Here is a 72,089-nt window from a genome sequence, read left to right as displayed (position 1 = left end):
ATCTCCTCGGCTCCTGGCTTCAGAATTTCTTTCTGTGACACTTCAGCTACCCTGGCAATTCACTGACAGATTGGAGTTCAGGGATTTAAGACATCGGTAGGAGTCTGTCTGTTCGCTTTTTGTTGTGTCTCCAGTTAACAGAAATGCATGGTTTTCACATTTCATCGTCCTTTCTAAGTCATGGAAAGGACCCATCACCTACCCTCTGATCACCGCACTGCCCCTTCCACTTCGCGCTCCCCAGGCAAGCAAGACAGCTTAGTGTAAAATGAGTTGGGCTTTGAAAATAAGACCCATCCCAAGGAAGGTAAACCCTTGGTTAATAACCCTGCCAAGAGTCAGATTAACAGGAGACAGTCGAGCGGATAAACCCACATGAGACAACAATGTGAGACCACGCCTTCTTTTTCTTTTTCCTCTCCGTAAATTTGTGATGGCCGTATCCATTGTTAACCCTTCTATCAGTTTCTCGCATTCTCGTGATGGTTTCTCATTAAGGAGATTCATGGGGGAAGCTGTAATCGATCAGAGCTATTAGCCACCAGAGTGTAATCTGGTTCTAGCACAAACTGACCTGCATGCTTTTCTATCTTGAGGATTTAAGCCTATTAACTCAGAGGCTGGGAGGCAGAATCTAATGTCCTATAGCACTGCACCCCCTTCGCCCCTACAAATTGACACTATAATTACATCCGAACCCACAGTTAGTCCACCTTGAAAGGAATCACTGGTGCCCGGCTCACCTTGAATGTACACTTACAGCCACTGAGTTATGCTGTGTCACCAGTGGAATGATACTTTCGTTCCCTCTGCTGTCTCTGGCCTGGCGGTGCTGATTACTGTGGGAAGGCGGCAGGGACAGGCGGGGGGTGAGGAGGTCTGTTTTGTTTGGATGGTTGGTTGAGTGGTTGGTTTTTGTACCTATTTCCAAGAGCAGATCAATCTCAGGGGTTGGGAACGAGTTAGTGATGGGAATGAGATCGCCACAGAGAAACAGGCAGCTCACTGCCAGGGCTTTTAATGGTGCAGTCTCTCTGCTTTATGTTTCTGATGGAACGAGAGAACAGAAGGCAGGAAGGGTGCCCGAGTTGCTGGCAGATCCCCTGGCGGCCAAGTAGGTGAACCGGCCAGGTGAGGGATGCCAAACAAGTTAGGTATCCTCAAACACTGGCCTCAGCTTTCGAAGCACAGCTAACCCCCAAATGTAAGCAGAAGACTAATGTTAAACTAAAGCCTCATTCTTGAAGAGGAAGACATTCTTGAAGACAGAAGAGATTGTTTTGGAGCACAGTCTTTTGAGCTAGAGCACATGGATCAAAGCCAACACCAAACTTCTACAAGACTTCTCTGTGCCTCAGTTTCCCTGTCAATAAAACAGTGGTGATAATAGTGGCATTGCTTTCAGAGATTATCAAAGAGTAAATCCATTACTTCATGTGGCATATAAGATAGTACTCTGCATTTCATAAGGTGTGAGTGGACATCAGCTCCTGTGGTTGATGTAACATTGGAAATGCTGGATGTGTGAGATGCCAAGATTAGAAAGGGTCCACCTGAGCTCAGGCAAGACAGACACACAAACAAACCTGCCATTCTGCTGAAGCCTGCTCTTTTATGAGATGTGAGGGAAATGAAGATACTGCTACAGAATAGGTGTGTATATATATAGATTCTGCTATATAGAATATTCTATGTATAACTGATCAGAGAGGCAGAAGACATAGAAGAGCAAAAAATCAAATTGAACAATAATTGAGATCAACCTTTTGTCTGTTATGAATTACACCAAAATGAAGCTGAGATTCAGTGCCCACAGATTGGACCTCATTGTGATTTGGTAAGAGAATTAACATAGTATAGTCGCCTAAGAATATTTTATGAAGTTACCATGATACAATCCTGGCCAGCCAATCCTTCAGCTACCTGATGAAACAGTAAATCAGCGAGATTTACCATATCCCACCTCACTGAAAACTTACAAGAAAATCTAGTGACTGCGCATGCACACACACACACACACGCACACGCACATGCACCATTTGGTGCAGAAAGAAAATATAAATATGGAAATCAAGAAACAGCAAACTGAGGCTGGTTTGAATCCCACCTCTACCACCCAGTTGCTATCCATCCTTAGGTTATTTACTTTGTTCCCCAGTGCCTGCATCTGTAAAATGGGGATAATGTTAGCACGGGCTTCACAGAGTTATCGCAAGGACTCAATAAGACAGTGCATAACAAACTCAGGTTTCTAGCACTGAACTGGCTCCAGACATTTTTCAGTACTTTTTTTTTTTTTTTTTTTTTAATGCTACAGTTTGCTAAGCACTAGCTGGACAGCTCCCTCCCCCATCTCACTCAGGGTCCCTCTCTCTCTCACCCAATGGTTTATACACAACTATAGTTACATGGCTAATCCATGTTCATTTTAGAAAAGCAAGAAAATACACACAAAGTGAAAAAAAATCATGAATCCACGAGCAAGAATAGCCACTGTTTTGCTGGGTATCCTTGTGATCTTTGTCTGTGTAAATCCACTACGTCTTTGTAGGTGTAAATGTCCGTGTGTATGTAACTGTCTCATTATATATACAGGCTTTTACTGCGCATTCTGCCCAGTAGAACTCTTCCTGCTCAACAGTAGATCATGTCAGTAAATATAAAATGTGCATTATCATTTGAAATTACTCTATGGTATTCTGTTCTAAGTAAATTCCATAATTTATTTTTTTCCTAATTTATTTATTTTATTTCCTAAGTCCTCTCTTGCTGGAAATTTGAGGTGTAATCAAATTTTCTCTGTTACAGTCGGCTTGTATAAATACCTTGTTACCAACCTACTTGGATACTTTGACAGATGTCCTTACAATGGCAGAGGGTGGGGGTTTTTTCGCAGCAACAGATACTACCAGTGGTCTTATTCATGGAACTTGACATTTGTGTAAAAGATAAAGGGCACTTGGGATTCTGAAGAAGCCACCGATTTTAACATAATGCTACCTAGGGTTTAACTGCATACCTGGGCACCTGGCTGGCTCAGTTGGTACAGCATGCAACTCTTGATCTCAGGGTCATGAGTTCAAGCCTCAAGCTGGGCACAGGGCTCACTTTAAAAAAAAAGAAAAAAGAAAAACAACTTCATACTTAAATATGACCCAGCAGCAAACAACATAAAGAGTAAGCTGAGCAAATTTATATATCACTCAAAACCTGGATTCTGCCCATTATTAACTATAAATATATATTTATATATATATACATTTATAAATACACATATATGTATATATATTATCTGTATACGTACTATATATACAAAGATATATTTAATAATATATATTTATATATAGTTATAAATATACATACAGTTTATAAATATACATATAGTTAATAACATGCACAATCCAGGTTTTGGGTGATAATGTTCATGTAAAAAGGCCTGAAAATTTTTAAGAATATAGAAAATCACAGGCACCTGGGTAGTTTAGCCAGTTAAGTGGCCAACTCTTGATTTTGGCTCATCAGGTCATGATCTCACAGACCTGGGATCGAGCCCCGTGTCAAACTCCATGCTGAGCGTGGAGCCTTCTTGGGATTCTCTCTCCCTTTCCCTCTGCCCCTCCCCTACTAANNNNAATGCCCACCCCCCTCTCCAAAGAAATAAACATTTAAAAAAAATAATATAGAAAATCGAAGCACAACTAGAAACTGAAAAACCGGGAGCCAGCAATAGTAATAATAACCTTGCCTTTGTAATTTATCTTACACCAGACAGTGATTTGTAATTACCTCCTTCCACACCTGAGTCATTTCACTGGGTAATGTTAAGGGCCACGTAGGTAAGTAAAATACAAAACTAATTTTCGTAAAATGCATTCCGAAGTCCCAAGCAGCAGAAATTGAGGAAAGTCTTTGACAGTGAGGTCGGCTTGTCTGTGAACATCTATTGCATATTTATTGAGACTCTCCTATGTTCCAACAAGCGAGGCCAGGCTTCCAGATCTGCTATCAGGGAAAACCTGCAAGGGGACTCAGGTTGCTGCGATTCGAGCAACATTGTTTAAGGATCTGGATTTCTGCATGTCTTGCCATTTTAATATTTTTCGAGTATTTTACTGATAGGATCTCTGAGCGAGAGTGGAGAGATCGGAGTCCTCTCGCAGCTTGACCTCCCTATCACCTGGAGAAATCAGTTAACCTTGCTGAGCCTCCGTAAAATTAGGATAATCATACCGATTTCTACCCTCCGCCTCACAGCGATATTCCCAGTATTTAGGCAAGAAAATGTTACTTAATAAGCGCTCTTGGAATTTCTCTGAAGCTGCTGAGATGTGGCAGGGTCGGTATCATTTGTACTTGATCACTTAGGCATTTATGTGAAATTTTTTTTTATAACACTGTATTTATGTTCACAAACAAGTCACCTCCCCATTATTGAGCTGAGGTTGACTTCTTTCAGCATCTCGGCACAATGGTAACGTGGGTTGTCCCTGGAAAGTGGTATGTTGGGCACTGGAAGTCATTTAATAATGGCCCCAGGCAAACACTCAAGCAAGGAAGGGCACCTTTCAGAAAATCTGGTCCCTGCCTTTTACCACACCCATCATCTTCTCTGCTTACTCCCTGAGGCTTTTGCTGGCTCTTCCATTGCTCTGTCCTCACCTGGCTTCCTCTCTCTTGTCTCTTCCTCCTGCCCTTGACCATGGCCTTCCCTTTACTCCCCACTGTGCACCATCTACTCTCATGCCCTCTGTCATGCTGCATCCCTCCCACCACTGCTTCTGTGGGAATTGCAACCCTGGCCACTTGGAGGGTGTGCTCAGCAGCCCACAGTGCTCCCATTCGGGGGCCAGCCCATGGCACCGCTAAACCCCCATTTGCTTATGGAACAAGATGGAAGACAGACTCAGCCAGCGTCTGTTGCCACTCCCGTCGCGAAACTACGCTCAACCCTCCCTCCTCTGGACCCTTTGGGCACAGCCACCACTACATGGGGTACTGAGAGGGGAGTATTTGGAGACATGTTCCAATGCCCATCTGAAGAAAAGCCCCCTGGCCTCATTACTGTCATGCACGGACACCCATACATAAGCATGACTTTTTCCAGAATGGATTATGGAGAACATGTCAGCAGACATTCAGCAGTTCCCCAAGTGGGACAGCAACTCTGTTCCCCTCCTGTAGGAATTCTCCTCTCTGGTCTTTCAACACCACAGTTTCGCCCTCCCTTTTTGGGGTTGAGTCAGTCAAGAGCGCAACAGAATTAAGACATCAGGGACCACCCTAAGAAGGAGGTCCGGGGTCCTCACACAAGGAGGGGCATCACTGAGTTCATGAAATCACATGAATCTCAGTCTGTGGGGGATCCCCAAAACCACCATCAGGCTCACTGACTGACTGGGGACTCACAGGAATCAGAAAAGCTCTTTTACTCATAGTTACAACTTATTACAGCAAAAAGACACTATAAAATCAGTGGAGGGAAAAGGTGCACGGATGGGGTGAAGTCCAGAAGAAACCAGGTGCAAGCTCCCAGGTCTCCCCTCCCAGTAATGTCACACAAATCTGCTTAATTTTTCCAGCAGCAGTTTGTGACGACACGTACCACGCATTATCAACCCAAGCCTTGGTGTCCAGGGTATTTATTGGGGTCAGTCACATGGGCATTCAGCGCCTGCATGACCAACCTCAGCTACTCAGACTCCAGGCCCCCATGATGAACATAAGTGGTTAGCAGAAATCACACTGTTGGCATAAACTATTTCATTACACTCCTGCCATATGGCCCAAGGCCTCGGGCGTACAAAGATACTCGTAAAAGGCAAAATATTGCCAGGACTCAGAGCTCATCTCTGAAGAGCCAGTCTTGAAAACAGGTCTTTCAGGGAAACATGCATATGAGCAAGCCAGGCCTGCTGAGTTAACACTTTTCTGCAGACATCTCCCAGGGCCAAGATCCTAGAAGGTTTTGGCCACATGATGCTACTTCTTGTATCTCAACTATTATTTTCCCGAAATAATATCCTCTCTACCTTCCCACAGGGTCACTATTTAAAACACTAACCACTGTTTCAACAACAGCAGGCCATCTACAGCAAGGACACTTCTCAAATCATTGTTTTTATCATCATCACTCTAGTCATGTTAAATTATCACCATCGTCCCTGTAATCCGCGGAGGCGGGGCTTGGGGATGAGCCCTTAATGCTTTCCTTGTGATCTCAGCACGGGTCAGCAGTGCCTGTTCCCAGTTTCTGGAAGACAGCCTGAGGGTAGTGTGTCTCCACTCTGCCCTGGCATTTAACCCTGACCTTGCGTTTCTCTCTGTCTCTCTCCCCCTTTCCCCATCCCCGCAGTGGCTCAGAAACCCAGGCCCCCAGCATGAGAAGCGGACTCTGTTTGGAGACATGGTGTGCTTCTTGTTCATAACTCCGCTGGCCACCATCTCGGGCTGGCTGTGTCTGCGGGGCGCCGTGGACCACCTGCACTTTAGCAGTCGGCTGGAGGCCGTCGGACTGATTGCACTCACTGTCGCACTCTTCACTATTTACCTCTTTTGGACACTAGTAAGTATGGCCGACTGCCCCGGGGGGCTCAGGGCAGCTGGAGCTGGCCGCCCTGAGGTTGACACAGACTTCCCTCTTGTCTGTCTCATGTCCTGTTTGCTCCGCGGAAGACAGACCTGCAGGTGCTGGCGAGAGAGTCTGACGCGGTTTATTACCGTGTGTGTGTGTGTGTGTGTGTGTGCATACACATAGGTGTGCTGCTGGGAAGAGCAGATCAAGGAAAGAAAAAGCCGCAGCTTCTAAGAGCCCATCAGTCAAACACACACATCCTAGACATTTGTCCCCTCCAGCGTTCTAGGACTCCATCCGTTATGAGGCATGGCGTTTTCTTTCTGTGGTTTATGTTCTTCACTTTTGCTGGGATTGTAGTGTATTATGAATGATGCACTTGGCCACCGTTGCTGTCACTGCCTGCGCACATCGTGAATCCTCCTGCTGGTTATTTTCTTCTTACTTCCTGATGCAGCCTAAAGTCTTGGTCGGACGTGGGGCTGCGCTTTGCCTGATGATTATTCTCTGTGTTGGGATATTGACTTGGCTGCCCATAAAAATACTAATTTATCTCGCTGAGACGCCGCCACCAACGAAAACCATTTCCCAGTAAGCATGCCTGCTTGGGCACCAGTTGGCATGGCATTGGTCTCACGCTTTACGTTTCCCTCTGGGACCCGCAGGGAAGAGTGTCACCAGCCTCTAAAACAGTTTCAGAAACCGGGCCCCCTGCTTCCTGGCATTGCTCTCCTGTGCTTGCTCATTTCTAATCTGAACACGTTCTTGTTATTTAATATGTATTTCCTGTCCGGAGTGTACCATTCCCATATCCCGTAGCACAGTGTCAGCACATGGAAGCTTCTAGCACTCACTCACGCTTGCTCCTTTGCTCTGTCTTCCAAACCCTATCCCACCAGCTCCCACTCCCAATATGAAAGATGAAAAGAAGGGTGGAGGAGGAAAAAAGGAAAAGTTTTCCTAGAGGAAAGTGGATGTGACCCATCTTGTATGAAAGGGGGGATTGGGTGGGAAGGGTGCCTGGCATGGGCTCTTTGAGGAGAGTGAGAACATATTCTATTCCAGAAATGTTTTCCAAGAGGCAGTGCTACATAGTGAAGAGCACATGCTCTTAGAATCCACAGGCCCTGTGGTTGGACCCAAGATTTAGCACCCTAATAGCTGTATAACTCTAAACAGGGAACTTAACCTCTCTGATCAGCCTTCCCTTTATGTAAAAAAGTGGAGGGGCAGGCGAAAGCCCCTGGGTCACTGGGCTGCTGTGAGGATTAGGCACGGTAACTTCGGGAACATTTATCAGAGCACCCAGAACAGGCACGGAGCTTTCTTCCCCTGGATGCTCAGCCGTGCACAAGGTGCAAAGCAGTTGGAGGGAAGGAAAGGAGTTCTCCCCTTCGACTGGTGTAGAAACCGCGCTGCGTCGCCCCGCAGCAATAGTTACTGAGTCTAGACGAACCCCATCCCTGACAAATGCGTACCCAGCAGCCCTGGCAGGAGCCGTAAGTCAGGAGCTGACAGCACGTGGAAAGTGCCCTCCGGCAGAAACCCACTGTAAACAAGCTGTCAGGCTTCAGGAGAGTGTGCTGTGAAAATGTCTTAGATAAACAAACACGGTGTCAGTCGCAGCCCGGCTGCTCAGAGGAGCCTTCCTGAAAGGGCCTTACGGGCGTAGTGAGGGGGGACACACAGCATCCCCACCATCTCGGACTCGGCCGGCCTGCTTTTGCAGTCCGTGTGGGGACCTGGTGCAAGTCAGGGGAGCTGGGCCTTCTGGAAGCTGCGGTGCGGGAACCTGTATCTGGGACTCCGGAGACCAGGGTGCCAGCTTATCTCCACCGAGAGCCCAGGGAGAGGTGCCAAGGAAACGTCACTGTCAACATCACAAACCACTTGAACTCCACGCAGAGACAGTCAAAAGAGACTGGGTCCATGCTCAGCATTAGGAAGTCATCCAGGGTGGGGCACCTGGGTGGCTCAGTTAAGGAAGTCATCCAAGGTGGCACTTACAATTAGCCCCAGTTGAGAAGCGGGAGAGCAGAGGTCCCGGGGTGCAGTGACCCGGGAAGCCCCTCAGTTCACCGCATCACTGATGGAACCAACATCCAGCACAGAAACTGGTTAAGGCAAAAAAATGGAATGAATGAGCGATCTGTCTCCTCTGGCTGGCTTCCAGCCCCGTGGGGCAGTCATTTGAATTCTCCTTATAACGTGGGGAAACCTTCCATAGGACACTGTCCGACAAAGGTCACCACGGGCTGGCTGAGCCGCAGCCCAGATAGCCTGAGGCAGCCCGAGGGGGCTGAGTGTGACCTGGTGCCCAGTCCTGCACCGCGCCCCACTTGCTCACACACAGCCCCCCTCCACGGTACAGCTGGAGATCAGGGAGCCACAGCCCATTTCTGGGAAGGTGACTTACAAGGCTCTGACCCCATCAGCATGCCTCAATCACACTATAACCTCTGGAGGGAAAGGGCAGAATAAAAAATACGTAATGAGATTTCCCAAACCCTGCTGTGACTTTACAGCAGACCTGAGACCACAGCCTGTCCCCTCCCTGACAGGGAGCGGTGGGTGCTGATGTATTCTAGCCCTCCTTGCCCGATCCGTGCGACCACAGCTCTTGGTAGGATCTCACCCACAACAGGTTAATAAATATCAAATGTATACACCTTAAGAAACCCATCCCAAAAGGAATAGTATTTTTAGAATAGTGGCCCTGTGCTCATTCTTCCTCCTCTGTCCTTAAAACCTCAGACATTTGGGCTGCCTGGGTGGCTCAGTAGGTTAAGCACCAGACTCATGATTTGGGCTCAGGTCATTTTCTCACAGTTCACGGGATCGAGCCTCCAATCAGGCTCCGTGCTGACAGTGCAGACCCTGCTTGGGATTCTCTATCTCTCTCTGCCTCTGCTCCTCTCTCTCTCAAAATAAATAATTAAAAAAAAAAACCTCAGACATTTAAGAAATATCTATAGGCAGTTCCTAACGTGACAATTGCCACAGCCTCTTTTTGGTTTGTGTTGTTTATTTTTCCGTCACTGCCTCATTTTTTCCCCTAAACCAAACCTCTCTTTGTCCTATTCTGTGGCACTGCAGGAAAGGAGGGTCTCGGAGCTCTCGGCCCAGGCTCAGCATGAACCCAGGGCAACCGCGAACCCAAGGCCCCGTCTGCATTACGCCCACTTTATTTTATTGTCCCCGGATAAGAAACCATCTTTATATGATGCTTTCTTCTTACTGATTGAATTTGCCTGCAGACTGTGATGGTTGACGGCAATGAAGATAGATTAATGCATAATAAGATCCCATTTGTTTGTCTCCACAAGCAGCTGATTTTTGCACCTCCTGGCCAAGGCACCAGGAGACCTGCTAAGTTGCTGACTCCTGGGCAGCCTGAAGCAGAATGCTGCTCAGGCTGGAATGCGTCTGCGAGTCGCCTGGGGATGTTGTTAAAATGCACGCTCTGATTCCTTGAGTCTGGGTGGAACCCCAGATTCTGATGTTCTAAGAAGCTCCCAGGTGCTGCAGCCGGCCGCTGACCCCCAGCCACACTGTTTTTCTCCTTTTCCCCCAGTTCCCTTGTGTCTCGGGAGCATCACAAAACTGTCTTCCTTTCCACATTTAACACATCAAAAATCACAGGCTGAGAACAGGAGCGCGTGTGAGGCACTGGGCTAAGGGCTTTCTGTGTGCTCGGAGATACCACCATGCACATTTTGCAGATGAGGAAACTGAAGCTTGGGGGTGGTAAGCAACCCCCCCAACCCTGGTGCTGCTAGGCAGAGGACGGGATTCAAGCCGGGGGTGCCTGTCCCGAGAGCCCAGGGCCTGCTCCCTGCACCCAAGGAAGTGCTGTCCGCATACACCCACAGCGACTTCTCTGCTTACAGGGGTCCGGCAGGCACGGCTCTTTAACGTACAGAAGGGTGTCTTTTGTTTTTTAAGTTTATATATTTATTTTTGAGAGAGACAGGGACAGCATAAGCAGGGGAGGAGCAGAGAGAGAGAGAATCCCAGGCAGGCTTCCTGCCGTCAGCACAGAGCCTGACACGGAGCTTGAACTCATGAATCTGTGAGATCACGACCTGAGGTGAAACCAAGAGTCGGACACTTAACTGACTGAGCCATCCAGGTGCCCCAGGTCTCTTTTTTGTTTGTTTGTTTATTTTGAGAGAGACAGACAGACAGACAGACAGACAGTGTGGGCATGTGAGAATGAATGGGGGAGGGGCAGAGCAGGAGAGAGATTCCTGCTTCCTTTCCCCTACCCCCCAATGTCAGCCTTGATCCCACGAACCCTGACATCATGACCCGAGCCAAAATTATGAGTAGGACACACAACAGACTGAGCCACCCAGGCATGCCCAAAAGGGTCTCTCGATTCGAAACTGAGCTTTCCTATCGTATTCCCAGGTTCCCGACTTCCTGGACTGCCAAAGCTCTTCATTAAGTACTTGTCTGCATTCTACTCCTTCCCTGCTCTTGGCCCTGAGCGGCCGGCTTTCCAACCTGCCTCTCTCACATTCATGAGTGGCACCAAGCAGCAGCAGGACAGAATAGATGCATGAGAATCAAGCTTAAAAAAAAAAAAAAAAAAAAAATCTGATCCCCTTTGGCATGTTCAGGGCCTTTTGGAGAAAAGCACATCTGTGTGAGTTGAGAAGCTTATATTTTCATATCCAAATCTCTCTGGCACTCGGCCTGTAGCATCTGCTTTCTAGCCTTAGAAATTTGAGCTAGTGGCCTTGAATTTCATGATCCTGCCAGAAGACCAATAAGGCCTTTCTGATCAAGGGCCTGTGCTCTCCTCTGCTTCTTGAAACACCCGAGCACCAACCGTGGGTCAGCCCTCTCTCTGACCACCGTGAACCCTGTGTTGGGATCATCCTAACCCACCCACTCCAGATTATAAACAGCCCACACCGGGTAATGTGTCAGCCTAAGCTCACAGGCACCTTCCTTCCCACCTTCCCAGCACCTACCTGGTCATCTGGATGGTCTCCAACTGGAACCTACCCCCATTGTTAAAGACAGTTTACTCATCTTCAAAAGCTCAGATTCTGAATTGCCTGGGCAGTCCATCAATGCTATAAGCCCACCTTCTCCTAAGCAGATGTGTCTCATTCCAGTGTATTTACATGGGAAGCAAGTACTTTTCGTCACAGCTATGCCACAATAGGCCATCAGTTTACTGCTCGTAACGTTGTGTATTCTATAAGGGAGGCTTGAATCTGAAGCAGTGTTGCAATCAGAAAGCATAGGATATTTATTCACTCAGCAGACTCTACTGAGCAACTTCCTAAGTGCCAGGCACGTGCTCGGTCCTGGGCATGCACAGGCGAATACAGCTCTGACCCTGCTCTCAAGTTACTTCTGGAGCAGGGAGAGAGAGAAACAAATACCCTCATGGACAGAGCACTTGATGCTCTGCTGAGGTAGGCACAAGGCACTACAGGTGCCCATGGAAGCTGAACCTATCCCAGGCTGGGGCTCAAGAAGAATTTGTCAGGGGACCTGGTGCCCAGGCCAAAGCGTCCCCACTGGAAGCCATAGAACACCATAGCTACAGGCAGTTGGAGATCACCCATCAGAGCCAGCTAGTACGGTTGTACAGGCTGTGCATGGCACAATTCGAAGTGTACACTTCCTATCATAGTCTGAATGTTGAATTGTGCAGAGTCCAACCTGCAGGAGGATACATGATGCCCAAGCATCCCTCTCATTTAACCTGAAGACCAGAAAGACACATTGCCCCGTCTCACATCTGGGCGAAGGCTCGCGCTGTGCCCACCCTGCCCAACTGCTTGTGGCCAACCTCCTTCACAACTGATGCTTTGCGGCCCAAACACTACTATCCTAAAACTAAATCCAGACTCCAAAGGAACCTCATTTCCTATTCATATCCTAATTTCATCCAATATGAGAGGGAATAGAGGAAGCCACCCCAGGAACCCTGCCTGTGTGCACTCATGAGGTTTCTCTGGCTGGTCCCAACCTCCCAACCCTCAGCCACTTGCTAGAGCCGTTTTGCCCATGCGGCTCACCCCGCTGCACCACTGCCAGCTCTTCAGAGCTGTTGTAAATGACGTTCTCCGTGCCCGGGTTTGATTCTCAGCTTCTGCTTACCTGAAACCTTCCCTTATTTTTCCTCTCCTGACCCCAGGTGTCATTTCGATACCACTGTCGACTGTACAATGAATGGCGTCGGACCAATCAGAGAGTGATTCTCCTCATTCCAAAGTCTGTCAGCGTACCTTCTAACCAGCAGTCCCTGCTGGGCCCCCATTCTGTCAAGAGGAACTCAAAGGAGACCATTGTTTGATGCTTGTGTGGTTGGCCGGTGGGCTCGTTGCTTGGGGTTTTGGAAGTGTCTTGCACTGGCACCATGCACTGAGCCACTCCCGAACCCCTCCTGAAGCTGTGGTTCTCAGAACACTCAGAGCCGTGTGAGCACATCGCCCCAGCGACGGACTCGGCCTGAGCAAAGCAGATGCTGTTTGACTTCAAATCATGGATGCTGCACTCACGTGATACTTCCTCAGCTGCCAAACATGCTTATTTAGCAGATACTATGTGGAAATTTCTGAACACCTCTTTAACATATGAGGAAGGTTGTCCTGCTAAAGATGCAATTCAATGCTTCCTTTTTTATTACTATTTCAAATATATATATATATATTAAAGTCAGATGATAATTACGATCGAAAAGCCAACGTTAAAACTGGTTTCTTGGTTTGGTTTGGGTTAGTTTAATCGTTTCCCGGTTTCTACTGTAGATCCTTTGGGGGTAATTTGATAACTTGAGTGGTCTTTTTCATGGCCTTCTTCTCTCTCACTCAAGGGGACGGCTACGGGACAAGGCATATTTGAAGGACGTTTTGTACTAAACTTCATTTATTCCGTTTTTAAAGGGGGAAGAAGGCGTGGCAACTCTCCCTACAGTGAGCTGTTTATTTAAATTTCATTAAGGAGGGAAAAAAAAATTATGGTGAGAAGCACGCTCCTTTCGAATTGTTTGGTACTGCCAGCTGATAAAAGCTATTTTCTAATAATAAATATCCAGTGTGTGAAAGACAAACCCCGCTGATTGCAATATTCTTTTTTTTTAATTATAAAACCTGTGAAGTTTCCCCAAAGTAGGGTTAAAAAAAAAAAAGACAAGCAAAAAGGTCGGTGTTCTTACTCCTGTCTTGTTGAGCACATGTCTTAATTCTGCCTTCACAAGGAACTGGAAGATTGTGACCTGTTTTGCATATCAATTAGCATTCCCATTGCTCTACCGAATTTCTAGCTTGACAGGTAGATGTGGCAAAAAAATCTGTCCTAGCAGCCTATGGTCCCTTTGTCTGATTAAAAAAAAAAAAATGCATCCCATACAGTGCCTTCCCCCAACCATGAGCCAATTCGGTCACAGGCTGAAAAAGACCTTTGCTAAGGGCTTCCTGTCCCTGTTTCATCCATCACTGTGTAAAGGCTCTAAACTGCACCCTGGGTTTGCAGCCACTGAAACCACGGGGCACATGTGTCGTCTGAGGAAAGCCCTTGCTGGCTCTGACTCCCCTGTCTGCCTGCCCGCCGCCTACCCATAAGCCCGGGAGGAGAAGGCGGAGCCCAGCATTGGGGAATGCTTAAAATATGGATTTCTAGAACATGACCCACATTCTGAATATCGCTCCAGCATCTGCCTTATGCTCCCCGAGGGGGAGAGTGGGAAGTGCAAAGGAATAGGCGGCTAGGAGGGGAACGATTTTTGTGTGCAGATCGATCAAGCTGATGGAACTGTCACCTTTGTCTGCCGAGCCCCCCACCCCCACCCCATTCACAGACTGCTCCCCGCGCTGCCTGGGGAGGGAAACAGCTGTACTACTCTCCCCTGCACAACTCAGATGTGCTTTATGGCTGGTGACAATAGATTTCCTCCCCACCACGCTTCACTTCGACACTCCGTTCCAATAATCGACGCCTCAGCCCTTCTGTTTGCTCGGCCCCGCTCACCCCTCCAGGCTGTCATTAGCTGCACCACCATCAACCGTTTCTTAATTGACCTTTTTAAAATGCTGGATACCACTGGCTGCACACAGCTGTCACACATTAAATTTCCAGAGCCAAGAGTCCAACTTGGTAGCTTGTGAACTACAGCCCTGTAATAGATTGGATAAATAACATCCACCCAGCCCTGGTCCCTGAGCTGTCAGGTTAACCAGCGACACCTCTCAGTTGATTGGCACAAGCAGGCATGAGAGGACCAGCCCCTTTATCCACCCGGTTCCTTCCATGAATTAAGGAGGTGAGAGACTCCCAGGATCATTTCCTGTTGAGGCTGGCCACAGGGAGTCCCTGCCATCTTGGTTCATGAGAGGAGATACGGTGACTCGAAATATCAAAGGCAGACAGGTACCCGGCTGCTCGCTGAGGCCCCTGCGCTGGGAAGGTGGGCACGTTGGTACTGAGTCTTTGCCACACATCTTTCCCCCATACTCACATCCCTGCCCTGGGAAATAAAGCCGAGTCCAAATGCAGGGAGTAAATTGCTTGTGGGGTAGTGGGCAGGACACTCCTGGCAGCCCAGAGTGGCATCAGTGCATCACTTCCTGGGCCATCAGCTCGGGTCCTCTTCATGAGACTCTGAGCTCCAGCAGCACCGGCATGCATCTGAGATCCTGAAAGTTCTTCATCTGCTCTTGGCCCTTTATGACATGGTTCAAGGTTAGGGAGCAGCACGTGTACAAGGCACCAGCCAAGAAGCCAGGGAGCAGGCGTCTTTGTCACCAAGCTTTGTCACCGCCGTTCGGGCTCTTTGTCACCAAGCCGAGCTGCACCTGCCTGGAAGAAGGGATGCCTCTGGCTAACTGGTGCCAAGGTGCTGCACTGGTCACTGCCAGCCTTGAACTCTTACTTTGCTTCTTTCTTTTTGAAAAGTCATGAATGAAGCAGGAGAAAGAATGAAGAGGGGCAGGTGAAGGATCCTGGGGTTTCATGGCCTCCCTTCCATCAGCTTCTTCCACAGCCCTCTCTTCTGCCCTCTTTGCTGTACCCTGTCCTAACCATTTGTCTTCAGGACATTAGGTAGAGACAAATGTGTGTCACGGTGAAGCCAGATGGGGAAAGGGACAGCTGAGACTAATTCAGTGTGTTCTTGCCTGCCCCAGGTGTGTGTGTGTGTGTGTGTGTGTGTGTGTGTGTGTACATGTTTCTGTGTGTTCACATCTGGGGAATACAGAGAACATTGAACATTCACACAAATTCTATAGCTCAGAGAACTGTGCAGAAGCTCAGACAAGCTAGAAAATTCAATGACGTGACTTGGAAGTTACTTGTATTTGAATTCCATGGCTCCGCCTTCCTGTGCCTGAGTACCATGGACTGTCACATTCAGCTGGGCTGAAGCCACCGTTACTTCATCGTTAGTGAAAGTAACTCATCTGAGTGCACAGAGGAGCCACGGAGAAAATGGAAGAGAAATAGCAGGCGGCCTCCTGCACTTGGGCCAGTAGCCAGCTGGAGGCTCCACTTTCTCCCCAGGCAAAAACTCTCTCCTCCGTCTTTCTCACCAGGGAGAATCCCAAGGCAGAAAGAAGGTGAGGACAAAAGATACCTAGGAAAGGAAATCGGCAAATGCTTTCTTTCCTCTTTGATTTATAACGTTCCCAGAAGCTACCCAAAGTCAGCCACACAGCTCTAAGCCCTACAGCTGGATGAGATACGCAGGTGGTGACTCTGAAGCCATTAATGGGATAGCAGGTGGGACTGTGGATAGGTACGGAGTTCAGGACTATTTTGGGACCAGATATGGGGACACGGATGCACCTGGCTTGACACCATCCCTCCCGGCCAAACACATGGAGGGTCTACGGTCTGGCAGGCTGCTGCGTGAGGCCTGGGACTATGGAGGCTGGAGTCACGAGAAATGTGTACTCCAAGGCCATGCCTGGGCAAATGCACGCTCGCTGCAAAAAGGGGTCATTTCTGCAGAAATGCACGGGCCGGTGTGTTCTACTGGCATCTAGTGCCTTGGATTTACAGACCTCTCAGTGTCCAGGGATTGGCTCTGGGACACATCACCTTTCTCTTGTTTAGTTGCATTGGGGTGATTCCAACTCTTGCTTCCCAGTTCGAGAGAGCGGGAGAGAACCAGCCATGAGTCAGGCGACCTGGGCTTGAGCCTGGCTTTGCAGTGTCCCTGCTGTTGACTGGACAAGTGACCCCACCTATCTGCACCTCAGTTTTTTGCCTCTATAAAATGGGGGCAATACCTACCTCAATCCCTGTGAGATTGGTAGGGCTTAGTTCCTGATAGTTGATGAATGAATGACAGCATCCCTCCCCCCTGCCTTCCTTCCACTCACTGTGGTTGGTGTGTGGGTTATTCTGCCCTAGCTTGGGTTCTGACAAACGACTTTAATAAACGATTTGAAGGACCGTAAGCAAATAGTTTAAAAATAGTCTTTTTCAAAAAGAAGAGGGATTGCTTTTAAATGAGCAACAGTTATTTACTGACCACACTGTGCTTGGAATAAAAACTGTAAGAGACCCTTCTGGAGGCTGAAATTACTGACTTGATTGAGATCTTTGAATCATGTGTAGATTTCAGTTACCCTTGCATTTCCTGACACTGGAGACTATGGCTAATTGAGAATTCATCACAGATGAAAAAAAAATTTTTTTTGCTTGTTCTGGATCTAGTGCTACAGAGGAAAATAAATATAGTCTATCAGTGGTCTGCGTTCCCAGAAATGAGGAACTCATGAGTCACTGAGCTCATACATCTAGTGCCTTCTCAGAGACTCTGAATTCTGTGCACAAAGACAACACCAGATCAGCTTCAGAGCCCTGCTGTGTTTTTTTTTTTTTTTACTGTTTTATTTATTTTTGAGAGAGAGAGAGAGCGCGCACACACATGAGCTGGGGAGGGAAAGAGAGACAGGCTCCAAGCTCTGAGCTAGCTGTCAGCACAGAGCCCAACGCCAGGCTCGAACTCACAAAGGGTGACATCATAACCTGAGCCAAAGCTGGATGCTTAACTGACTGAGCCATCCAGAAGCCCCCTTGCTTCTTTTGAGAAACTCCTTTTCAGACATACTTTTCACCTACTGGGTCCACGGTATTAAGGAAATGAATATACGGATGAAATAAGGCTTTATTTCATCAAGTCCTGAGTTAATCATACATTTAGTCCCTGACAACTTCTATCACCATCAGCCTTAGGCGGGTCCTTCTTCTATTTTATTCCACAAGTATGTACCTAGAGCCAAACACTACGCGTGAGCCGTGCGCTCCTCAGCACTCTGAAAATGATACCCTCTAATCCTTACAACCACCTCATCTATTGTTGCCTAACAAACCACCCCAAACTTCGGCGCTCTAAGACCACCATTTCATCGCATTTCACTATTCCACAGGTTGGCTAGGGCTCAGCGGGCAGTCCGTGGGCGGCGCCTCTTGCGGTCGCACTTCGATGTCTCAGTCAGATGGTCCAGGTGCTCCTCCAGTGCGTGGCCTTGTCTCTCCATCTCGCATTTCGGCTTCAAAGACCCCTCTCTTTCCATGGCAGCTCAGGGCTCTGAGAGGGAAGAAGCTTCTATCTTGCGTAAGGCCTGGGCTTGGAAGTCCTGGAACTGTCCCTTCCTCGAATTCTATTGGTCAAAGCAGTGACAAGCCCCGCCTGTTGATGGGAGGGGCGGAATCGTTTGGGGCTGCGATTTGCATCTTTGCAGATCAGCTACCAGACCCTTGGAATAGATGGCAAAGCTTAACCTGGGAATTTAGTTACTTGCCCAAGGTAACAGAGCTAGTAAGGGGTAGACCTGGGATTCAGACCCAGACTCTGGAGTCCATGCTGTCAATCACTATGCCGTGATGCCTCTCAGCTTCTAGTTTTATGGTGGTTTCCCCCTCATCCCGGCTCTCCAATCTCATCTCTTCCCTTCATTAGGCACCCTCTCGACTATGTGAGATACATCCACTGAATATGTATAGAACTTTGTGAAACATACTATTTTGTTAGATGTCTTAATTTACCAAAAAAAAGTGATTATGCTCTAAATCTCGTTCTTTCCCCACCCCACTCCCAACTTAACACTACATTCTTAAGATCTATGTTGCCTCATGTGTGTCTAGATCACTGTTTCTAATGATTGCTTGGGATTCCATTTCACATTTCTCTTCCTTTCATGTTACCACCAACTCCCTGACCCAGCCAAGAGGGCCCTGAGACAGACACCCGGGTACTCATCTCCTTCCAGTCCTGTTGAAAGATTTCTCTGGACTAGTATCCACGCATGGGAATGTCAGGTTCTAGGACGCTGACATGGTTAATTACACTATTTTTGAATTGTTCTCTAGAAGGAATACACCAGCTTTAAACACTACCTTGTAGCGGCTGAGTTTTGCCATTTCTCCGCTAGCTATTCTTTAGTTTTTGGCCAATCTGACCATATAAACCTGTGTCTCATTGCTTATATGTGTGCAAATGCACACTTCTAATTTTTCCTACTGGATTGGTTATCTTTCCCTTTATTCTCGCCCTAGTCGGTTCAACGTCCTTCCATTTGTTATTTGTCCAACTCTCTCTTAACTTTATGCTATATATACTTTGTTGAACAGAAATCCTTAACTTGGACATAGCCAGACCTGAATGTTATCATGTGCTTTGTACTACGGGTGGTCTTAGTGAAATTTAAAAAGGTCTTTTTAAAAAATTTTAGATAGAAAGAGATCATGAGTTTGGGAGAGGGGCAGGAGAGAGAGAGAATCTTAAGCAGGCTCCATGCTCACACAGATCCTGATGCGGGGCTCCACCCCATAACCCTGGGACGATGACCTGAGCCTAAATCAAGCATCACAACTCAGCTGACTGGGTCACCCAGGTGCCTCAACAAGGCCTTTTTCATTACAAAATCAGAAAGATGGTCTCTCAGATTTTCTGCCTTTATGGTGTCATGTATCACCCTTAAGCTTTTGAATTATCTGGAGTTCACCTCTGTTCGTGATAGGAGATAGGGATCCAACTTTATCTCCCTAAGTTCCCCCTCACCATCCACAAAACAATCTCCCCTTGCAACATTCACTTGTGGTGTCACCTATGACATACACCCAGTTCCATGCAGACACGGGTCTGTTTCTGCAGTCTCAATCTGTGGCTTTAGTCTACTGCTGTGTCCCTGCATTACCTCGCTGTTTTTCTCTCTATGGCTTCATCCTGAGCCTCAGCATCTAGTGGAATGAGCAACCGTATCCCCTGACAATTTTACTTTTTTTTTTTTTTTTCAAAACGGACTCGGTTATTTATAGACAAGCTTTTAATTCTTGTGCATAAATTCTAGAACAGTTTTGTTAACTCATTTAAAAGGTCCTGATGGAATTCTGATTGGAATTGTAGTGAACTTATACATTAATTTCATGAAAATTGCCCTCTTTGCAATTTTTAGCAATCCCATATGATGAAAATAGCATAATACCACTTTAAGTGTTCTCAGTGTCCTGAAAGAGTTGTAACCATTGTCAATAAAATTATTGTGTCCTTTGATAGTTTAATTCTTTTCTTATTATTTTTTTATTTTTAAAAATGTTTTTTATTTATTTCTGAGAGACAGTGAGATAGCAGAGCAGGGGAGGGTCAGAGAGGGAGGCACAGAATCCTAAGTAGGCTCAAGGTTCTGAGCTAGCTGTCAGCACAGAGCCTGACATGGGGCTTGAACCCATGAACCGTGAGATCATGACCTGAGCTGAAGTCGGACACTTAACCAACCGAGCCACCCAGGTGCCCCGATAGTTTAATTCTTAAATACCTTATAGTTGTATTGCTATTGTAAATGGTATCTTATTTTCTTTTTCTTTTTTAATTTTTAATGTTTTTATTTTTGAGAGAGAGAGACAGAATGTGAGCAGGGGAGGGACAGAGAGAGAGGGAGACGCAGAATCTGAAGCAGGCTCCAGGCTCTGAGCTGTCAGCAAAGGGCCTGAAGCGGGGCTCGAATCCACAGGTCATGAGATCATGACCTGAGCCAAAGTCGGACACTTAACTGAATGAGCTACTCAGGCGCAGTGTCTTATTTCTATTTTGTATCTTATTTTCTTATTTTCTGTTTTCTCATTGGCTAGTGTTTTCCTGTACTAGCATCCTGACTGAACCTGCTGTTAGCTCTTAAAAGTTGCTGATTCCCTTTTAAGCCTGCTCTTTCCTGGCCAGGTACAGTGGCGAGACCCTCTAGGATTCTTCCATTACAGTCATGAGAGCAGGCGCACTGGCTGGATTCCAAGTCTTAACAGGGGGTCAGAGTTTCTCCACCACTGATACTCATATGTTTTTCTTCTACAATTTTGTTGAGTTTCTGCTTCCTTCCTATTTCTAGTATTTTGTGAATTTTTATATCATTGTTTTAAATACCAAATTGAACCAGTAATAATAACTATAATTAACAATAATAATGAGAAATTTGCGTGACTTTCTACCTTAATCCAAGTAGTAAGACTTGCTACTCTTAAACCATCCTTTCCATCCTGGATCAATCTTACTTAAGATTTTGTGTATCCCTGAGCACCTGGGTAGCTCAGTCCATTAAGCATCTGACTTTTGCTTTTGGCTCAGGTCATGATATCATGGTTTATGAGTTCAAGCCCTGCATCAAGCTCTGTGCTGGCAATGTGGAGACCGCGTGATTCTCTCTCCCCTCTCTCTCTGTCCCTCCCTCTCTCTCTGTCTCCCTCTCTCTCTCAAAAATAATTAAGTGAACATTAAAAAAAGATTTTGTGTATCCCTCTCTCTATATATTGAAAATCAAGAGTTCACACCAATAGCACCCATTCAAACCCAGTACCACAGAGTTCAATCTTGTTTATCCATTGCCATATTTATAGCTTCTTCTCCTACCAGGAGAAAGCTGGCTTTCATTGCCCTTAATTTATTTGCCCATTAGTCTCTCTGCAGGTAACCAGTTTCTCACCTCCACAGACATCCCCTCCCCTTTCTCCAGCTCTGACATCTGATGCCAGGTCACCCCTCTCAGGAACCCCACTTCATCCCAGTCAGTCTCTGGTGCAGCCAGTGGCTGGTCCTCACCTTCACTCATTTGCTACCAGTTTCCTTCTTCATTCAGTGTTTTATTTCCATCTTCTTTTTTATTCTTTTGTCTAGCCAATCTGAATTAATGGTGCATTTCATTCATCTTTTTTTAAAAAATAAGCTTAGAATTTTCTTACTCTTCTCTTTCTCTTATCCTCTTTGCACTCTGTTTTATTGGTTTTGGCCTTACCTTTATTATGACCTTCCTTTCTGGGATGTGTGTGTGTGTTTGTGTGTGTGTTTTAATTCCCTCTCATTTCCATCTTTTTTGTCTTTGATTTTAGATAGATGATTTAAAGTTACCAAATTTCCTCTAGGTAGTACTTTATCTCCTACAATCTTTGGAAATTTTCAATGTTTAAATTTTACTTCTAAGTTATTTTATTTTTAATTTCTCTTATGTTCCTTATCTTTATCCCCGGAGTCACTGTGTAGGGAGATTTTCTCTTTCAGCAAATAAGCATGGGTGGTCTATTGTTCTTTTGTTTTGTATTTCAATTATTCCTATATTATGGTCCAAGAACTATGATTTCAGTGATGTTCATTGTTGGAAATTGTGGCATTTTTTTGTGGCTTGATACAGGACTGATTTTTGCAAATGTATATATACACAATATAAATGTATTATATACATAATAATAAATGTATTATATATGTATATATAAATAAACAAGCTACAGTGTATTAATTGTTCACATCTTCTAGACTTTGCTTTTTTTCATGCTTGATCTGTCAATTTCTGAGTGAGACATATAAAATTTCTGATTACAACTGTTGATTTATTTACTTCTCCTTTTAATCCTGTTGGTAGCTGCTTTATGTACTTGTGGCAATATTTATAGATTTATCTTTGTTATTACATCCTCTTAATGGATTGTTCCTTACCAAAATATAATATTCCTATATCTTGCTTGTCCATCTTGATGTTTTCTTATTTTATGTCTCCTATAGACAGCATACTAATTTTTTTTTGTACCTGAAAGTCTCTTACCTTTGAATTGGTGAGTTTATCTATTTACATTTATGTAAAAAGATATATTGGGTCAGAATTCTACCATCTTATTTTATCTCATTATTTTTTCCTGTGATCTCATACTCTCCTGAGCATCAACAACCTTGGCTACTGACATGTGCCCATAGCGAGGGCAGCTAAATCCCGGTGGGTCAGCAGAGGAGGAGGAAGGCGCTCCGTGCTGCCATTTGGACTCAACGGCTTTCCACTTGCCACACTTCAGCAAGTGACTATGCCCCTCAGGGAACACTCCCATACCTCTATCCTGACCACTATTTCCTGATACCTGGATTTTCATCATTTTTCCCTGCCCTGGATTGCATTTCGAGCACAGAAGTGGGAAACTCCATTCAGCGGGCACAACAGCCTGTACAGAAGTTATCTGCACCTAACCCAACGTGGACGCAATACAGCCCTAATGTCATCCCACTGACTGGTAACACCACGCTGGCACTGCTCTTTTCTACCTTCTGGAATGTAATGAAGCAGACCACGATCCATCCAAAAGTGCTATGCAGGACAGAGAAGGGTACACAGCACCCCCCACAGTTGTCTCCCAGCTGTGTCAACGAGCCTTTCCACACCCACACCTGCTGTAGCCCGAGTGTTTCTTGCTTTTTATATGCTTTTCTCAGATTCACTATCCATCCTCTTACTGCTTCAGCACTTCCAGAGTGGAGTGAGGGGAGGAGGGAAAAGAAGCCAAAGGTCAGGGTAAGTCTGCCCTACTCTCTGCCATCAGCACTTCTAGAGGTGCTGTGGATACAGTGCATGGAAAGAGCCCCCCAGCCTCTGCTCTGGTGCCTCAGCTCCATTCAGCTACTTGACATCTGCTCTGTCTAGTAGGGAGCCAGGCTAGATTTCACTGGAAAGAAGAATGACAATGTTGAAGTTAGGTCCCTTCTTGTTCTAAACCTCTGGGCAACCTCATCTGGCTCCCTGGCTCCCGGGGACCCTGTGTTTGCAAAGGGCAGGGACGCGCTCGTCACGAAAGGATGGGGCTGCGTGGGCCTGTCCTGTAGGAAGATGACTAACCATGTGCTACCCACTCCTCCTCCCTGTTCACAGAAGGAGGCAGCTGTGACTTTGAAACCAGCTGCAAATAAGAAACACTTAGCAGACAGAAGAAGTGCATTTTATTCTCAGGGCTTAAAGGCTGCTGATGTTAGGATTTTTTTTTTTAAGTCAATCTTGAAATTTGTGGGAGAAAATGTCTGGGAGCTGCTGTGAGGGCGCCTCTGCAGGGCACGCCTCACAGCCCAGACGGTGCCTCGGACACACGAGGATGCCCCCAGTGATGGGTGAGGAGCACTACTTTTACAGTATAACAACTGGAACTATGTTTTCTTGCCCTTTAAACAGAATGAAACAGTCGAAGCTCAGACTGGCTTTTCGGCAATTTGCAATTAACTTTGCTATCATATGAAAATCCATTTGGAGCTCAAAAATGTCACTGGGTTTTCTCCATCACTTACTTTCCTTTCACCCCTCCTACCTAACAAATGCAGAGCCAGCTTTATTTGATGCCTCTGGTTCAGCAGCTGAGGGTGCCAGGCAGCTTGGTGAGGTTCACAGGACACCACTCAGAGCTCGCCCTCTGCAGGGCCTCTCAGTAGCCAGGGGCGCCTGGTGAGTCTGGCCCCAGACCATGGAGACAGATTAAGAGGAGTCTGTGGTAAGGTGTCTCAGACTCTGTCTTAAGGATCTATCTATCCTCCTTCTATTGAGCAGTCCACGTGAAGGCAGGGGACTCTTTGTGGGCAACATCTTATGACAAAATGAGCGGCCCTGAGTTAGCAGGCTGTGCATGAGGAGACAGTCCACAGGATGCATGCACCATTTTGGAAGGGGTGGGGCGGCCCCGGCCAGAGCAATCCCAGGAACCCTGCAGAACCCTCTCCAGGTCCTCAGCCTGAGACTCCACTTTCAGAAGCCTGTGCCAGCTGGTCGGGGCAGAGGGAAGATTTCCACACTGGTGATACATTTCCTTCATGACCAATCAGAAGGATGAGGAATGAGACTCAGGCAAGGTCTGCAAGGATGAAGGAACTCTCAAGCATGTACCATTTGAGAGGAGAGAGGTGGGATTTATTTTGTTTTCTACACCTGGTAAAAAGCCATGGCAGGTGACCGCATCCACGTGCAAGACATGAGTCTCTCCATGTACACTTGCCCCTCTTATAGGTTTGTCACTACTTATGCAAGGTCTACAGAAACTGGGCAGCCCTGCTTATGGTTTCTACACACCATTGTCCTACCAAAAGGAAGCAGATCATGGCACCTGGGTGGCTCAGTCAGTTAAGCGTCCGACTTCGGCTCAGGTCATGATCTCACAGTTAGTGGGTTTGAGCCCCACGTCGGGCACTGTGCTGACAGCTCAGAGCCTGGAGCCTGCTTCAGATTCTGTGTCTCCCTCTCTCTCTGACCCTCCCCTGCTCATGCTCTCTCTCTCTCACACACAAATAAATTTGTTAAAAAAATTTTTTAATAAAATAAAAAAATCAAAGGAAGCAGATCTCCTTGGAGAAATGTCTGACTCTAGGTTAGGGACAGAAAATGCGTAAGAGGAATCTGGAACACTTTGTCATACCAGAAAGCAAAGAAAACCACAGTGGTTGTATCCAGAGGTTGTGTCCAGAGGACACAGGATACATCTTAAGTAGGCTCCCATCAGCCTAAGATGGAACTATACGGGCATCAAAAAAGAATGACTTGGGGTGCCTGGGTGCCTCAGGGGGTTAAGCATCCAGCTCTTGGTTTTAGCTCAGATCACGATCTCATGGTTCATGGGTTCGAGTCCCATGTCGGGTACCATGCTAGAAAGCATGGGATTCTCTCTCTCCCTCTCCTCTCTGCCCCTCTCCTGCTTGTACTCTTTCTCAAAATATATAAACATTTTTTTTAAAGAACAACTCATGAATTGTTACACATATCCTCTGGTAAAATTCATGAGTTTATAATGATACTTACAAAACCTCCCAAGTCATCTCTGGAGCAGGCTAAAGAACCAAATCATTGTGCTGATAAGTGCTTTGTAAAAAGTACCTTGCATGTACTGTACCTTGGGGTATACTTGATGAAGTAAAGTTCTTTAGAGAAGACTTTCACTGAACAAATGTAGAAATAATGACAGAATCTAAATGAAATAATCATTCTGCCTAATGATCATTAACACATGCTGAAACCACTGGCTGATGAGTAACTTTATAATGAAAAGAATCAGACCTTCCACAAAATCCAAAGATCTTAATGTCACAGAAAAGCAAAAAGTCAACATGACATACCTCCTGACGTGACGCAATAGGAAGTACAGAAACGCCCACGAGATATTCTTGCGAAATAACAGAGCCTGAATCTGATCAAGCACTGTTATCTAACTGCTGGTTTACAGGAACGAGAAGGGCAAAAAATATCGTGAAATTGCACCAATCGCAGGGTTTCTCAACAGCAGCACTACTGACACTTAGAGCCGGGTGATTCATTTGGAAGACTTACAACAATCTATCAAAAAATGTAACATGTGGACCGGGTTTGGATCCTGATTCGGAAAACCAAAGGCAAAGAAGAAAACTTCATGAGAAGGGGAAGTTTGAACACTAGATATCTGATCATATTAAGAAATAATTTGTGGGGAGGGGGCCATGATAGTGGAGCAGCACGGAAGTGATTTTTGCCCTCTCATTCCTGAAATGCAGCCAGAACAACACTAAACTACCTTGCACACCTAGAAAAATGATTTGAGAATTAACACAACACTCTGTACAACTTGAACTATAGTACTCAGCAGGTATGCGGTGTGGAGAGGCGAACTGGGGGAGAGAGAAGACACAGAGGGCAGGGAGCTGTTTTTGCTTATGGAGAGGGGACAGAGAAAAGCACCCCCTAGTCAAAAAGCAGCTGGAAAGAAAGGGGAAAAGTGGAAACAGCTGCAAGGGACAGAAGATAAAAGAGAGAAAGGAGAAAGGACAGGATTTAAATTCCATTAAGACTCTATAAACAGGGGGAGTGCAGCATCTGAAACTCCTCACCTCAATACCTGGTGGTGCTCTGGTGGGAAGGGCGAAACCCCAGGAACAAAGAGCAAGGTCTGAGAGGTCCTCCGGCCACGTGGAGACAGGTGGTCCTCCTTCTGGGAGGACATTTGGTAGAGGCTGTATGGTCTCCCCACAAGCAAGGGTCCCAGCATACCCTGGAGATCAGCCACATTTGCTGGTGTTAGAACAAAGACATTGGGGGTGAAGCCTGGTGCCAGGTGTGTGTTGTGATTTGCCACAGCCCCTGAAATGCTGCTGCTACATGATCATGCTAACTTTTTCTGGGGCAGGCTGATGCCTGGCCACAGTCTCTGGGCATCAACAGCAGCACAGTCACGTAAACACTCCTGGGGGTGGACCGACACCCAGCCATTGCTCAGCTAGACCTTCCCCCAGGGGGTCTGATTAGGTCAAAACTGTAGTCCCTCAGAAGTGAGGGGTGGGGAGACACAGCCCCATCTGAGATAAAACTCAGGAGGGAGATGCCACCTGGCACCCTAATGGCTTAGTCACAGACAGTGTAGAAGTGGGGAGTGGACAAAGAAGGGGGTGCTTGACTGCCGGTCGGGAGAGCACAGAGTCCTGACGCTAGAGACTGGTGGCTGGGCGAAGCCATTTTCACCCCTACTGTGCATGCACACACACGCCTACACGCACTACAACAATCCACCCCAGGAAGCTAAGCAGCCTCATCTAGTGGAAAACAGAGCCATTACACTAAGCTCCACCCACCTGGGCAAACTGCGCTCTTGAGGAACACAGGTCTCTCCGCCTACTTAGTTTACAGACTATAAAGTGCTTCATAGTTTGACTTCTAGGAGAAACTGGATATAATTTCAATCATATTTGATTCTGTTTGCTGGTCCATCTATTCAATTTTTTTCTTTTTTCTTTTCCTATTCTCGAATACAGAAAAAGTTTTGTTTTTATATAAAAGATTTTTCTTTAATTTTTTCTACTGTATTTTTTACTTTTTTGTAAATTTTTTAAATTCTATTTTACTTTCATCTCATTTTATTCTATTTTATTGTATTAATTTTTTCAAACTTTCAAATATTTTCCTTTTTTCCCTCTTGTTTTTCTTCTTTTTTTTTTTTCTCTATTCTATCAAACTTCTTTCAGCAACCAGACCAAAACACACCTAGGATCTAGCATTATTTATTCGATATTTTGTGTTCTTTTCATTTTTTCATTTTTATTTTTTTACTTTATTAATTCCTTTTCCTCCTTCAAAATGACAAAATGAAGGAATTCACCCCAAAGAAAGAACAGGAAGAAATGACAGCCAGGGACTTAATCAACATAGATAGAAGCAAGATGTCTGAACCAGAATTTAGAATCATGATGATTAGAATACTAGCTGGGGTTGAAAATAGATTAGAGTCCCTTTCTGTGGAGACAAAAGAAGTTAAAATCTAACTAGTTGGGATGAAATTAAAAATGCTATAACTGAGCTGCAATATCAGATGGATGCTACAGTGGCAAGGATGGATGAAGAACAGCAGCAAATCAGCAATAAAGAGGACAAACTTATAGAGAATAACAAAGCAGAAAAAAGGAGGGAGACTAAGGCAAAAGAATATGATACAAGAATTAGAGAACTCAGTGAATAACATCAGAATCATAGGGGTCGCAGAAGATGAGGAGAGAGAAAAAGAGGCAGAAGGTTTATGTAAGCAAATCATAGCAGAAAGCTTTCCTAACCTGGGGAAAGACACAGACATCAAAATCCAAGAAGCACAGAGGACTCTCATTAGATTCAACAAAAAATGACCATTAACAAGGTATATCATAGTCAAATTCACAAAATATTCAGGCAAGGAAAGAATCATGAAAGGAGCAAGGGAATAAAAGTCCTTAATCTACAAGGGAAGACACATCAGGTTCGCAGTAGACCTATCCAAAGAAATTTAGCAGGCTAGAAAGGAGTGGCAGGATATAGTCAATGTGCTGAATCAGAAAAATATGCAGCCAACAATTCTTTATCCAGCAAGATTTCATTCAAAATAGGAGAGAGAAACTTTTCCCAGACAAACAAAAATTAAAGGAGTTCGTGACCACTAAACCAGCCCTGCAAGAAATTTTAAGGGGGACACTCTGATGGAGAAAAGATGAGATAGAAAAAAAAAAAAAAAAGACCCAAAGCAACAAAGACTAGAAAGGACTAGAGAATACCACCAGAAATTCCAACTCTACAGGCAACATAATGGCAATAAATTCATATCTTTCAGCACTAGCTCTAAACGTCAATGGACTAAATGCTCCAATAAAAAGATATAGGGTAATAGAATGGATAAGAAAACAAGATCCATCTATATGCTGTTTACAAGAGACCCATTTTAGACCTAAAGACACCTTCAGATTAAAAGTAAGGGGATGGAGAACCATCTATCATGTTAATGGTCGCCAAAAGAAAGCCAGAGTAGCCATACTTATATCAGATGATCTAGATTTCAAAATAAAGACTAACAAGAGATGAAGAAGGGCATTATATCATAATTAAGGGGTCTATCCACCAAGCATAAACATTTATGCTCCAAACATGAAGCACCCAAATATATAAATCAATTCATCACAAACATAAAGAAACTCATTGATAATAATACTGCAAAAACCCGCTTACAGCAATGGACAGATCATCTAAACAGAAAATCAACAAGGAAACAATGGCTTTGAATGACACACTGGACCAGATGGACTTAACAGATATATACAGAATATTTCATCCTAAAGCAACAGAATACACATCCTTCTCGAGTGCACATGGAACATTCTCCGGGGACATAAATCAGCCCTCAACAAGTACAAAAAGATCAAGATCATACCATGCATATTTTCAGACCCCAATGCTATGACACTCGAAATCAACCACAAGAAAAAATTTGGAAAAATAACAAATACTTGGAGACTAAAGAACGTCTGACTAAAGAATGAATGGGCTAACCAACAAGTTAAAGAGGAAATTAAAAAGTACATAGAAGCCAATGAAAATGATAACACCACAGCCCAAAACCTCTGGGACACAGCAAAGGCAGTCAGAAGAGGGAAGAATATAGCACTGCAGGACTTCCTAAAGAAGGAAGAAAGTTCTCAGATACACAACCTAACCTTAAAGAGCTGGAAAAAGAACAGCAAATAAAACCCAAAACCAAGAGAAGACAGGAAATAATGAAGACTAGAACAGAGATCAATGCTACCAAAACAAACAAACAACAACAGAAAACCAACAGTGGAACAGATCAATGAAACCAGGAGCTGATTCTTTGAAAGAATTAATAAAATTGATAAATCCCTAGCCAGTTTGATCAGAAAAAAAGGAAAGGACCCAAATAAAAAAAATCAAGAATGAAAGAGCAGAAATACAAACAATAATATGAGAATATTGTGAGCAATCATATACCAATAAAATGGGCAATCTGGAAGAAATGGACAAATTCCTAGAAACATATAAACTACCAAAACTGAAACAGGAAGAAATAGAAAATTTTGAACAGACTGATAACCAGTAAAGAAATCCAATTAGTAATCAAAAATCTCCCAGAAAACAAGAGTCCAGGGCCGAATGGCTTTCGAGGGGAATTCTACCAAACATTTAAGAAGAGTTAACATCTATTCTGCTGAAGCTGTTCCAAAATATAGAAATGGAAGGAAAACTTCCAACCTCATTCTATGAAGGCAGCATTACCTTAATTATAAAACCAGACAAAGACCCCCACAAAAAAGGAAAACTACAGACTAGTTTCCCTGATGAACATGGACACAGAAATCCTCAACAAGATACTAGCAAACCAGATCCAACAATACATTAAAAGAATTATTCACCCCAACCAAATGGGATTTATACCTGAGATGCAGGGCGCAGGTTCAATATCCCCAAAACAATCAATGTGATACATCACATCAATAAAAGAAAAAACAAGAACCACACGATCCTCTCAATAGATGCAGAGAAACCATCTGACAAAATACAGCATCCTTTCTTGATAAAAACCCTGAAGAAAGTAGGGATAGAAGGATCATACCTCTAGATCATAAAAGCCATATATGAAACACCCACCGCTAATATCATCCTCAATGGGGAAAAACTGAGAGCTTTCCCCATAAGGTCAGGAACATGACAGGGATGTCCACTCTCACCACTGTTATTCAACTTAGTATTTGAAGTCTTAGCTTCAGCAGTCAGACAACACAAAGGAATAAAAGGCATCCAAATCAGCAAGGAGGAAGTCAAACTTTCACTCTTTGCAGATGACAGGATACTCTATATGGAAAACCCAAAAGACTCCACCAAAAAACTGTTAGAACTGATGCATGAATTCAACAAAGTCACAGGATACAAAATCAATGCACAGAAATCTGTTGCATTCCTATACACCAATAACGAAGCAAAAGAGAGAAATCAAGTAATCAATCCCATTTACAATTGCACCAAAAACCATAAAATACCTAGGAGTAAACCTAACCAAAGAAGTAAAAAACCTATACATTGAAAACTATAATAGAGGGGCACCTGGGTGGCTTAGTCGGTTAAGCATCCAACTTCGGCTCAGGTCATGATCTCACAGTTCGTGGGTTCGAGCCCCGCATCGGGCTCTGTGCTAACAGCTCAGAACCTGGAGCCTGCTTCCAATTCTGTATCTCCTTCTCTCTCTGCCCCTCCTCCACTTGTGCTCTGTCTCTCCCTGTCTCTCAAAAATAAATAAATGTAAAAAAAAAATTTTTTTAAGAAAACTATAGAAAGCTTATGAAAGAAAATGAAGACACACAAAAATGGAAAAATATTCCATGCTCCTGGAATGGAAGAACAAATATTGTTAAAATGTCGATATTACCCAAAGTAATCTACATATGCAGTACAATCCCTCTCAAAATAACACCAGCATTCTTTACAGAACTAGAACAAACAATCCTAAAATTTGCATGGAACCAGAAAAGACCCCAAATAGTCAAAGAAATCCTGTAAAAGAAAACCAAAGCTAGAGGCATCACAATCCCGGACTGCAAGCTGTATTACAAAGCTGTACTCATCAAGACAGTATGGTACTGGGGACCACGGGGTGCCTGGGTGGCTCAGTCAGTTAGGTGTCTGATTTGAGCTCAGGTCATGATCTCATGGTTCATGAGTTTGAGCCCCACATCAGGCTCTGTGCTGAAAGTTCAGAGCCTGGAGCCTGCTTTGGATTCTGTGTCTCCCTCTCTCTCTGCCCCTCCCCTACTCACACTGTCTCTCTCTCTCTTTCAAAAATAAACAAACATTAAAAAGGAGGGGATGGGCCACCTCCTTTCATTCTCAAAATCAGGACAAAATCTTCTGAAACCCCATCATCTCTTCTCCTCCCATCCCCCACTCCTAACGACAGCTCCACATGACCTGGAATAAGGTTGCGTGAGGAGGAAAAAGAATGAGGCAGCAAGTGTGAGAATCACCAGTGGCCCCAGAGAGGAAGAAGTGGCCATAGGCCCTGCGGGGGTCAGGGGATCAGAGATAAGGAGAGGATACATCTGTCTCCACAAGCTTCTGGTGGTTCTTCTGAACATAACCGGGGTCACGCACCCTCGGATGGGGACAATGTACCATATGAACAAGTCATTTAATGAGCAGCACGTATGTCCACACTTCCTGCTCCGCCCGTTGTTTCTTGGAACCGAGCAGGCCCCTTCACAACAAAGCCTTCTGGAATCCTGTCAGCCTCCTGGCTTCCCCCCCAGACACAGCCTCAGCGAACTCTTAGCTTGTCTCTCCACTGGAACCATCCCAAGTTGTTCACCATTGGCTACCGCTGTCAAAGACAGCCCCTTGAACAACAGGCGCCCTGGGGCCCCCCATTACATGAGGTCTGTTCTCATTCCTGTCACTTGGGATGCACGTGCCAAAGGTGACAAGAGCACCCCGCCGCCTTGCTTCAAATTTCACAGTTCAGTGTTTCCCAACCTCCAGCGAGCATTTTGGCAAAGAGCTGTCCAAGAGCCACAGTTACTTCTGGCCACATGGGGGTGGGGCTGGGGGGATGCTGGTGGATCACCTGTTGCATTAGAATGCCAGAGGCTTCTGCTGCTGACGCATCAACTCCCTTTCCCAGCTGAAGGCTTAAACTACTTATTTAAATGAAAACCTGAAATCCACCCACAGCCAACATCAAGCGAGACCCTGTCATCTCAGCCCCGTGGATCATGCACAGCAGGTGGGCAGGCAGCCTCTGTGCCGAGCGCACGCGGCTTTCCAGCAGCGCGCAGGCCCTGTGCACTGGGAAGGCGCGGAGACGGAAGGAGGGCCAATTGGCACGAGCCAAAAGATCTTCTCACATTTGGGTCTCGACGGAAAACTCAGAAGGGACGGTCAAACATGCTCCAGAAATCCTCTCCATGGTCCCGAGTCCTGAGCACATGGGGCACCTGGACTGTCACTGTCATCTTTGGTTTTAAGCAAGAGACGAAGGTGCCGATGCGGCCAACCTGTCACAAATGTTGACAGGGTTCACAATGTCTTCTTCCAGCAAAAATGGAGACGGATCTGACAGAGACGTCGCACTTCCGCACGGGGGAGGCAAGCCACAGGACTCGACGTTTAAGTGATCTGGAACAAATCAGTACAGTGGGGCCACTGCAGAGGAGAGCTGCCATTTGTCTAACACGGAAAAATCGGAGTGCACTTCCCAAAGCTTCTAACTGGGAAGTGGTCATCCCCTCTCATCTAATGTTCACTTTTCAAAGAAAAAAAAGATATTTGTTCCTCAGATTTGATATTGCCTTCACACACATCTGCACCTGGCTGGAGGGTGGCACTGTGAGGCAGGGGGGATGATCCCTTTGCAGGTATGGGTTTCTCTATGTGAGTGACTCCCAAAGCCTATCTTCGGGCAGTCGTAAGTCCCCCAAAACTCCAAATTTCCAGGTGCTTCCAGGTTCCAGCCCAAATCCCATCAGTGACAGAGGGCAGAGTCTAGCCTCAGAGAATGCCAGGATGATTCTCAATTCCTCTCAGGGACTGGATGAAGTACTTGACAGATCTCGGCACCTTCTCCTCCCATGGTAACCATGAGTGACCTAGACCCTTGAATTGGGTGCCTGTCAATTTCAGGTCCAAGACCACCTGGAAATGGGCGGGGCTGCGGGCCATGGCGGGTGCAGACAACCCCCTGGGGATGGGATCACTCTTCACTGTTCTGCCTCCATCTGCACGAGAGAGCCCTGACGGGAATTCGAACGGATCCAGAGCTAAGGGGAAATGGCCCTTCGGGACCACACGATGTCCCCTTAGCTAATACTGTGAGAGGTGGAGGGCATCATTTCCAATAGGCTCCAGTAATCCTATTACATATGAAGCGAAAGAATTTGAACACAGTGAAAAATCACACCTATAGTGACTGTGAAGGTTTGTGCATGGTTCTTCCAATCTTTGAACCGTCTTTGAAACTCAGCTTCCAATCGGACACATTTTCCTGATGGCTACCTCCTACAGGAGACCAGGTGTCCCGAAGCCTGCTGTGCGGTGCCGTCCCACAGCTGTGTGATTGCTTGGTTGATGCCCTCCCAGAGCTGTGGGCCCCATGAGCGTCAGGACAAGATTTCTCTTTGCTCAGCACTGCCTTCCCGAGGCCTGGCGCACCTCATGGCACTCTTCAAGTGCTCACGAGACGTTTGTAGAATTTATTCATGAAATGAGTGAAATGTGGGATGCTTCTGGCATTCTCAGAGGCTTTCCTTGCTTAACCACTCAGCAAACGGGGAGAAACTTCAGCTCTGACCTGCACTATTCTCATGCATATACTTCCAGACACTAACAGCAGCCCAGCAGAAAATCTCACCTTACTTACCAACGCCCCTTGCCAAAAGTCCTGAAGTCATCATTCATCTTTAATGACTACTTATTGGGGGCACCTGGGTGGCTCAGTTGGTTAAGTGTCCGACTCTCGGTTTTGGCTCAGGTCACGATCTCATGGCTCGTGAGTTCGGGCTCTGTGCTAACAGTGTGGAGCCTGCTTGGGCTTCTAGCTCTCCCTCTCTCTCTGTCAAAATAAATAAACTTAAATAATTAAATTACTGTTTATTGATTCAGACCTACTATCTTGGTGTAGTCTTTCTACATAATCTTATTTAATACGCCCATCAACAACACTCCTTTTTTGTGACAGGACTTGGGGTCTCGGTTTGAAGATAAGGAAACTGAGAAGCAGGAATGTCAGCGTTCTCTGGACCACACTTTCTGTGACAGCGACTTCTGGTCACTTTAAATGCTGCAGTCTCCAGGGGTTTCCATTCCCAAAGCGAGTTCAAAGGTGACAACAAGGCTGCCTTTTCTATTTATAGCCTGTCTGTGGAGTAGGCCCACCCATGTGGGAAAGTACAAAGTTGGAACAGAACCTGGCACCGCACTCGGCATAGTTTACACAATGGATAATTCTCTGTCATTGAACAAAAAAAACAACACTCTTTTTTTCCCCCACCTCCTTTCTAATCAGAGCTGAATCACCACCAGCTGCAATCATTCCTGTTACTCACAGGCTGCCCACCACCCACCAGGAGAACTGGGGGTACTTGGTCCCGCCCAGGGACACGGTCCCCAGTTATATTAGTAACACGTTGCCTCACTGAGGCTCCGCGAGCCCTCCAGGCCTTGCTGAGTCTCCACTACCTGTTTAGCTTACCTAATGGTGACTGTCCCCCAGAGGAGACTTTTTTACATCACAACACTTCATTACATCCCTGATGGCAGGAAAATGCATCCCGAAGGAGAGGCAGTGGCTTCTGGAAGGGCGCACGCTGCTGATTCCCCGCGGCAGAAAAGGGAGGAGGAGCCAGGAACGCACGGGAGGAGGAGGGGCAGNGGGAGAGCAGTCAGCCTGCCTGCCCCCCCCCAAGGCCCCCCCCACCCTGACCAAGACACAGCTTTAGCGGCTGAGAGGCACCAGTCAGCTCGGAATACATACATGGAAGCGCTTTCGAAACTGCACCACGCCAATAATATTTAATACACTCGCCATTAATTTGAGGCACATTCGCAACAACAGAGATTTGAACTAGGGATTTGGGGATTATCTGACAGCTGGAATTGTTCCCGTTCGTTTTTGACAATGAATAGCACCGTTTTCATTTGTAAACTGGCTGTGTAAATTATTTTCTGACAGCTGCCGGGGAGAAAGTAGGCAGAGCTGTCAGACACAGACCTGTGAGAACAGAACGAGTTTCCCAGAAAACCACTGGATCTCTCAATGCCATATTCCAGGAGCTTTGCCTGCCAGTGGCTGCCAGGCAAATGCAAATTCCCCAGGGAATGGTTGCTGAAGGAATGAATGAGTGAATAAATGACTTAACCTTTAGGCAAGACAGCCAGTCTGCAAAGCAAGGATACCCTTACCCAGTGTGGTACAGCAAGCTTTAAGTAAGGCAACCTTCAGAGGCACCTGGATGGCTCATCGGTCAAGCATTTTACTTCAGCTCAGGTCATGACCTTACGGTCCAGGAGACTGAGCCCCAAGTCAGGCTCTGCGCTGACAGCTCAGAGCCTGGAGCCTGCTTTGGATTCTTTGTCTCCCTCTCTGCCTCTCCCCTACTTCTGCTGTCTCTCTCTCAAAAATAACCAGGCACCTGGGGCGCCTGGGTGGCTTAGTCGGTTAAGCGTCCGACTTTCACTTGGGTCATGATCTTGCGGTTCGTGGGTTCGGGCCCCGCGTCGGGCTCTGTTGTACTGACTGCCAGCTCAGAGCCTGGAGCCTGTTTCAGTCTGTGACTCCCTCTCTCTCTGACCCTCCCCTGCTCACGCTGTCTCTCTCTCTCCTAGATATAAATAAAACATAAAAAAAAAAAAACCAGGCACCTGGATGGCTCAGTCGATTAACTATCTGACTTTGGCTCAGGTCATGATCTCATGGTTTGTGGGTTCAAACGCCACACAGGGCTCTGTGCTGACAACTCAGAGCCTGGTGTCTGCATCGGATTCTAGCTCTCCCTTTCTCTCTGACCCTCCTCCATTCTCTCTCTCTTTCTCTCTCTCTCTCAAAAATAAACATTAAACCTTCAATGTGACACATTGCATTTCCAGAACCCTGTCCCTGCCGTTTTCTCTTAGTTGGTTCCCCCGAGTCTCCCAGGTGCACGACAAGCCAGGGGCCCTGCTTCAGGCTCCTGTAGGAACTTCTGGCAGGAGGCCACCCTGAGCCACCCAAACATGCCTGTCTGTGCCCAAACCCTCCCTTCTCCACACAAGGACACTTCCAGATTGTATACCTAAGCACTGTTCTGGGAGGCCCGCAGCTGCAGCTCGGAGTCCCGGCCAGGCCCACCAGCTCCTCTGTGACAGTGGAGAGATGATTACACAACAGGCACTTCATCAAGAGTTTTCAGCTCCTTTTTTCCAAGGTTCAAATTTCCAATTTTTCTCTCAGCAGGACAAAGACTTAAAAGAAAAGGGCAACTGAGAAAATGAATCATAGGAAAATTCTGGCTCCACAAACAGCCCAGATTCAGTCCCCTCTTCACACTTGCTGGAAGGCAGCGTATAAAAGGAGTGGGGAGCTGGCAGCGCAGAAGGCAGGCTGGGTCGTTTCGCAACCCCAGGCTCTGGAAGAGAATGTTCCAGTGGGCAACGGCCGGGTCACAAAGTAGCCTTGGTGAAGGGTGGTGTGAGCTGGGATGCTCTCTGGCTCTAATGGAGAGCCTGGAGGAAAAAGCGGGAAAAGCAGCCGAGAGTTTCGGGATTCAGACTTGAGCGAAACGAGGTAATGAACAAGTCTTCTGAAGACCCGCTCAGCTACTAAGCTAGAAAGCCAGCCTCTGCCAGATGAGACCAACTCAGCACGGGACACCCGTGTCCCTGCGGCAACACCGGGGACACTCTAGCTAACACTGGGAGCTTAAGTTGAATCCTGGCACACAGGCCTATATGGAAGGCAGTTATAGAAACACTCCGGTGGGGACGCCTGGGAGGCTCAGTTGGTTAAGCGTCCCACTGCGCCTCAGCTCCTAATCTCATGGTTTGTGGGTTCGAGCTCCACGTTGGGCTCTGTGCTGACAATTCAGAACGTGGAGCCTGCTTCAGATTCCGGGTCTCCTTCTCTCTGCCCCTCCCCTGCTCACATCCTTGCTCTCTCCAAAAAATTAATACATAAATAAACATTAAAGACTCTGGTGTATTCAACAAACTAGACCCTTTGAAAATAATCATCCGGGCTGTATCACAAGCCCTGAGGAAAGGAAATACTGGGGTAGGTACCTCCACGCCATTACAGTTCTATGGGGAGGTCTGCCCCCAACACTGATGTATAGGTCACGATCTCACAGTTCATGAGTTCAACCCCCACATCAGGCTGTCCTCTCTCCCCCCTCTCTGCTTGCGTTCTATTTCTCAAAAACAATAAACGTTTTTAAAAAGGCAAGTGAGGATTTTCTTATTCCTTATCAAATAAATCAACAGCAATGTTTAAGAAAATGGTGTAAAAAAAATGCAGAGAAACCATTAGGCTCCACAGACCCGGGCCCATTTGAAGCCATACGTAGCCAAAGGAGGTATAAAAACTACTGAAATCGAACAAGAGCTGTGTTTCTCTGAGATCAAACTTGGCTGGAGCTTAAACTGAGAATTCCAATTCAGATTGGCAGAGGAAGCACTCAGTAATAAATCTGGGTAGATATGTGCTCTGTCGTTGGAATGTCATTGAACTACTGAACAGGTGGTCTCCTTAAACTGAGAAGTGCATTTTAGCCTCCGGTGAAAAGTCAGCAAAAGACAGGATTTACTGTGTTGTTAAAAGTGAAGGAAAATATGTAACCAGAGTGAGGGACAGGGTGGGGGCTGGGGGGGGGCGGGTTTCACACTCTAGGCCCAGTGCCAGTCGGTGACTGCTCAGCCTCTACGATGATCCTCTGCCCTTGCTCTCTCTGCACGGCCCCCCCAGATCGGCCAAGCTGCATCCACTCCCCAGTGAGTAACTATTCTTCCCGTTCGCCATATTCACGTGAAGCTCCCTCCACAACACCTTGAAAACAACTTCTGTGAGTGTGACGGGTGTTTTGCCTAAATATTTTCCTCACTGCCATCAGTTTGGTCCTAAATGTCTCCTGAGTAAGACAGACAAATGGCAGAAACACAGAATACTAAATATTACATCCTCCTGTGCCTTATTTTTCTTCTGGCAAAGGGAGGGAAGGAGTGTTCCCGAACTCAGAATTCCGGGCTTTACCAGGGAACTATCGTGGAAATATCAGAACATTGCTTCAAAGGGCCCAAGTCATTCTCCTCTCCATGTGATTTGGCCAGGAAAAGAAAGGACATTCAAGTAAGCTTTTTTGTAATTTAAGATTTCGTGAAAGGGATGGTGGGTGAGAAATTGAAACCAAAGGGGAAATGATTTAGAATAAGCATCTCTCTTAAAATACGTACACATACACACAGGCAAATAAGTGTGCATATGCTTGTACTGATGTGTGCTGGGGAAATAACTGACAAGGAGGGGCTCCTTCTATCACTATAAAATTGATAACCTGTAACTAAATCTTTAAGAGAACCAAGCTTAAAATGAGAACCAAAAATGCCCAGGTGCCATAAACAAACAAGAATTCAGAGTGTGAAATGGAAGCTCCCACAGGACGGAGGTTGGGGGGCGGGGGTAGGAAACAGGGCAAGACTCCATGCAAGGGCAGGACCTACCCCTGAGGGAGCTGGTTGCAAAAAGTTCAGAACCACAAAGTGCTCCCACATCTCCACTAAAGCAACCCCAAAGACCCAGAGCAAACTTTTTTTTGAGAGAGTGATAGAGAAAACGCGTGCATGCCCGTGGGGGCTGGGGGGAAGAGAGAAAAGAATCCCAAGCAAGCTCCACGCCCTGCAAAGAGCTCTACGTGGGTCTTGATCCCATGAGCCCAGGATCGTGACCTGGGCCAAAAATCAAGAGTCGCACACTCAAATGACTAAGCCACCTAGCTGCCCCAAAGGCAAACTTCTGATGCACACCAAAGGGGAGCATGTGGAAGTTACCTGTGAGAAATAAATACCCAAGCACCAGCATCAGAGTGAATTTTTTTCACTACCACCAGATGAGAAAAGGGCAACAGAGGTCCAATCCACTAACATTACTGGGGAGCTGGCACAGGAAAGCCCCAATCTACCCTCTATGTTAAGGGACACAAACCACTCACAAAATAAACGTTTGCTGAAGAGAAGTTCACAATCCTAAAAACCCCATGATGAAGCAAGCCATTAATTTTTCTGCGGCTAACAGAAAAATTAGGACCTTCACAAGAATTCAAGAAAATATGTTAGAAACCATAAAAATATAGTGAAGAGTTGAATCTGAAAAAGAATCAAATTCCAGAAACGAAAAGTATAGAAATTACAAACTCAAAAAGGCGGATAGAAAATTAAGGCTAAGGACAAAAGAAGTGAGATAAATACAAAGTTACTGAGAATACAACACAAAGAAATCTACAAGATATGAAAAAGAATGGGGGACTCAGTCGATTAAACATCTGACTTTGCTTCAGGTCATGACCTCACAGTTCATGGGGTTTGAGCCCCGCATCAGGCTCTGTGCTGACAGCTCAGAGCCTGGAGCCTGCTTCAGATTCTGTGTCTCCCTCTCTCTTTCTGCACCTCTCCCACTCATGCTGTCTCTTTCAAAAATGAATAAAAGTTTAAAAAAATGAAAAAGAAAAAAACAGGTCAGTAATCCAGAAATGTATCCCGAAGCCCTGTGGATGTGGAGACAAAGAGAAGACGCAGGAGGCAGGCGCTCGTACCCTCAGCCTCTCCCACTCCGTGGGAACAGGCACATGCGCAGCTTGTTTTCAGAGAATCTGTAGTTTCAAGTTTGTCAGACTAAGTGAACTCCACCAGCTTCTGCTTGCAACCGACCCAGGGCACCAAACCACGTGCGTCCAGGGTCCCAGATTTCCAGCCTACACCACCAGCCGTGCGTCTACGTCGCTGGAGAGCCCACTACTGTCAGCATTACAGCCCCTGATTCATAGCGCCTACCTCCTTAAAAGTGTTGACTTCTGGAACCTAACTTACCCAGCAGTAAAGTACCTCGAGTGTATTTTGATGACAAGAACCCCATCTTGTGGCAAAACGTGTCAAAGCCAAGTCTGGCCATCCACTGCAGTGCCACACGTTCATTCTGAAGATAAATCTGTGTTGAGAAGTTATCATTTTATCTGCTTCGCCAGACAGACTATTGTGCCTGGCATTTATCTTGTGTCTGTGGCGGCCCCGGCGTATGCAGGAAATCTGCAGAGCACAGTGATTCTGAGATGTTGCGAGGTACCTTCCAGGGAAGCCGGGAGGCTTTGCTCACTGCAAGAATATTTTAAGGGAAAACCAAACACTGACTCCAGGTTGGCTTCCGAAATTCATCACCTGTTCATTCTAGGGATGGTGCAGGCATTCTGCTTTCTACGAGATGAACACAACTGGCGAAAGCAACCGCAAGACAAAAATGGCCCAAACCCCTACCCAACGACACCCTAATTACCATCATACATAACAAAGCCACCCCACTCGCCTACCTGTCATGTCACTCATACCTCAATCCTCTAGAAGATACTCAGTATCTTTTCTCCATTTTCTAAGTCAGTAAAACTAGATTCTAGAAGAGTATTTGCTCCCTCTTCTCCCTTTAAAAGCAATATTTTATTCAGTGTCTTCTGCCATTGTCCCTATTTCCGTTTGGCTTTCCTATTTAAAGAGATCTTGAAAGGCCTAATTGTTAATAAGCTAAAAAATATAAAGCACTGAGCACAATGTCTGACCCCAAAACATTAGCTATTATTATTACATTTACTATCGTTACTACGGTTATTGATGACAACAGAGTACCGAAAAGGGGGAAAGACCTCACAGTGGTTTATCTTCCTCGTTATCAGAGCTTAAGGAAACATCTAGTTTATTTAATTTTTTCTTTATTTTTTTTTTGAGCAAGCAAGCACATGTGAGGCAGGGAGAGGCACGGGGGTGGGGGGGGAAGGGAGGGAGGAAGAGAGAATCCCAAGCAGGCTCCATGCTCAGCACAGAGCCCGATTCGAGGCCCAATCCCACAACCCTAGGATCATGACCTGAGACGAAATCAAGAAACAGATGCTCAACCAACTAAGCCACCCAGCTATCCCAAGAAACATCTACATTAAACAAGAAGCCAAATTATTTTTATGAAAAGTACAACTAAAACGATACCTTTTTCTCCCCCCAAAATTGGGTCTTTAAAGTTAAAAGAGACAAATTAATATTAAAACAGCTTTTATTTGTTAATGTATCATAGGAAATTAAAGCAAGTTACACTATCTTTAAAAAACACAACTAATNCCACATGAATTAAGAATCTAAAAAAAGTAACCATAAAACAAAGTTTTGTGGAATCCTTCATCCAAGAGTGCTTACATGATGATTAGGTTAATATTGCCTTCTTACAAAATTTCTCTTCTATTAAAAAAAATTTTTGTAGCCTTGATTTTTAAAAAAAAATTCAGTACAAAAGTTCGATATATTGAAAAATGCTCCCCCCCCTCACAGCACCGTTATATATAGCGGAGAGTAATCAAGAGCAGATTGCTAATCTAGATGAAGCAATCTTCAAATTACACCCAGACACAGTGGTTTATTTACCCTCCCGTCCCCTTCTTGTAAGAACTTAAAAAAAAAAACACACATACAAAAAAATGTCAAAAAATTTGAGGAACCCTTTCCAAACAGTACACAGTTAGTTCAGTGTCAATAATTCACATCTTGCAACAAAGTGTATGGATATGGTTTCTTTTACAAAACTTTCAGTGTCAAAAAAGGAAATTAAGGCCATCAGATTCGCAGCTTAAAAATTCACATAAAGGAAATATAAAAATATTCTGTGCTTCGGAGAAGGCTCTGCACTGCATGTTGGTAAGGATTACCGTATTTCTTTGTGTTGAGGAAGACCGTTGACTTGAGAAGTTTACATAATTGCACAGCTTCTATTGGATGCTCTTGGGGTTCCCTGACGAGGAAAAGTAGAAAGAAAATCAGCGCTAAGAAAATGGAGGACAGTACTTTAAAATAAGGCAGAGATGGGACAAATCCGTATTACCTAACTTCAAATGAAACTTTTATCTTTTTCTCATTTTTAACCTCCTCTTAGAGACTTCTTCCAACAAATTCCACAACAGCGACACTGAACTCCAGCTGCACATTCAGATCCTGAAGAGCTTAAAAAAGTATTCTGATCTAGGTCTCTAGATCAACTAAATGAGAATTTCTCATTTAAGTGGGGAAGTGTATCTATTTTTTTGTAATTTTAAAGTTCCCTAAGTAATTGTAATATGCAGCTAAAGTTGAAAGTCACTACTCAATAAAGAACCTCCTTTTATAGCCTCGGAAACAGCAGGGGAGCAGGCTCCATTCTGAACAACTGCATCCGGGAACCCAGCTGGGTTCTCTGCTTGCACATGCTCTCGCTTCGTCCTCAGGCATGAAGTCAAAATGGCTCTCTCTGTTCTCATTCACCAAGCACTAATTCCTTACAACCTCACAGTCTGACTTAGACTCACCACCAGATTGGGCTGAAGCTGGTTTCTTGAAGGCCACCAAACAAACCTAATCAATTTGAAAGGCCACTGGACCCATTCCCTAATGCGAATTCAAAAGATCTACCCTTCCATCTTCCCTCTTAAAACCTGACATGGATCACAAAAGCTAACGACCTCACACATCTGACTTCTCTTCCTTCTCTCCCCTCTCAAGTTCAGTCACTATGTCTTACTGAACCTCCACATTCACAGAGTCCCTCAGTCAGTGTCTCTGCAATCTCCCTTCTGGAGTCAGTTGCAGATTCAGTGTTATGTCTCCTTGGCTCCAACGTGGACAGAAGCTATCTGTCCAGGCAGCCCAGACTGCACACTTACCACCAAAGCTTCCCATTCCATGTATGTGTGACACACATCCTACAATACAGTTGGACAGACACACCTGGCACTAAAGTCCTGACCCATCCCTTGTGGGGAACGGAAGATCACCCTGCCACTCCTCCCCATCAGAGCTGAAGACCCTGTACCCTCACCAAGGACTGGAGATGGCCTGGAGGCTCACTTCGCCTGAGAATCTGGGCCTAGCCTTTAAGAGGCTACCCTCATGGAAGCCAGGTGCTATGTTATATAAACAAGCTTCAGCTAAACTACCAGAAGATAAAGAAACGTGGGGACTCCTGGGTGGCTCAGTTGGTTAAGCGTCCCGACTCGGTTTCGGCTCAGGTCATGATCTCATGGTTTTGTGGGTTTGAGCCCTGCATTGGGCTCTGTGCTGACAGTACGGAGCCTGTTTGGGATTCTGTCCCCCCCTCTCTCTCTCTGCCCCTCCCCAAATCAGTCTCTGTTTCTCAAAATAAATAAACACACTTAAAAAAAAAAAATAAAGTAACATGGAGAGAAACAAGAACACTCCACCCCCAGCCAAGACCCCAGCTGAATACAACTGTGTCATTAACTTCCTCTCCATCATGTGAAGGAGACAGAACACTTGCCCAGCGGAGCCCAGTCAAACCACAGAATCAAGGCAAGTAAGAAACACTTGTTCTAAGTCACTTCCGTTTTGGGATGTATGTTAATGCAGCCAACAGGTAATTCAAACACCACTGTCTCACGTAAATAACAGCCCAAATAACGGCCCAACTTTCAAAATACTGCACAAGCATACTTCCCAGAGATCTTCTCAATGATTCTGGTGGCCTAGAAAGTCTTCTCCAGCTTCTGACCTGCTAGAACTCATACCCTGAGCCACTTGTCTGCCACCTTGAGATCTCTCTTACATTGTTATTTTACTTCAAGTCATTATAATGCCTCCCACTGGGGGGCAGGAAATGGATCTTGTCCTTGTTTCTTGTGAAAGCTAAGGCTAAAGTATCATTTCTTAAACAGTCCTCCAAAACATCTGAGGAAGTATCCAAAAGTTCGTTTGACCTCATACAAACCATGTCAAGTGGTTCTCAACCCTGGGGACTAACAGCCTAAGAGAATGTTTATTTGGAGCAGGACTGGGGCCAATGAAGCGAAGTGAAACGATTTATAAAGCTGGAGGCACGGAGACAAAGTCTTATAAGGATACCGAAAGGAATTTTGATTAATCACCTAACTCAAACAGCTTGAGAATATAAACTGAAGGCCTATTACTTACTGATAATTCCAATTAATTAAAATCAGATTTGGAGTTTCTTTATTTCAAGGGCTCTCAAAAGCCCAAGCATCAGCTAAAATCTATCTTATAATTAGATGACTTGGAATTTAATACAGCAAGAATTTTTGTTTCCCACTGCAGCAGAATATTACTCTGGTTTTTCAAGTTTATATCCACATACTCTAATTTAATGATCTAAAATAAACTTCTCTATCACAGAATTCATCAGCAAATACTTTTGAGCATGCATTCCACTCCATATATACTTATTTATAAGTGATATATATACATCCTGATTATGTATGTATATTATAAAACAAGATAAAACTGAAATTTGATATAAGGAGAAAAAAATTGTTTTAAAAAAGTGCTAACACTTTCTTCTAATACTCTAGAATGTACTATCTTGAATACCACCTCAGGAAAAACAAACCCCAGTTGGCAAATCATTCGTTTGGTTCAAGTAATAGGGAAAAAGCCCAAACCCACTATTGATTTTGGTCTCTATGTTAATTCTGTCGATAAGACTGAAAATAAATATATTGAAGTGATACCTGCTGGTGGAAAAGTTCTTCCTCAACAACCACTTCAGGTGCTGCTTCCTCCTCCTCTTCTTCTTCAGGTATGGTTGTTTTAAAGACTGTACTTCTTTGAGCAACCTCCTGAAAACAAGAGTAGCTTTTCAGTTAACACCATACTTATCACAAAGGCAGTCGGGGAGGGGCAACTTTTCTTTGCTTAACTTCTGAGACGGCACGTTTCCTGTATCAGGGATTATTTTTTAAAACAGAAAAAAGTGGTTCATCACTAGCTTTAGCTAGTGAACAGGAGATTTTGCATAACTAGTAGCAGTTGTTAGATTTTCAATATTTGTCCCAGGGGAGCCACCGGTATCCAAATCTGAAATAACAGCTGCAAAGTTCCCAATGCTTTTGATCCCATTCTGTTACTAAGAACTCTGTGAACAATCTGGCGCTGGAAATTCTTTGTAACACTCAATATGAATGGAGCTTCAAGGTCCTGGCTCCTTGCAAAAAGAAGGTACTAAGTAAGTTCTGAATTTACTGAAGTTGGAGGCCAAATGCTGTGATCTCAGGGACCACGGTGGGAACAGTCCACCTTCAGCAACGTTCCTCTTAGAAACTGGAATCAAGACAGGTGAGCACTATTTACTAATAACACACGAGTGAAGCTCCAATGTATTCCACACAGAAAATAGTTTCATCATTCACTGGAGGCAGGACAGAACGTAACCACTGCCATTCGCTCCTGAGAGGCACAAGAACAGACGCCTTTCCCGTGGGAACGCCAGCTTGCATGATGCGGTGGTGTTCGTGTTGAAGCGGGAGGCCGACCTGATCATCTGGCAGCGAGTAAATGAGTACGTCCTACAGCCTGCTGCAGAGCAACTCATATAAAATGAGTTGTGCCAAGCCCTAAGGTCACTCAAGAAAGAGAACTCCACGGACGAAGATGCTAAAATTACGTCAGTAAAAGCTTATCTGGAATTTCACACACAACCAGCTCGTTTAAAATAGCAGAGAAAGAAAACCAAAGAACGGTGTCAAACAAATCAAAGTTCAACTTTAAATTTATGTCCAGGGATATTATTTTATAAATGAAGCGAGGTAGTACACTAGTGTTTTGGGGAGAATTCTGATTAGGCTACATGGCCAAGGAAGATGGACCATACTGAGAGCCTCAGCTCGCTGGAAACTTCAATTCTGTGAAATCAGTGGTGCTTATGTAGAAGATAGCCATTTCCCAAGTATCAGCCTGCTGTGACCACACCAGCACTAACAAAACACCATGTGAGTCCTTAGGTCAATTATAATTCTATGAAGTAAGATATCAACTTGGGGGATGGCAGCATAGAAAATAGAAAAAGAATTCTCAAAAAGTGCTCAGAGTACCCAGCCTTCCACAATTCATCCTAAAATGAGGCACGAAAAGTCAAAGAAACTGCTACAGAATTCTTACATGCGGGCTCAGGCAGCTCGTGACAAGTGTATACACCTACCTCATCTTGCAAACATTCTTAAAGCATGTGACATTATTGTCCTCAAATGTGAAATTCCATAAGTAGCAAATTGCCCAACTAAGTTAATTCACCTTAACTACTTTTAAAAAACTGCTTTATTTATTTTGAGGGAGAGAGACAGAGAGAGGGGGTGGGCATGAGCACATGCAGGAGAGGGAAAGAGAGAGAGAATCCTAACCAGGCTCTGCACTCTCAGTACAGAGCCCAATGTGGAAGTTCAAGATCACAAACCCATGAGATCATGAGCTGAGTGGAAATCATGAGCTGGACGCTTAACTGACGGAGCCACCCAGGCACCCCTCACCTTAACTACTTTTTTTTCTTTTAATGTTTTATCATGTATTTATTTTTGAGAGAGAGAACATGAGTGGGAGAGGGACAAAGAGAGAGGGAGACACAGAATGTGAAGCAGGCTCCAGGCTCTGGGCTGTCAGCACAGAGCCCAATAGTGTTCGAACAAACGAACAGCAAGACAATGAGCTAAGCTGAAGTCAGACACTTAACTGAGCCAACCAGGCGCCCCTTTAACTACTTTTAAAATAAGCTTGCTGTTAAGCACTTTTCATGTGATAACATTTAAAAAACAATTAATCTAGGGGCGCTGGGTGGCTCAATCAGTTAAGTGTCGGACTTTGACTCGGGTCATGATCTCACAGTTCATGTGTTCGAGCCTCACGTCCAGCTCTGTGCTGAAAGCTCAGAGCCTGGAGCCTGCTTCGGATTCTGGGTCTTCCTCTTTCTCTGCCTCTCTCCAGCTCCCGCTCTCTCTCTCAAAAAAGAAACATTAAAAAAAAAACTTTTTTAACTATCTAATGCAGAGGCCTGTATAGAAAATTACTGTATTAAATGATATCTAAAAATTGACAGAAAAATCATAAAACACATTTAGAGACAAAAATTGTTGGAAGGTTTGGGCATAGGACGTTGTTATCAGTCAAGGTGCTAACAGATGTCTTTATCCAAAAAGCTCCCCTCATCCACCAATTGCCCTGAAAGACACACATCAACGGTCTCTCTATAAACTGTATCAGGTGGCTGTCCGTTACAGGCTTGCACACACAAAGTACACTATGCAGGCGTGCACGCAAGGCAGTCAGTACCGGGTGATGTGCTCAGCTCTGCTAAGTGTGCTCGGCCACAGCGTGCAGACAGCGGAATCAGCATGGGGACAGCCTGGGATACCCATGCCACAGATCAGCAAATGCCACGGGGTGGTTTTCTGCTGGAGGAGCTGACTACTAAACGATGATATCTGTGTATACATAAACAATCATTCACATACACAAAGGCTTCCATGATGACTACATTCTAAAAGGTACAGAGACTGCTTATTTCCCTCACAGAAAAACACTTTATTTTAGCATGTCAACATTTGCTGTTTTTTAATCATCTAGCACCTCCTCCCTCATTTCTCAGTGAACGTCTCCAATTTCACCCGGGTACCCATCTCTCCCGTGGGAAGGGGATACACAAGCCACACGGAGCAGAGGGGATGGAGGTGCTAGAGGGAGAAGACTCCAGCTAACTCTTTCGTCCCGACTCCAGGGACAGGGTTAGAAGGGGGCCTGTGAGCCACGCTGGTACCAGGAGCGTAAAGCCCAGGATGGGAGCGTCACAGGGAACGTGGCTCTGTCCCACAGAAACCACCTGGAATGATACAGCTCCGGGAGCACCCAGCACCCACCCATCAACCAAGGATACGTTCAGAAAGCAGACAGAGAAGATCTGTCAGGACACGGATACACTCCTGTATCAAGTTCACTACCCCTGGACTTCTGGTCGTGTGAGCCCATATAGTCCCAGGAGGGCCAGTTTGAGTGGGTTTTCTGACATTTCCAATGTCTCAGCAAGAAGAAAATATACATAAAAAAATAAAACTGACTTATGGGCATTACCTACAATCTTACAGAAAAATGGTCTTCCTAGGGGTGATTGTAGATTGTTGCAAATATGGTCTGGAATTTACTAATAAACATGGTTTCAGGATTAAAGGAGTAATTGTACTTGGCTGACAACTGCAGAAACAGAAACTGTATTCATCATACTTTCCTCATTCCTTTTTTTTTTTTTTTAATCTTTTTCTTTATTATCGAGACAGAGAGAAATGGAGTACGAGCTGGGGAGGAGCAGAGAGAGAGGGAGACACAGAATCAGAAGCAGGCTCTAGGCTCTGAGCTGTCAGCACAGAGCCCGACGTGGGGCTTGAACCACAAACCATGAGATCATGACCTGAGCCAGAGTCGGATGCTTAACCAACTGAGCCACCCAGGTGCCCCACACTTTCCTCATTTCTGACAAGAGTCACTTTAAATAGAGCCTAGCAAGCAGAAGACAGAAGTTTGTTAAAAGAACAGACAAACCGACCAAGCAAAAAATCTAATACTCGATGGTTTAAGTTCTACAGGGAAACCGGAGCTTCAGTCAGCTTTACTGAAAGGTCACTCTAATACCACCTCAAGACCTCCCCCAGTCACGGGATCTACTTTGTTCACAGTCACTCCGTCTGTCTGTCTTCTGGGCTTTAAACTGCTACATCCCAAATACCTTCCTATAAGACCGCCTCTCATTGGATACGTTTTCACAGAGAAAAGAACATACAGGCGGCGACTGGTTTCCACGGCTCACAAAAGCGCCTCTCCTCCGCCAGGGCCCCTTCCAACAGTGCTTTTCACCCCGAGCAAATCACCACTCCTGGCAACACTGTGAGTGTGTCACACGTGCTACCCGTCAGTGCCAGGGGACCGCCAGCACAGGAGCTGCCGCGACCGCAGCACTCGGGTGGCGGCACCGGCGACAGCGGGAAAGCTTCCAAAGTGCTGGCGGCAAGAAGCCTCTCCTCTCTCCTGCAGAGAGAACAGGAGAAAGACCCAACACCCTGAAGACGGAGTGACTTGCAGCAAGCGTAAACTACTCCCTGACCTCAGAAGCTAGCCAGCGATCTGGAGGGGAGCTCTTCAAATGTGCTCCGAAACCTCACACGACTGTACCAAGGTCTACAGTGAACCAGAACCACGCTCAGTCTGAGGTCAAGGGCACTGTTCATCCAGCAGACTGTGAACTCACGTGAAGAGCAGTCCCAACGCCAGCACGTGTGTACAGGGAGACACGGACGGGAAGATGGCCAGACAAGGCACGGGGCTCCTGATGCAAACACCCCCACACCCCCATCATAATCTGTTACTTTATTTCTCTAACGTGAAGGTCCATGTTTAATTTTTAAGAATGTTTCATCTAGTAAATTCTTACTGAATGCCTATTACATGCCAGGAAAACTCACCAAAGGTCCTTGCCCTCAATGTTATGTGCTGATTGAGTACTTTAATAAGAGAGGCCAGAGGCCAACTGGACAAGCTCATACAGGTGACAGGTCTGCACTCGGCATTACAGGAGCGGAGAAAGAACCCCGAGGGGCTGCGGAGATTTAACCTGCAACCATTCCTTCCTTTGCAGCCTCCCAGTTCTTGGGTGGGCGTGCACGTGCACTCATGGCAGGGGGGTCTTTACCTGACAGTGTGGGGAGGTAAGGTTCTTTGAGAAGAAACTAGGACAGACATGTTAAAAATACAAACATCAAACACATGTACACTCCATGATCTTCAAACTCAAGAGTTTCACAAACCCTCTGAGCTAGAAGAAGGTCAAAACATAAGCAGTTACCAGACGTCAGATACTGTTCCGAGGATTTCCCAATGCTGACCTCATTTACGTTGTATTCCTTATGTTAGTATTATCACAGTTACAGTCCTTGTCATTATCGCCACGGTCAAATGAGAAGACTAAGACAGGTAAAGGAACTTATCAAAAGCCACAAAGTCGGTGTGCAGCGGAGGCAGAAACATGTTCAGTGTCCACAATACATTCCTACTCCACTCTTAAAATCTGAAGTCAGCTTCACTTTGATTTACTGAGCAACCTTGGTCTGATGTAAGCAATCAATTACTTCCCATTTCAATCCGATTTCTGAAGAGAAATCTTGAACCATGAACTTTCGAGTGGAACATACGCTGTAGTAGTGCTGAAAAAAAGGCCTTACCTCTCCCTGAGAATTTTTCAATATAACCTTCACATCTTCGCCAGTGCCCCAAGAGTTCTGGTTCTTCCAGATGAGGTCAGTGGGAGGACTGGCTGTGACGCCAGCATTTGCAGCCCAGATCTAGAAAAGAGAAAGGACATCAGTCGATCCAGACCCAGCTCTCACACATCCCAACGACAGCAATATAGTGAAGAGACCTGGACATGTAAGAGAATAGATTCTAAGTCTCAGAACTATATCCCAGCTTCAGAGGCCTGCTGTCTGACTAGCTGTGCATGCAGGAGAGCCCTTCTAGGCCTCGGCTTCCCCATCCAATAAATGAGAATGGTGACGCACAGGGATCTGAGGGGATATTGTCCATATTCACCTCCTAGCCACTGAACGTGTCAGCTGAATGTGTGCAAGTGACCTTACTCTCATTATGCAGGAAATGACAGGAGTGAAACTTGTCATGGGACTGCTCTACCCGCACGGAGGGGCTGGCTAGCTCAGCAAGGATTGGCTCTCACTGTCAGTACTCTGACTCCATGGGTTTTACGGGCCATTCTTCGGTGATGGAGTCCTCTGACCCGCTCTACTAATGTCCTCCAGCTGCCTAGAGAAGGTAGTGAAGAGATACTGCTAACTTCTCTCAAAACCTCTGCAGCAGACAGCCCACCTCAAATATTCTAATATAAACTAGTAGGTCTCCAACTAGGGGTACTGTCACAATACCTCAGGAGTATATCTGATACTCAACTCCAAAAAGAAAACAGGAAAGGAATAAATCACCCATTACTCAATGATAAACAGGACTGCTACTGAAATAGGCAAAACCGAAAAAATTACATTTCCCTCCTAAAAAGCATGGAAAGTCTGTCATATTTTCAATGTGTTTTCTTGGCAAAAGAGTATTGGCAGAGTGGAGAAAACGTGAGTCAGAAACTCTGGCTCTGAACCAGGGACAAATCACTCCAGCCCCACAACCCCATCTGTAGGGACACCACCACCAGCCCTGATGCTTCTAAAAGAGCATATGAAAATAGAAAGGCAAGTCTTACACCCCATAAATTATTTCACAATATAAATGGCTACATGACGGCAAAATGAAGACTGGAGATTGTACAGGCAGACATCTTTTTAAATGGGGAGGAAAATTACTGACTAGGAGAGAGCCCGTCCTTATAGATCCCTCACCTGAAGCTTCAAGATGTTCTGTCAGCATTATAGCTAGAAAAGGACAGGGAGCATTTACTGGGGTAAAATCTAAAAGGAACTGGATCTGGGCTGTCAGGTTATATGGAATGCTAATGTTTTCCTAATTTGAAGCAACACTTTTTCACTAGTCCATACAGAATCATATAGTTGGTTTAGTGCTGTTAATAATCAGAAAACGTCCATAACCTTACAGGGTAATTTAACGTAAATCTAAAATGTCCCAGCGCCATTCTGTTCCATGTGCTAGCCATATGTGGCTTGTGAGCATTTGAAATGTGGCTGGGCAAAACGAAGGTGTACTGTGAGGATGGCTGTAAGTTTGAACACTTAGTTAAAAAAAAAAAAAAAGGTAAAATATCTGACTTAATAATTTTTTAGATTGCTCACATGTTGAAAGAATAGTAGTTTGGATATACAGGGTTAAATAAAATACAGCATACAGTACTAAACTTAACTTCACATCTTTTTTACTTTAATGTGGCTACAAGAAAATTTTAAATTAAGTATTTCTTTTTATTTGTGCTCTAGGGCTCTAAATTCATCTTTGCTATTGCCTCGTACAATTCTACAGGAAGATTACTTATCACTATCATGTTCCAAAGAGCTTCTTATCATATGTAACACTGGCTACATAAAAAAAAAAAGGCATCACATTATTTTATATGATAATTGAGTTCTCGTCTACAGCCATACCACCCTGAACACGCCTGATCTCATCTGATCTCGGAAGCTAAGCAGGGTTGGGCCTGGTTAATACTTGGATGGGAGTTCTCCACTACCCCTGTAGTATATTTATCTATTTGGTCCCTGAGGAACTATATCTAGTGGAAGAAGCATGTGATTGGCATAATGGTTCCACCACATTATGCAACCTCTATAAGACACATAATGAGACTGAACAATTTTCTCTTACTATAGTAATTACTAATGAGAAGAAAAAATAGTGTGGCTAGAATTATTTGTTTCCATTTTTTACCCATTATTATAAAATTAGCATCTCATATTTTCACAATGAAGACTGTGAAAATATGATACTTGATACTCCATGGTATCAAGCTCTGACATTAGCCAGTTTGAGCCTCTGATCTCAAACACTAAATGTGTATCGATCATAAATTTTTAAATATTTGTATAATATCTTTTAAAACAAATTGATAAAAGTTACTTCTACATCCTTCAAGGATGAAAATATGGACTTTTTTCACATCTATGTCAAAATTAACACATTTATTTTTTTGCAAAATCCACTAAGTAAAAGTAAAGAAATGTTGTGTTTGCTTAATGATGCTACTTCTCTAGAAAGTATGCTGATGCTATTTAGTAACTATTACAGATGTGGTGTTTCAGGACACAGCAACGGTCAGTGAACCACTTAGAATTCAAAATACAGTCAGAGTGGCACCAAAAGCCCATCTCTCTCCAAATCTAGAAATGTAAACACTATGTAAAAATCATGTTACCCTAACTAAAATATTATGTTTAAAAATGGATTCTTGGGGCACCTGGGTGGCTCAGTCAGTTAAGCAATCGACCCTTGGTTTCAGCTCAGGTCACGATCTCACAGTTTATAAGTTCAAGCACCATGTCAGGATCCATGCTGAAAGCACACAGCTTGCTTGGGATTCTGTCTCCCTCGGTCTCTGCCCCTGCACGTGCTCTCTCGCTCTCTCTCTCTCAAAATAAATAAATAAACTTTAAAAAAAGTGATTCTTTCCAGGACCTATCACTTAATGACTTTTGTTCAAAACGTAGGTCCCTAATCCAACACCAGAGATGGTGATGAAGAGTGAGGTGGGGCCTGAACACCAAAACACTACCCAAATGATGCTGAGGGTCAGTCACCCAAGGCAGACAACTGCCATTTTAAGGCATACCTTAGCATTAAAAGATTATCCTCCTAATAGTTCTTTATGCCAAGCAGTATCTCCTGAATCAGACTGGGCTACAATTATGTCAAGAGACAGCTGTTTTATATCTACTGGAGTAGACAAAATAAAAAGATTATTCAAAGGTCAATACTTTCACTTTTATAGTCAATTATCACTCTCAGTAAGACAGGATTTTAAAAATCTTTAATAGCACTTGTAATTCCATAATAATGTCAAAGATGTTTTAATGCCCACTTCTAAAATGCTTCTCTTGAAGTCAAAAACTTTCTTGAATTACTTTAACTGTTAGTTAAGACATTGACGTTAAATTAAATGATGATTAAATTCACTTACTGTAACAGTCTGGCCTGCCTTCAGCACGTATCTTGAGGTATATTTGTAACTGACTGATGTGTCTCCAATTTTTCTGATCATTTCCCAGCCTCCCATTGGCTGATCCTATTCATACAAAGAGTAAAACAAGGTCACATCAAACATATAGAAAGTGATGGATAATCATATAAATGAATTTACACAGGCAGTTAAACTAAGACAGCTCTATGGGTGTCCTCCTAAGATTCTAGTTTCCTACTATAAAAAGAAAACATGGTTCTGTCATTCAGCAGAACAGTAACTTCAACAATGCTGCAGTTTTAATATTAAGGTACTTAGTTTTAAAGAAGACAAAACTGGAAGAAAAGAGATGTGAATCTAACTAACTGGTCCATATTCACTGCTAGATCAGGTGGGTCTTTGAAATTACAACACAATCTAGCGGTCATAATCATGATTATAAACACCTAATATACAATGACTTTAAGCTTTAAAATAATACAAACACACTAAACTTAAAAACAGATGGAAGAATATATGTCCTTTATCTTTTGCACCTATACCACTTCTGCCCACATTTAACTCCCTTCCCTCAAAGCACTGAAAAAGGGTCAGTGATGCAATGAGCCAGTCGCAAGTAAGGTCTATCACCTCGGGCCCCCAAGCTACCCAGGGCTGCCTGACATCCGAGAAAAGGTGTAGGGTATTTCAAGAAATTAGCTGCCCTGATCTAGTTCCATCTCTAACTCAAAGCCAAGAATAAACCAGGCGGAAAGCCAGCTGTAGAATAACTCAACACAGGGCTCTTACACCTTTTGAAAAACAGCCAAACTACAATAATGGAGCAGCACAGGCTATTCTTTTTCTTTAGCTTTTCAAGTTGTGACTAAGAGGGCACAGAGTCTGTTCTCTTTAGTATGTTAACTACTAACTTCCCTTTGCCTCCCCATATTATTTATTCATCCACACACAAGACAGTTTCAATAGCTCTGGTGAGAAAAGGAGTGGTTTTCACAAAAAACATTTGACAAATCCTAAACAATGCTTCAGGAAGTGCCATCCACCCCACTGTACCCCGCGGACCCCAGACCTGTGTCCCACATCGTCGCACTCCCCTCACGGCCTCCAGCTCCAAGGCGCCTCCTAGCCAGGGAGGAACGTCACCTCCGAGCTCTCAAAACCCCAGCTCAAAACCTCACAATTCCCTGCTATGAATATTCTGTTTACTGGTAAACAAACAATTTCAAGATAGGGCCCCATACTATTCTTCATGTTATTTAAATAATTGGTTTTTATCCGTTTATTCATTTAAAGAGCAAAATATTCCCTGCATATATCTGAGTCTAGTCTCACATTTCCTTCCTTTTTTGATGTTAACAGCTGTGAAAGAGGATCTCCCATTTTTACACTCCCACTCCAACTTTTTCAACAACTCATCCTCAGGAAGGCCACTGTGAGAGAAGGGCCAGGTATGAAACCAAGCTCTGGCTCTGTAAACAAAGGCTAAGGAAGGAAATCTTTAAACCTCGAAGCGTACCATCTCCTCTTCCTCCTCCTATTTTAACATGTACTTTACTTCATGAAGTTAAGTAAAAAATAGGAGGGAAACTCTAGTTCTGTGAAGACTACTGAATCCAAATAAAGGCTAAGGAATTGTTACAAATGCAAAGTAGTCTACCAATCCGCAAAGCCTTCCCAGAAAATAGAAAGGGGGGGGGGGGGGTCTGTTTTTAAACTGTTCGGAAGTGTTCTTCAAACGGATAAATTTCCCATCAACATCTATCTCTTCAATGCAGACGTTGCCGGTGGCCGAGGCGGAATGCGAGATGCTGACGCTACTGCTGGCCTCAGACTCTTCTACATCGACTCTCTTCCGCTTCCCTCTAGTCGTGCGCACGCTCCGACTTGAGGATGCTCGGGACACTGTCACACGAGAAGAAGGGCTTGGAGAGAGCTTCAACCTACAGGGGAAAAATAAACAATACGCTGATAAGTCAAGTATGTGCTTCCAACTTTAGAAAAAAAGGTATTAATACCCTGCACATGCATCTCTAAAGCAAAACATTACTGAAGATCTACTGGACAAGGCCGATACACATCTTAACTAAGTAAGATAAGCTTATTTAAGCTAGAATGACCACCATTATGTTCTTTAAAAAATAACATCTGGAGATGTCTGGGTGGCTCAGTCACTTAAGCGTTCGACATCGGCTCAGATCATGACCTCACAGTTCATGAGTTCAAGCCCCACGTTAGGTTCTGTGCTAACAGCTCAAAGCTTAAAACCTGCTTCAGATTCTAGGTCCCCCTCTTTCTCTGACCCTCTCTCCTGCTCACATTGTCTGTCTCTCAAAAATAAATAAACATTAAAAAAATTTTTAAATAAATAAAAATAATATCGGAATATTTTCCCTAAGAATAGAATGTAACCATTATGCAGGAAGTCTGGAAAACGTGGGGGGAGGAACGAACCCACCTACCACAGTGTATGTAACACTGAAACTGAATGCTTTTCATTCTAAATTTTCTTTAACATTTATTTATTTTTGAGAGACAGAGCCTGAACAGGAGAGGGGCAGAGATAAAATCCGAAGGAGGCTCCAGTGCATAACTGTCAGTGCAAAGCCCAATGTGAGGCCCAAACTCACAAACTGTGAGACCATGACCTGGGCTGAAGTTGGATGCTTAACAGACTGAGCCACCCAGGCCCTGGCTTTTCATTCTAAATCAGACACTTTCCCTTTGAAACTTTTTTCTAAAAACAGGTATCAAAGGATTTATACACTAACCAGATTTGAGGAAAAAAAAAAAAAAAACAAAAAGGTCTCTTTCAGTAAATCCAGTATTTTACAATATATCTATCAAAACATTTAAAATCTCAAGAAAAAGACTCCATATCTTGATACAGTCTAGCATTTAAAATAATAGTAACAGGGATGCCTGGGTGGCTTAGTCGATTAACCTGATTTCAGCTCAGGTCACAACCTCACAGTTGTGAGGTCCAGCCCCATGTAAAGCTCTGCACTGGGTGTGGAGCCTGGTTAAGATTCTCTCTCCCTGGAGCATTTGTGTGGCTCAACCGTGGCTCAGTAGGTTGAGCGTCCAACTTCGGCTCAGGTCATGATTTCACAATTCATGGGTTCACGCCCCGCATCGGGCTCTGTGCTGACAGCTAGCTCAGAGCCTGGAGCCTGCTTCAGATTCTGTATCTCCCCGTCTCTGACCCTCCCCTGCTCACGCTGTCTCTGTCTCTCTCTCTCTCTCTCTCTCTCTCTCTCTCTCTCTGAAATAAATAAAACATTAAAAAAATTTTAAGGAAAAAAAAGACATTCTCTCTCCCTAACTGATGTTTAATTAACTCTGTGGTGGGAATCTTTTCACAATGTATTCACGTACCAAATGCTTCTCCCCTGACTCGTGCTTACTCTCCCAAACAATAAAATAAAATACAACAGAATACAATAAAAAAGACTGCTTGAATATATTTGTTATTGAGATACATGATCCATTTCTATATTACATCTACATAACAGAGAAAATATTTAAGATTGCGTTAAATGTTAACATTTTTGCAAAAGCCTAATCCTATTTACTACTCTTAAATAAAAAGGATAAGGACAAAAAGTATGAGGCAGAGCGACACCTAAGTTACTTACCTCTCCTCTTCGCCCTCTAAGAGCTTCCTGTAAGCACTGATTTCCATGTCCAGGGCTAACTTTACATCAAGAAGTTGTTCATAATCATTGAGCTGCTGCTGCATCTGATCCCGTATTTCCGCCATCTCTCGCTCTTTGTCAGACAGCATGCGCCGAGAGTTGTCTCTTTCTTTAGCAAGCAAGTCCTCCAACTCTTGAATCCTCTCCAAACATGCTCTAGACTTGAGTCAAAGGGAACACAATTACTTTCTAGGAACATTCCAACATTAGCACAAAGCAGCTATTTTAAACCATTTCCTGGATAGGAAAACAAATAAAGCTTAAAAAAAAAAAATTCTCTCTATCCTTCTTCCTCTGCGCCCCCCCATTCATGCTGGCTCTCTCAAAAATAAAATAAGAAGGCTGCTTGAATATTTTTTGTTGTTAAGATAGAAAGATATATGATCTCCCTCTTTCTCAGTCCCTCTCCACTCACATTCTCTCCGTCTCTCTCAAAATAAACTTTAAAAAAATTAAAAACCAAAATTTCTCCAATACAAAATATAGCCCTTGGGAAGTTCTGGCTTATAAAAGACTTTAAAAGAGGTAAATTCTTCAAAGGCAAATGTCATAAACATATATATAGTTCTTCTGTATTTGGCCAAATAAAACAAAATTTAAAATTTTTTTAAATGTTTGTTTATTATTGAGACAGAGAGAAACACAGCATGAGTGGGGGAGGGGCAGAGAGAGAGGGAGACACAGAATCCCAAGCAGGCTCCAGGCTCTGAGCTGTCAGCACAGAGCCTGATGCGGGGCTTGAACCCACAAACGGTTGAGATCTTGAACTGAGCCGAAGTCGGATGCTCAACAGACTGAACCACCCAGGCACCCCTAAAACAAAATTTAAAAGCTGTGGTTTTAGTAAAAGTCAAGCCTGGCTCCCCTACAAGCCTTTTCACTCAAAAGTATAAATTAACAAAAGTAAAGAACAAAAAAGATAGGAAACTCACTGGTAAAGAACGAAAAAGGTAGGAAACGCATTGACAAAAGAAACCTACGTGAGGGTGAAAGTGTGCTGTGGATAACTGTTCTAATTATGCTGAAACCACGAAAAGGGCTTCTGGTAACCCTGAGGGATAGTGTCCCTTTAGGACTGCTGCGCTCTCCTACTCAATCAGCATACAAAGACTGTACAATATAGTGTGGTCTGTAAGATATTATAAGTATAAAAACTTCGTATTTGGCATTTAAAAAATGAGAACTCGGGGTGCCCGGGTGGCTCAGTCGGTTAGGCACCCAACTTCAGCTCAGGTCATGATCTCTAGGTCTGTGAGTTTGAGCCCCATGTCGGGCTCTGTGCTAACAGCTCAGAGTCTGGAGCCTGCTTCGGATTCTGTGTCTCCCTCTTTCTCTGCCTCTCCTTGACTTGTGCTCTGTCTCACTCTGTCTCTCAAAAATAAATATAGAAAAAAAAATTTTTTTTTAATTAAAAATGAGAACTCACACAGTCTGAGCCAGAAAGTTCATGTGAGAACCTTTTGGTTCACTAGGTAATTATTCTTCTGTATTTCTCCAAGACAGAATTCATTTCAGTAACCTCAGAAAATGACACAAGTGATCAACTCAAAAAGACTGATAGATAGTTCACATCCTTGGAATCACAAGTAGCTGCAACAGAGCAGGATACAAAGGGCATATACCCTGCAAAAGTTAAGCCTGGAAGTCTAAAAATCAAAAGGGGGTCTACACTGTGTAGAAACACTACCTTTAGTTGGTTTATGTATTTCTCACAAGCCTAAGTTATTTACATCTATACTCGGGGTGAACAAATAAGTAAACAGGATGGGAGAAACCAGGTTTTCTACTCTCAAAAAGAAAAGTTAAAATGAACCCTATGGTACAGGGTTAGTCAGAAACATATATATGAACTTGGGTTGTGTTTGATATAAATACAAGATGTCGGAAATACCAGTATAGAACGTGTGTAAACGGCCTGGCATACATGCGTATGTTAGCTGCATCCACAGGAGGCCTAGAAACCCAGTGACACAGGGATTCTGGAGCAGAACCAGAACCAGTGAGACAGTGTCCAAATCTTCATCTCTATATACCATTCTCCAGTAAGAAGAACCAAGGTTCCCTGGAGAAATGTCTGATTCTAGGGCAGGAGCAAGGAAAATACAAGATTCGCCTGGAGTATCTTACAGTACTAGAAAGGAAAGAAGTGCTTAAAAAGGGGGGACACTATAGGCAATCTGACAGAACTCCTAATGGCCAAAGCTGTGACCACCTAAGCCAATAAAGGAATATAGAACTGCATTATAACCCAAAACAGAATATAAATATCCATGAGTCCACACTAATATAAATAAATGAAATGAATGAATAAAATATAAATAAATTTTAAAAAGAAGACACAAATCTTTACTAGAGAATCCCACTTAATAAATGTAGCTACCCCTTCAGGATGTAGAGCTTACTTCCTGTCCTTTAACCCTCAAGAGGGGGCTGGACTTAGTGGGTTGCTTTCCAAGAACAGAGTATGAAAAGAGAAAAATGGTAATTTGACAGTGGAGAAACCTGGCAAACACTACCTTAACCAGTGATGAAGGTTAATATCACCAATGATGTCATGTGAATGTCATGTGATCCCTGATATGATGTGACAAGAAGGACACTTAAAACCCACAACCCCAGTCCAACCATGAGAAAAACACCACACAGACCCAGATGGGGGGACAGCATACAGGGTAAGTGGCCAGTTCTTCTCAAGACTCACAAGGTCATAAAAAACAAGGAAAGCCTGAGAAAGTGTCCCAGGCCTGATGAGACTAAGGAGACAGGTAGTACGCTGGAAAAGAAAAACAACTGCAATAGAAAACGTGGCAAAATCCAAATAATCTAGACTCTAGTTAGTAGTCATGTACCAATAGTAGTGCTTTCATTTAGACAAATATACCATGATGATATGCTTACAATGGGGGGAAACTGGTTGAGGGGAAACAGGGGAACAGCCTGTACTATCTTTCTAACTTTTCTGTAAATCTAGAATTAGGCCAAAATAAAAAGGTTATTTAAAAAATTAGCAATCAATTAATTGAAACCCAGAGTAGCATCTGACACTCCATATCAGAAGCAGGCATTCATCTTCAGAGTGACACTAAACATAATCCCTGTCTCAAGAACTTGCATTTAACCTGCATTTGCAGGGGCGCCTGGGTAGCTCAGTCGGTTAAGGGTCCAACTTCGGCTTGGGTCATGATCTCACAGTTCATGGGTTCTAGCCCCACTTCAGGCTCTGTGCTGACAGCTAGCTCAGAGCTGGAGCCTGTTTCAGATTCTATGTCTACCTCTCTCTCTGACCCTTCCCTGCTCATGCTGTCTCTCTCTCTCTCTCTCAGAAATAACAAAACATTTAAAAAAAAATATTTAAACTGCATTTGCAGGGGCGCCTGTGAGGCTCAACTGGTTAAGCGTCCAATTCTTTGTTTGGGGTCAGGTCATTATCTCAGGGTTTCTGGGTTTAAACCCCATGTTAGGCTCTGTACTGACAGCGAAGAGCCTGCTTGGGACTCTATCTCTTCCCCTCCACTGCCCCGGAAAATAAATATCCATGAGTCCACACTAATATAAATAAATGAAATGAATGAATAAAATATAAATAAATTTTAAAAAGAAGAGACAAATCTTTACTAGAGAATCCCACTTAATAAATGTAGCTACCCCCTCACTCTCACTCTCTTGCAAAATAAACAAACATTAAAGGGGAGTTGATGAAAGCCAGGAAGTACCCAAGATTCAGAGGTACCCTCTGAGCCCAGATTTGTGAACCCAAAAATGCCTCTATTTGTCTGCCTCTGATGTTATAGAGCTCTGCAAATGGGGGAAAAAACAAAATCTAGGTATAGAAGTTTTAAAAAGTTACTCTGAATCATTTAGAAATAAGTTGTTTGGTTTTTTTCTTTTAATTTAGAGAGAAAGAGAGCATACATGGAGGAGAGAGACAGAGGGAGAGAGAGAGCGACAGAGAAACAGAGAAACTCAAGGTCACTCCTAGCTCAGTGTGGAACCTAATGCAGAGTTCGATCTCACAACCCCAGGATCATGACGTGAACAAACTCCAGAGTTGGATACTCAACCAACTGAGCCACCCAGGCACCCCTACAAATAAATGGTATTTTTTTTTTAATGTTTTATTTTATTTCTAGGAGAGAGAGAGAGAGAGACAGTGTGAGCAGGGGAGGGTCAGAGAGAGAGACACACACAGAATCTGAAGCAGGCTCCAGGCTCCGAGCTGGCAGTCAGCACAGAGCCCGACGCGGGGCTCGAACCCACGAACCGCGAGATCATGACCTAAGCGAAAGTCGGACGCTTAACCGACTAAGCCACCCAGGCGCCCCGAAATAAACGGTATTTTAAATAGCTGCACAACACCTGTCATTGTAGGCAAATAGAAAGAATATAACATGACAGACAGACCTAAACTGTTCTCAAGTCTGCCATTAAGTACCTTTGAAACTCTGGGCAAGCTGTAACTAACTTCACTAAACCAGTATCCACATTTGAAAAATGAAGAAGTCAAACTAGGTTATCTACCTGTATGATCCCACCTCTCACTCTAAAATACTTTATAGCTGACTTCTGCTGGTCTTGGTTTTTTATAGCCTGTAACATAAGTGTACTAGTTTATTGTGGTCTAGCTACAATACAAGTTTTGAGAGTCTGAATGTTAGGAAAACAAAACTTAGAGGTGCTTTCAAAGTGCTAACGGAGAGTCTTCTGCAAGCCAGACAACCAATTAATCAACCAATTAATTCGGCCACTCACAAATCTACACAGAAATAAAAGAAATTCCTACTTTCAAAACATGCTACTACCATACCATTATTCAAAAATATTTTCTTAAGGTCAACATTTTAAAGGCTACATGAGTTTTATTTTTTTAGTATTAATTTTTTTTTTATGTTTAAGCAATCTCTACACCCAACATGGGGCTCAAACTTCCAACCCTGAGATCAAGAGTCTCATGCTCTTCCGCCTGAGTCAGCCAGGTGCCTCAAGGCTGTGTCAATTTTAAATAAAGTTTAAGAAGTACCTCAGTAGCATGAGTCAAGTAACCAAAAGGAAAACTGTATGGCCTAAGAGGCAGCATGAGGAAATAGGTATGGCCCAATAAATGCTATTAAGATACACAGTGGAAAATACTGGGAGGGGTGTTTTTTTGCTTATCGTCCTAAGAGGCCAAAGTTTATGAACTAATGAAGATATTCCTCAGGATATATTACCTATTATAAAATCTGACACCAGTAATGAACAGAGGAAGGACATCCCGCCCCCTGCAGCTCCTCAAAGACAGAGAAATTTAAGACTATTCTGGCTGAAGGAGGTACATCTCTCCTATTTCATAAGGAGTTAGGTCCTGGAAACCCCCAGGGCCCTACCGAACACTCTTTAAAAACCATTAACCAGAAGTTAACCAAAAAACTGGCAAGGACAGGAATAACTAAGAAGCCAACAGGGAAATAGACCTGAGCCTGAGTCAGGAAACGTGGCTACCAAGTTCACAGCCTATCACTATTTAACAGGCAAGTCTATGTCTCCGTCTGTAAACGATCTATACACAGCATAATCAAGTGAAATATGCAGCCACCAAAAAAAAAAAAAAAAAGAGTGCGGGGACATGTGAAATTCAGGGAAAGGGGATAACTAGAGAATGACTTATTCAATGGAGAAAAATGGTAAATGTCAACTTACAGTAAGAACACAAAGCCCTATTTTTTTGGAAACGTAGCTCTTAAGATGGTATATTGGGAAAAAAGATAATCTTTGAAGAGTGTGAGGGGTAAAGGGAAAAGCTGGGAACTAGGAGAAAAATCCATCTATCAACTTGCAGCCTCTGGGCAACTAATTAAACTCACCTCAGTGAACTCAAAGACCCTTCCAGCTCTACTGCTACATGAGAACTTCAAACAACTACCAGGACAAAACAGGTCTAAAATAATTTTTTAAATTATGTTACAAATAATAGAGTACACACAAGAGGCAATGTAAAAGTTTCTTATTTTTTTTGTACGTTACCCCATCTTATCTAACTGTTTACCTTGTTTTCTAAATTCCTGCAATAAAAGTCTTCAGTTTCATAACCAGAAAAACATTTTGCTAAAAATGATAAGATAAGACAAGATAAGATGATAAGATTAAAAAAGGAAGGAAATCTTAATCAAGAATAAAGTTTATTCTCATGGGGAAAATTTAAAACAATTTCCTCCCTGAAGGAAAATGGAAGCTGAAGTTACTTCCCAAATAATTAAGATGAACAGTAGATAATCGAAGCATTCTGCACTTATGTACTTTGTGTCCTCATCAACACCACCCTTACAACGAGACCAGTTTCAAGCAGGGTCCTCGCCTCTGGAGCTGCACCTTCAGGGCCCCATCACGGACTGGGAGGCACTTGGTCAACACAACCAGCCATGTAATCACTTGGCACTTAGGTGTACTCATGAATGAATCAGTTGCTAGATTCTTAATATGCAGTTAATGCTATGCCCCATGACCCTAATTATTATGCAGTTCAAACACTGAGAAAATCTGTCCAAAATCACAAAGCATTTACCACTCACAAAGAATTTTTGCATGTTTTTCTTATTATGGTTTCCAAATGTGATGAAAAAGAATGAGGCTGCTAGCTAGATGGTTCAAAAATCTGGGTCCAAGGGGTAAGCCCTAGAAATAAACCTGCATGTCACTTCCTTCCTGGATAATCTATTAATTTAGGAATAACACTCCCCCCCAGGGGACGTTTATGCAATGAAAAATGAACAAATCAGGAAAGCCCCATGACACGAGAGTGTAGAAAACTACAATGCTCTCTGCACAGTGACATCAGACTGAGTAAAGCAGGTGGATGACAGTGGTCAAGGTGGCTTTCAAGTGCAGCTTACATTATTCTTGGACGAAGATGCTTACTAACCTCTTTCTGTAGATTGGAAAGCTGAGATGAAAGGCTCTCGATTCTCATACGACTTTCCATCAGCTCTTCCCTGGCACTGTTGACAGTAGAAGTATTCATCTCTGAGGACAGTCTGGCATTCTCCAGCTAAAAGAAGAAAAAACCAGAGTCAGCCTTATCTAGTGACTTAGAACAAACAAATGAGGAAGTATGATTCATCTCAAGGCATTTCAGTACAAACCTAAGCCCTGTTGGTAACTGGTTGATGAAACAGGAAAAGCATCACGAAGTTTGCTGACGTGGTATGAATTTTCTTAAAAGTCTTTTTACTGACTTTAGGTTCAATTCCCAACACATGAGCTTAACAATGCTAGTAATATACATGAGGTTCTTTACCAAAAGCTTATTACTTAAATATTTCACCTGAGTATCTCTAATGTGTCAGATAATACTGCTAATAAGGAGATTGGGTAGTAGCAACTTAATTGTGGGTGATGTCTGTAGGAAAATAAACATCACATATCTCTAACCCACAAAATCTAATTACAGAAGATAAAGCCAGGGATGCCTGCGAGGCTCAGTCTGTTAACTGTCCAACTCTTGATTTCAGCTCAGGTCATGACCTCACAGTCCCTGAGTTCCAGCCCCGCATCGGGCTCCAAGCTGACAGTGAGGGGCCTGCTTGGGATTATCTCTCTCGAAATAAATAAACTTAAAAAAAAAAAAAAGATAAAGCCAAAAGCACTACTTTATAGATTATTTCCCCAGGTAGAATTCAAAAGCAAAATATAGTACCTTAAACAGAAACATCCTATTTCTCCAAAGGCTTGTAATACTCAGTTCTGCATGTGTCTCAGACACATTTTTCTGGCTGTCATCAGTTTGTTGGCTCCCTCTGGGGACACAGTGTATGTGACGGACTGATCCTACACTACACTTTAGCTCCTACATCACCCAGCACAATGCCTAGCACTGAGTGTTAGATGATCCAATGCGAGGTTTCAAAGATCCCTCCCTTTCACTAGCCAGTTACTACTTCATAAAATGAATTAAAAGCAACATCAATGGTTTGAGGTCATTCAACAGAAATTAGATTCAATACCTCAATGACCTTAATTTTTCTAAGCCTTCCACTAATTCTTCTTAATCAAATCATGTACATTTCACACACTGGGATAAAATCATTTATGAGGAAAGCCTCTACTCACTGGTGTTAAAAATTTTTGCATGATCTGCTAACACAAGTGGAAAGTTTCTACAGTATTTTTAGATGAGTAACAGCAGCAGAGGAAGAAATATCAAACTTTCCATTTGGCCTCCGTTCAAAAAAGCTTGAGTTGTGGGGGTCGCACCCTACGTACAATGATGCCATGGAAGTCAGAACGAAGTGCAGTCTGACGCGCACTCGCTGTTAAATGCACGTGGGGGACAGCATGATTAGTACTTGCCATGGGGAGGGAAGTATTTTCAGAAGGCTTGGGTTTAACTATGAAGGCATGACGCAAGTGATGAGACAGAAAGATAAACCCTTACCTCTGATAAGGGTAAAATAACCTACTTCCTTTGAATAATTTCTAGTATCATTTACTTTACAGAAAACTGTTTTCTAAAAATGACATTTTTGGGGCAACTGGGTGGCTCAGTGAGTTAAGTGGCCGACTTCGGCTCGGGTCACGATCTCGTGGTCCATGAGTTCAAGCCCTGCATCAGGCTCTGGGCTGACAGCTCAGAGCCCAAAGCCTTCTCCGGAGTCTGTCTTCCTCTCTCTGCCCCTCCCCGACTCATGCACTGTTTCTATCTCTCAAAAATGAATAAACATTTAAACAAAATTTTTTTAAGTTCATTTTCGATATTCATAAAGACTAGGCGAACTCATTGAGGAAACCCAGAAGAAGGCCATCATCGAGTCATGCTGCTTGGGGTGCCTGAAGCGAGCGTTCCCAGGGCTCAGGCCCAGCCTCACACAAGACGACTTACTTTGGCATGGTAGGTCTGCTCCAGCTCCTCCTTGTAGAGCTTCACTTGGGCATCATGTTGTTCTCGCATCTCATGAAGGGCCTGAGCCAGCTTGTACTCATACTCAATCTGACGTCCAGAATCCACCTCCACCAAGCGAGTTTCATGCTTCCTTCTGGTCTCATTAATCTCCTGTGGGGGAAAATGACAGGAAACCAAGTTACCTACCATGGCTGCACTAGTACCAGTCCAAGTGACATTGGGGCCATCTGAAGTGTTACACACTAACCTCCATTTGTCTCCCCTAGAACGGGCATGTGAAAAGACCTATTTTTTTGCCTTTGTTTTCAAATGAGACTTTTGAGATGGGACTAATGCCAGAAATGATAACCCTAAGAATTGTGTGTTTCTTTTCAGTGGCACAGCTACGTACTTCTCTGAAGACCAGGAATGGCCTGAAGACTCACAAAAGTACCACACGATCATGGGTTAACTATGTACACTGAATACCAACTGTTTTTCTAAACTGATGTAATGATGATCCTAAGGACATCTCTAGAAACAATCCACATGAAAAGTTAAACTTGCCAATCAGGACAACTTTACCTACAAGATGTATGTATATGATAAAACTATCTTCTTAAACATACTAAGATGCAATAGGCACAGCAAGCTAATTTATGTGACTCACTTTAACAGCTGGTGTGAAGGCATCAATATCAACTGATATGAAACTGTATTAACAATGGGGCGCCTGGATGGCTCAGTCAGTGAAACGCCTGACTCAGGTCACCATCTCACGGTTTGTGAGTTCCAGCCCCGCATCTGCACTGTCAGTGAAGAGTCTGCTTGGGATTCTCTCTCTCTCTCTCTCTCTCTCTCTCTCTGGATTCTCTCTCTCTCTCCCTCTCTCTCTGCCCCTCCCTGCTCATATACTTGCTCTCTCTCTCTCTCAAAAAGAAATAAATATTAAATAAAAAAAAGAAATCTTATTAACAATATTACTTTACTCTCTGAAGTATATATGATCATTCACTATTAAAGATCAGAAATAGCGAACATAATCGTTCACTTTATGTTGTAAAGAATTATCCAAAACTAGGATGGCTAGGAACACAAATCCCAGAATAAAATTTCCATTCCAGCCTCTAATGCTGAAAATACAACAGCTGTCTTTAATGGCAGTAATGAAAGAGGCCACAAGAGGGGGATATAACCCACTGACATTCGTTTCTGGGTCCTATGCCTGCATGCAGTTCCCTAAGCATTTCTTCATCTTTCTTCTAACTGTTCATTGCAGAGGAAAATGCGCTTGACAGAACCCAAAAACCAGGGTTCAAATTCCAGTTCTGCTATTAACCTCACAGGGCTGACATATATTTGACGATGACACTTAAATCATGAAAACATGCAATTAGAAGGGTTATTAGCTCAACAAATACAAAGCACATACTGATTTTGCTCTTTGTCTACCTCCTTTCCTCCTCTTCCTGTTTTTCATCTTCCTCCTTCTCACCTCCTAATCCATAAATGTTCATAATAAGGAACTTAAGTATACTTATTGAATAGTATTATATGCTCTATGTCAAAAAAAATGAGTATTTTAAGTTCATTCTCATAAAAGGCAAAACCCAAAATATTCAAAGATGCTAGGCAACTCCCAAAATATTACTTCTTGTTGGTGCCATTTTTCATTTATTATTTTACATAGAACCCATGACTTGCAATGGAAAAGAAATACCCTATTCCTCATTTAAAGATGCAGGGATCAACACACAGCATAAAAACTAAGTAATGATACGTCATGGGCAATTTTACCAAAACAAAACAAAAATGTAAGTCAACTTAATATAAAAATATCTCCACTTACAAAGCGAAGCTGTACTTAACAATTGAATGAAAGCATTCGCTACAATCTATACAAGGAACTACACGTAACATTCTACTCTCATCGTCCCCACTCTTCTAAGAAACAATAGCAAGTATTGGCATTTCATTTTGAAATAAATGATTCAAGTGTTGTCCAAAGTCTCTTTGCCCAATGAGTGCACTTTGCCCCCATACCCATATGTTTTAATAGCATGTAATTACAAAAACAGTCAAATTTCTATTTTATTTTTTCTCCAATTAACAACAAAAGATTTTAAGTTCTACAGTAATTCCCCATTTTTTAAATCATCATTACAGTTTTCAAAATTATATTACCTCTAAAATCATGAAGTATTTATTTAACTACAGGTTCTCTATGCCCTGGGTTAATTCCAATCCTCTTCAATTTTGAGGAAATATACATATATTCCCCGTTCTTCAATTTTATTACTTGTTTTTTGGCAACAGGTGCCACCTTCACCCACCAAGGCTTGACCCACAGAAGTTAAGGCTTGTAAATGACATTTTAAAATATACATATGTAACCGTAAGGGCTGTGGGCAGCCTGCCTTCCAGATGGCCGTGATTGCTGCCNGAGGGGGGGAGGGGGGGAGGTGACAGAGTGATGGTACTCACTCTGTGGGATTAGAAAGGTTACAGAAGATAACAAGGCTTCTGTGTGGTGTTCTCTCTTTCCCCCTCATCTTGAGCAGCCCCATGAAGGAGCCCAAGATGAAGGGACTCTTCATGCCAACAACCTGTGCATGAGCTCAGAGGTGGTTCCTCGGGTCCAGGACGAAAGCCTGACCACAGCTTCATGAGAGACTCAGAAAAGTAACAATGCAGTTAAGCGGATCTCAGATTCCTGACCTTCAGAAACTGTGAGATCATAAACATGTATGGTTTAAAGTTGGTCAATTTTAGAGTAATATATTAGGGAACAACAGATAACTAATACAAATGCGTGAACAGGTTATTAACTGCTACGACCAAGCCTTTATAAATCAGATAAAGTGAAATCCTATCTGTTTATCTTAAGAGCTTGAGTTCTTATGTAAAACCTTCTAGCTGCAGTACCTTGAATAATTCATCTATAAAACTTCTCCCATTTTATATACATATAATTAGAACAAAGCTTTTGGGATCCCTTCATTTCTTACAAAATAAAACTGTATAGTTACCTCCTCATACATGTTTTTACGAAACTCCAGGTCCTCAGTAAGGCTCTGACAGCGATTCTCTAAATCCACTTTAAGTAAAGTTTCATCTGCTAACTGTTTTTTGGCAGCAGCTAAGGAGGCTTCCAACTAATATTAAAAAAAAAAAAAATTGATGAAAATCATGCAGCAATTATTTAGTAATGAACAGATACCTATGGACTGAATCAAATCAAGTATTAAAACTTCCATATCTTTTTTTTACCTTTATCTTCTAATTCTTTTATCGGTGTATGAGAGTCTTGTATTACAAGCCTTATCATAGAACTGAGTATTCAACTGCCGGTCCCACCCAGAATACCACGCCAAAACACCTCTCAGAGCCGGTCACTGGCAACAAGTAATAGACAAACACCTACCTATGATTTTAACCATCACTTTCATTTTTTTCCTGCGTGTAGAGCAGTGGTAGGAGTTTTTCTTTTCTGATCCTTACAGTTTGGTGCAATAATGAAATAGATTTTGAGAGCAAGAATGAGCATAAGCCCAACAAAAAGGAAGAAGAACTGCAGGAAAATCTGCATGACCCACCACCCACCCGCCCAGATACAATGACTGAAAGGTGAAGATACTTTGTATGTTAGCTGCCTCAAGACTATTCTTCAGGTAAGCCACAAATAAAATAATAAATTTTAAAAACAAAATATATTTTCAAACTTAATTCAAAACTCAATCAATCAACCCAGTCAGATGGGGCAATTAATCTCCCAATACGGATCAAAAGCAGAGTCTGCCTTACCTGGGCAATCTGATCCTTCAGATCCTCCAAATCTGCCTCTAAACTTTTTTTGTCACCAAGTGCAGTGGCCAGAGCTGCATCTTTAGAATTCAGTGCTGCTTCATATTCTCGAAGCTTGATCTGGGCTCCATTAAGATCCGATTCCTTCTTAGCATAACTGTAAGATATTTAAAGGTACGAGATAACCAAATTATACCCCTGACTTGAAGCCTTCTCCCTCCTTGCTGAAGGGCAAACAAAAGAAGATGCAGTTTAAATAACGGCTGCCATAATCTACTAAAATTAGAGGAGCAATTCAGGAGCATTGTAGCTACAGTGCTGGTGGGTAACATTCTGCTTCAATGCCTTCTCTTCCATTACTAATGATTCTAGGTCAAAAAAGAAGTCCATAGGGCCAATGTTCCAGAATCCCGGCTGTCTCTGAGTAAGAACATATGCCCTTCTTGTTCTATAAAGAGGCACTACATATTTCAGTAAGAGAAGAGGTTTTTGAAGAAATAAAAAAGTATTATTTTAAATTACAATATGGTACACCTGGGTGGTTCAGTCGGTTAAGCAGCTGACTTCAGCTCAGGTCATGATCTCACGGTTTGTGGGTTCGAGTCCCACATCAGTCTCTGTGCTGACAGCTCAGGGCCTGGAGCCTGCTTCAAATTCTGTATGTCTCTCTCTCTGCCCGTCCCCCACTCACACTCTGTCTCTCAAAAATGAGAGAGAATAAAATGTTAAAGTAAATAAATTAAATTAATATTAAATCCAAGATGTACAGGACATATAAATCAAGATATATACAAGGAGATTAAATAAATGAAAATAAAGTTATTTTAAAAAGCAATTTATGACTTGATGATGTATCATATAGAAATCTCCTTTTAATTTACTTTTATTTGAAGTATAGTTGATATACAATATATTAGTTTCCGGTGCACAATACAGCAATTTGACATTTATATGCATTTATAAAAGGCTTATTATCATGATACATGCAGTTATCATCTGTCACTATACAAAGTCATTACAATATTATTGAGCATATTCCCTATACTGTACTTACACATCCCCATGACTTACTTATAACTAAAGTTTGTACCCCTTAATCCCCCCTTCATCTATTTGACCCCACCCCCACCCCTCTGGTAACTGTATTAGTTCTCTGTATCTGAGTCTGTTTCTGTTTTGTTTTATACAAAACTCCCTTAATATTACATAAAAACTAACTGGTGTCAGGCTTGCAAACACTTTAAATTTCTTAAATAAGAGGTGATTTGAAGATTTCCCTAACTTACAAATAAGAGCTTCCCTAGTATCTTGAGGAAATACGGTTTCAGTTTATACTACTAATCCGCCAAAATAGAAGTTTGAAATGAGGTTTGTCTTCTTGAATTGAGGTTTGTCTTCTAAATTACATCACTTTTCATTAAATGCAGTTCTATATTATAGAATT

At 43.7% G+C, this 72,089-nt stretch overlaps 2 protein-coding genes across 2 annotated transcripts in view; one reads left to right on the top strand and one right to left on the bottom strand.

Moving 5' to 3' along the window:
- The window catches only part of MARCHF3 (membrane associated ring-CH-type finger 3), a 142,696-nt gene extending 129,058 nt beyond the window's left edge, over positions 1-13,638 (top strand). The window contains exons 4-5 of the mRNA XM_077768907.1: positions 6,353-6,562; positions 12,735-13,638. Coding sequence (XP_077625033.1) covers positions 6,353-6,562; positions 12,735-12,893 — 369 coding nt within the window. The 3' untranslated portion in view covers positions 12,894-13,638. The remainder of the gene's footprint in view (positions 1-6,352; positions 6,563-12,734) is intronic.
- A 28,338-nt stretch (positions 13,639-41,976) lies between these two features.
- On the bottom strand, positions 41,977-69,980 carry LMNB1 (lamin B1). The gene is made up of 9 exons (XM_077768577.1): positions 69,871-69,980; positions 66,842-67,012; positions 64,886-65,011; positions 57,931-58,151; positions 56,012-56,235; positions 54,296-54,402; positions 50,877-50,996; positions 45,357-45,464; positions 41,977-42,634 (listed from the first exon to the last, which is right to left on the bottom strand). The coding sequence occupies exons 1-9, from the start codon at positions 69,880-69,882 to the stop codon at positions 42,593-42,595; spliced, it is 1,131 nt and encodes a 376-aa protein (XP_077624703.1). The 5' UTR covers positions 69,883-69,980; the 3' UTR covers positions 41,977-42,592.
- Positions 69,981-72,089: the final 2,109 nt, after the last annotated feature.

This window comes from Crocuta crocuta, unplaced genomic scaffold (genome assembly GCF_008692635.1).
Source record: "Crocuta crocuta isolate KB4526 unplaced genomic scaffold, BGI_CrCroc_1.0 scaffold64, whole genome shotgun sequence".
Classification (NCBI taxonomy): domain Eukaryota; kingdom Metazoa; phylum Chordata; class Mammalia; order Carnivora; family Hyaenidae; genus Crocuta; species Crocuta crocuta.
This window is presented reverse-complemented; position numbering and strand designations above follow the sequence as displayed.

Coding starts and splice junctions, on each gene's coding strand:
- LMNB1 (XM_077768577.1), bottom strand. Junction 56,236..57,930: donor TTAGAGGGCGAAGAGGAGAG/GTAAGTAACTTA, acceptor TTTCCCCTGTAG/GTTGAAGCTCTCTCCAAGCC. Junction 45,465..50,876: donor TGAAAAATTCTCAGGGAGAG/GTAAGGCCTTTT, acceptor TCTTGTTTTCAG/GAGGTTGCTCAAAGAAGTAC.